This window comes from Phragmites australis, chromosome 17 (assembly GCF_958298935.1).
Source record: "Phragmites australis chromosome 17, lpPhrAust1.1, whole genome shotgun sequence".
Classification (NCBI taxonomy): domain Eukaryota; kingdom Viridiplantae; phylum Streptophyta; class Magnoliopsida; order Poales; family Poaceae; genus Phragmites; species Phragmites australis.
This window is the reverse complement of record NC_084937.1, coordinates 23,835,681-23,907,769: the sequence shown is the minus strand read 5'-3', so window position 1 is coordinate 23,907,769 and position 72,089 is coordinate 23,835,681. Positions and strand designations below refer to the sequence as shown.

General features: G+C 44.9%; 2 protein-coding genes, 1 long non-coding RNA gene and 2 pseudogenes across 12 annotated transcripts; 2 read left to right on the top strand and 3 right to left on the bottom strand.

The window, feature by feature from the left end:
* Positions 1 to 14,457: 14,457 nt before the first annotated feature.
* LOC133896991 (patatin-like protein 2) lies at positions 14,458 to 34,528 on the bottom strand (annotated as a pseudogene).
* On the top strand, positions 18,363 to 31,055 carry LOC133896809 (uncharacterized). 10 transcript variants are annotated; one of them, XR_009905844.1, is made up of 6 exons: positions 18,364 to 18,720; positions 18,826 to 24,789; positions 24,969 to 25,037; positions 25,151 to 25,195; positions 25,301 to 27,009; positions 30,490 to 31,052. It is a non-coding gene; the product is annotated as an uncharacterized LOC133896809 (long non-coding RNA). The 10 variants fall into 10 exon arrangements; XR_009905846.1 differs by having other exon boundaries at positions 25,151 to 25,199; XR_009905845.1 differs by having other exon boundaries at positions 18,363 to 18,720; positions 18,826 to 24,304; positions 24,731 to 24,789; positions 24,969 to 27,009; positions 30,490 to 31,055.
* A 2,358-nt stretch (positions 34,529 to 36,886) lies between the features above and the next one.
* Positions 36,887 to 39,099, bottom strand: LOC133896990 (probable carboxylesterase 1; annotated as a pseudogene).
* A 6,431-nt stretch (positions 39,100 to 45,530) lies between these two features.
* LOC133897927 (tuliposide A-converting enzyme 2, chloroplastic-like) lies at positions 45,531 to 46,860 on the bottom strand. The gene has a single exon (XM_062338757.1). It carries the CDS (start codon positions 46,705 to 46,707, stop codon positions 45,757 to 45,759), a length of 951 nt encoding a protein of 316 aa, XP_062194741.1. The 5' UTR covers positions 46,708 to 46,860; the 3' UTR covers positions 45,531 to 45,756.
* Positions 46,861 to 60,415: 13,555 nt separating this feature from the next.
* Positions 60,416 to 61,933, top strand: LOC133896642 (probable carboxylesterase 2). The gene has a single exon (XM_062337242.1). The coding sequence runs from the start codon at positions 60,525 to 60,527 to the stop codon at positions 61,581 to 61,583; it is 1,059 nt and encodes a 352-aa protein (XP_062193226.1). The 5' UTR covers positions 60,416 to 60,524; the 3' UTR covers positions 61,584 to 61,933.
* Positions 61,934 to 72,089: the final 10,156 nt, after the last annotated feature.

Genomic DNA, 72,089 nt, shown 5'->3' with positions numbered 1-72,089 from the left:
CAGTGATGGCAATGAGTACCCCGGCTTCGAGCAACACGGCCGTTCCAAGCCATGGCCAAAACAAACACAATTTGTGGATTCGTTCGGAAACGGAGGTGATGACATCTGTAGCATCGGCGGGGCTGGTCGTGCTGACTCAATGTCTCCTCATGGTGGTGCTTTGCATGTCGCGCCCTTGCCGCCGGTGAGGTCGGGGCGGGTTGGTCGTGCGCTGGTCCGGTCTCTAGCATGTTCTCTATCGGGACCATTACGTTTTGGTCGTATGAACAGAGTGGCGCTGCCGAATTCGTTCGAGGAGGGCTCGATGCACGTTAGACGCAATCTCTACCACCTACAAAAGCTAAAGGGGAATAACCTTTGTCAACATCGCGCCAGGCTTCCGTCCAAGCGTCTGAGTTGTTGTGCCAAGCTCCTGCCGTTACATATGTTCCATCTCTGGTCTCCTTTGACCCCATGATTCTAGAAAGCATGGCCTCTCCGGCCTGTGAGCGCCGTGTTGCATCGTTGGATGGGCTCGGCATGGGTCGGGCCCCTGTTGCGCTGCAACCCCCTACCTGGGACCCCATGGTTGATGAGGCATTGTGGAGGGCTCCATGCCCTGTTCCGTTGGTCCAGTCACCCGAGCTCATTGTCGATATCTTGACATCATCTGTGCCCTCATCCCCTTTCTCTTCTTTTGGGCCAGCCCGTTGCAGTGTTAGGCCTAGCCTATCGAGCCTGCATGTCGATCAAGATGAGCCTGTCCTTCCCCAGTGTCTTTCTCCAGAGGCTCCGACGCCTATGCGTGTTCTCCAGAGGTGCCAATGCCTATCAACCTGGATTTGCATCTATGCTCCGCCTCGACAGATGTTTTGCTACTGCCTCTGCCGTTCCAGGTTTCGGTTGCGGAGCCTGGGGTCGGTGCAGTAATGTCTGATTTCATTGCCACGGTGCATGCTCCATTCTTATAGCCTGTGCTTACCGCAGCACCGTCGCGACAATACCCGTGTGCAAACGTTGGTAGGGAAGACGTCGTTGTGTTGATGCCTCGCCGTAGCAAGTGAGTGGCTGCGCAAAGGTCGCGGATGTCCAACCCGATTACCTAGGCATAGAACGTGCTGATGCGGAGCTTCGGCATCACCACCGAGTCTCGGTCGCTGGATGCTGCGGTGATCGCTAAGTACGAGCGAGTGTTTGAGACGCCTATGTCAGCTTCTCACCAAGCAGCGATACGGGAGCTCTTCCCTAACGGCAAGTCAAGGAGTGAGATGGGGCCTTTGGTTCCAGCGGGTACAGCCTAAGGGTCGTGGTTGCTAGGAGAGTCAGTCGCTACAGGTTCCATGGCTTCTGAAAATATTCTTGTATGGAACATCCATGGCCTCAATGCCCAGGCACGTCACGATGCTGTTCGTGAAACCGTTGATCAAGAGTGCGTCTCGCTGCTGTGCTTACAAGAGACTAAGCTGCATGTAATTGACAATGCCATCATTTTAGGAATGCTAGGCACTGCTTTTGATTATTGTTTCTTGCCGACTGTAAGTACTCGGGGCGGGATTCTCATTGCATGGCGCACGGATATCTGAACGATGACGAATATCACTCTCAAAGACTACTCGCTTACTGTAAAGGTGTCTCTGTCGGGGGGGGGGGGGCTTGGTGGCTCACTTCGGTTTACAGCCCTCACAGGGAGCTTGACAGAGCCATGTTCCTACAGGAGCTCTATGATCTGAGGCTTGGCTGCATTGACCCTTGGTTGCTTTGTGAAGACTTCAACATGATATGTAGAACGGAAGATAAAAACAACAACATTTTACATCGACGCTCGATGGGTCACTTCCGACACTTCCTTGATGATTTGGAGCTCAAAGAGTTACACCTTCAGGGTCAACTGTATACTTGGAGCAATGAGCCCTCTCCACGGATTTTTCCGATCACGCACCCATCTTGCTACATACTAATATGAGCTCCACTTCAAGAATTGTTTCCGATTCGAGTCCATTTGGCCCCGGTTCCCAGGGTACTTGGATACAATCTCTGATGCCTGGCATTGCCCACTGGAGAACACCGACGCTTTCCGCTCGCCTGACTACAAGTTACGCAACATTGCTAAGGCCCTAAAAAGGTGCATTCTATCACCGGATGAACAACAGCTATGGAAGGAGCTCAGGTGTAAATGTCTGGGCCTTGCTTCCTTGGCACGCACCATTGCGCGTCAAAGATCCCATATATTGTTCCTGGCGGAGGGTGACGCCAACACGAGGTTCTTTCACCTGTAGGCCTGCCACCACCGCCGCAACAACTACATTGAGACCTTGCATGTGCAGGGGATGTCAGTCGTGAATGAGGGGGAGAAGGAGGAAGCTATGTTTAGATACTTCAATGGGGTTCTCGGCTCCCATAAACTCATGTCGCTGGCGCTCGGCTTCGGTTCCCTGAACATTCCTTCCCAAGACCTCTCCGATCTCATCGTTTGATTCTCAGAGTTAGAAATTTGGAAGACTATCCAAGAGATTCTGGCTAAGAAGGCGCCAGGTCCTAATGGATTTACGGGCATGTTCTATAAAACTAATTGGGAAGTAATTAAGCCGGATGTTATTCGGGCTTTCAATGCCTTGTGGTCGCTTGATGGAAGGAGCTTTAATCTTTTCAATGACTCTCTCATGTTGTTGATGCGCAAGAAGAGAGAGGCTCAAGAGATCGGGGACTACCGCCCGATCAGCCTAATGCACAACTTCTGCAAATTGGTCACCAAGACGCTAGCCCTACGTCTTGTACTGAAGCTGTCTCTCCTCATGAAGCCTAACCAATCTGCGTTCATCCAAAGTCACCACATTCACGATAATTTCAAAGCCATCAATTTGGGCGCGTGGCTACTACACTGAAAAGGTGGCCAAGTCTGTTGTTACCGATAGACATTGCGAGAGCTTTTGACTCTGTGTCTTGGATTTTCCTATTCGACATGCTTCGTCACTTTGGCTTCTCACGGTGGTTGATCAACTGCATCGCTATCTTGCTGTCCATCGCGAGCACGATGGTCCTCCTCAATGGTCAACCAGGGAGTCGAATCTTCCATGCTCTTGGCTTCGCAAAGGCCATCCACTTTCACCCCTTTTGTTCATGCTCGTGATGGAGGCCCTCAATGCCTTGATCTCGAGTGCGGATAGACGATTGCTGTTTAGAGACTTGATCGCGCTTGAGATCAAGAACATGGCTTCACTCTATGCAGATGATTTGGTGATCTTCATCTCGTCGTGTGAGCAGGATTTGGTTCTGATTAGAAGCATCTTGGATGTGTTTGCTGCTACCTCGAGCCTCTACTCAAATCTAAGAAAATGTCAAGTGTCGCTGATACGGTTCAGTGAGGAGGACCTGGCAACCATGCAATGCTTTTTCCCTTGTCTGGTCACTGATTTCCCAGTTAAGTATCTTGGAGTGCCTTTGTCGTTGTGGAGGCTTCGCAAATGTAACGTCCAACCCCTCGTCGATGCCATGGCTGACAGGCTACCAACTTGGAAGGTGGCCTTGCTCACTTCTGTTGGTCGCATCCTCCTCACCAAAAGTACTCTCATGGCCATCCATGTCTACATGTCCATTGCTTCATGCTTGCCGTCTTGGGCAGGCTATCGATAAGATTCACTGAGCTTTCCTCTGGCGCGGCACCGACTCGGTGTCTGGAGGTCATTGTCTTATATCTTGGCCACAAATTTGCCGTTCACTAGCGCATGGTGGGCTGGGGATCCTCGATCTCTCGTACCTTGGTTTCTCACTCCGTCTCCTCTAGGAGTGGCTACGCCGGGTGGATGACTTGTGTACCTAGGGCTCCCCGCGAACAAAGGGTGAGCGCATCATCAGTGCTATGTTCGATCCCTCCTTCTCGGTGGAGATCGGCAGTGGCTCCAAGGCACTTTTCTGGATAGACAAGTGGCTCGCCGGTGATTCAATCTAGTGTCTGGCACCTCATTTGTTCTAGGCGGTGGCCAGGCGCACCTCGCGCTCGTGCTCTGTAGTAGAGGCTTTGTGGAACCAACGTTAGGTTTGTGACATAACGGGCTCCCTAACGTTTCCTGTCCTAGTCGAGTTTCTACATGTGTAGGATGAGGTGGAGATGATCATTTTGACGGATGCCCTGGACAAGTTCATTTGGAAATGGTATGCAAACCAACAATACTCCTCATTGTCGGCATGCGGGGCCTTCTTCTATGGACAAACGAAGCTTCCCAGGGCAAAACAACTTTGGAAAACAAAAGCGCCGGCAAAATGCAAGTTCTTTGTTTGGTTGGCTCTCTATGACCGATGTTGGACGAACGACCGCCTTTAGTATCACAACCACAGGAATGGAGGTCCTTGCTCTCTGTGTTGCCAGGCCACTAAAACCATACAACACTTGCTCTTGGGTTGTGTCTACATTCGTGAGGTTTGGTTCCATCTTCTGAGGCCTACGAGTCTACATCGTCTCATCCCACGGGGAGACATGGAATTGGTAGATTGGTGGCTTTTAACACGCAAGCAACTTTCAAAGGACTTGAGACGTGGTTTTGACTCCCTTTTTATTCCGGTATGCTGGTGTCTCTGGAAGGAGAGGAATCGCTGAGTATTCAATCGATCTGTAGTTTTGGCGGCGAATTTAAGCGCGGTGATTTTGGAGGAAGCTCGCTGCTGGATAATGGCCGGCAATAGGAGGCTGATGTATGTCCTTCAGCCACCTTAGTGCTTCTGGGGTTGCCGTCAATCCTTTTATGCTCATTGTCTCTACGTTCTAATATGTAGGTCTGTGTTTATTTTTTTTCCGTATTAACCTCTAATGACGTGATTAACCGCTCCAATTCACTTTGGTATGGTGGTGTGGTCGTTTGTACGTTTCTCTCATCCTCTTAATGAAAAACGTGCCCAGACACGTTCTAAAAAATAATACATAGTTGTATCATACTAGCGTACTGCTGCAACTGCAAAGGTACAGCAGTTCAGCAATGGATACATACATTAACAGGGCGATCACCGTCCTCTCTGCCATTAGGAAATGAAGTGCTCTACGATTACGGGCTTCCAAGGATCCGTCAGGAAGCAACTGATACGAAATTACGAAAAGAAAGGAAGCAAGAGAGAAAATGGCTCCCCTTATTAGATTTTGATGTCCTCTGTTCTCTCATGAAAGATTCTGCTCCCCTGCTTGGTTGGCTCCTGAGGTGGTGGAACCGCGGAACTTTACCGCCTTGGCGGCTACCTGCCCTTTCTCCCCCTTCTCTCTCCTCTTTTCGATACTGTTAGAAAAATCAAATTTGTTCTTGGCATGCAGAAGTTCTTGACTGGTACACATGCCAGTCATAAATAACGCACATCCGAAACTGAAAAGGCAAGCATGCCGACTAAATTAAATTTGGTGTTGAAAGTGTCGAACACTAGCTACTACTTCATGAGAAAATACATGGAACATCTCTCTGAACCGTCGCTTTTCTCTTTCCAACGCCAGATGGATCTGCCGTTGCACGCTGCGTGTTTAGGCTCTACTACACGATGGCTGCCTCTGCCTTCCTCCATTTTATACGTCCAATTGCGCCACAGACGAATGTGATCATCGGTCCAGAGAGGAGCTGCATGCCGACCAGTGGAGACCTTCCTTTTCGTACGGTTTGGCCGTGCATGCAATGGATCCTGGCCGGTGAAGGTTGCGACGGCATGCAGGAGGGTCAGAGACGGCCAAGACAAACTATGCTGCTGGCCAATTCTCTCTCAACTTTAGGAATATTCTTGATGAAACAGTATGATAGTAAGTTCCCTAAGCTAGTGCGAGGATATCTCATGTATGCTTTTCGATCTAACTATAGCCGAGATACCAAACTGAACTGTACCACGATATTAGTTCAGAGATATTATCCTGAGATTCCTCATTACACCGAGCTTAACTTTTGTAAGAAATTAAAATTTAGGCCGTTATTGTAATCGTTGTTGCAGTACGGTGATAGAATCATGCATGCTTTCTTCGGTGGACAGGGACAGGAATGCACGCATGCAAATAGAGCATCTAATAACCAAATAGGGGCGTCTTTTTGTCGATTCGTACGCATGAATTGGTTTGGTATGGGGGTAGTAGATGGCGTATCTACATGTTTCCCTCTTCAATGCACATGAGGAAAAATTATATGTCATAAACTTGCGGACATGCATGTTGTCCTTCGCGTATGGCCAGGCGCATCATCGCCGGCCACAGCAGTCGTCGGCCTTTATTCGATCGGAAGCGGCAGAACTTTACGAACTGTGGTTATATGTATTTAGAGACCGAATATAAATTTTTATACAGTTATATTATTTTGACGTAATGATAAGAATTAATAATTTTTTTTAAAAAAAGTGTATGAACTAATAGTGAGCATACTTTATGTACACAATGCAGCGAGGCCGTAGGGAACCTGAGCAGGAAACATGCATCCATCACACGTCCACTATCTCATGTACAATCACAAGGGAGGAAAAAACCAAAAAAATATACATCGTCCACGAGAAGCCTTTGTTTCGTGATCCCAAGCTGTGACGCCCATTTTTTACCGGTCCGGTCCATCTCTCTAGCTCCTGAAGCTCAGCCCGCTCTCTCTCGTCTTCTCACCGACACCCCAAACCCACCTGTCAGTCCCTTCCCCTTCCTCCCGCAACCGTCACGTGCTACTCGCCCGATTTCTCTGGCGCACGTCCCGATTCTGCACCCACGACTCTGCAACGGCCCGTACTCCCTGTTGCGCTATAAGACACGCCTGCAGCATGCTGCGCCCCCATCTGGCACTCCCTCACCTGAGAAACCGCATCTCCGCTGCCTCACCCTGCCGTTGCCACCGCAGAGCTCTGCCGCACGCTGTCCGCTGTGCTCATGCCCTCCCTGTCGCGTCTGAGTGCGCCACCGGCTTCGCAGGAGCACGAGACATCTCCCCCACTGCTCCTCAACGTCTTTCGATCGCCGCAAGCCGTCCTCCCGCCGAGCTTCGGTAAGCTTCGCCGCCTTTCACCGTTGTCGAGCTTCCCCGTTGCTTTCTGAGGTCGGCTAACTGTCTCCCCGACACTGCAGAGTCACGTGGGAGCTTCCCCGTCCGTCGCCGTAGACGTGTTTCCGTCGAGCACCGACTGCCGCCTCCACTTCCCTCCGTCACCGAGACCTCGCCGGCCGCCATGAAGCCCTCGGTGAGACTCCCCGTCATCATCACTTTCGATTGCACCATTTCTCATCAAGTTGGGTAGCCTGTAGCCACTGTATGAGCGTCGTCGGTGATGCTCCGACGAAACCCGCGGTGGTGCCACCGTCCGCCAGCCTCTGCTGTCGCCCATCCCTTCCCAACCGCCATGAGCCATTGGATCTCCACCGACGACCCAGATTAGATCAGCCAAACCCATACCCCTTCGATCTACCATGGACCAGTGGACCTAGTCCACGGTGCCAGTCCACCGTCCCTGTCAGTAGCCAAGTAGGCACCATGTCAGCATCTGAGCTGAGTCAGCAGCCACGTAAGCCACCACGTCAGCCACCCGAGCCCGTCAGTAGGATGATGTCAACATGACATAATAAATAAGTTTTTGAGCACAAAAATAAACCCCTTTAATCCCTAAAATTAGGTAAATATTCATTTAGGCCCTTAGACTTTACTGTGTTCATAATTATGCTCCTATCAGTACTGTTATTTCACTTTTAAGCCCCTGAACTTTTGTAAAATTACAAATAGGTCCCTAAATTTTATAAATAAGCCCTAAAACTTTTTTATTTTTACAAATTAGCTCTTATTCTTTTTCAGAAAAGCACCTGTAGCTTAAAATTCTCATAACTTTTTCATACGAGCTCCGTTTTAGGAGATTCTCATGCTCCAGCGATCGTAGTAGCGAGTACTATCCGTTAGTAATCTTTTTATAGTGCATTGCTACTATTTTGTATACTATTCTTATATATTTGTGTTTTTTTATTTTTGGTGTGCGCGATTGCTATAGGAGACGAGTAGTGTGTGAACTTGCAGGACCAGACGTTCGAGGAATTTGATCAACCCGTGATTGAAGGCAAGTGTCCTTGATCACTTTGATCCTATTGTAGAAAAGTGTAGCTTTTATTTTTCTAGATGCATACTTGTCAATATGAATCCTATGTTTAGGGTTTTACTAGTACTTTCCCTATTATTCTTGTCGTCTGTATTATAGTTTGAGTATCAAGGGTAGACGTGCCGCTGTCAAGTTGGATGGGTTAAATATTAATCTAAATAATGATTCTATGCAACATGAACTGGTTTGGGTAATTTTTGTAGCAATTTTGATCGTAGGGATTTAGGCAAATTGGTTTGAATGGTATGGTTACTGTGTGCACATTGGGTGATGTGCAAATACCTGTTATTGATGCTAAGGACCGATTTGTAAAGTCTGTAACCTAGTATAACAGCGCAACTATGAGGCTTATATGGGTATAGCCTGGCTAATTAATTAGATGTTCTCCTTATTCTGTACACACCAATGAGCGGTTGAGTGGTACAAGAGGGGGCCTCTGTAGTGGATGAAATCACTGTTAGCGGTGAAACCTTAGTGGGCGCATATGGATTTGGAGTTGCTTTGTAAAGGCCTTGTAGTGATACCCCGGCTCTACATCCTGGAAGTGTGATGCAAAACAGGAATAATGACTCGTGGGTACAGTGTGTAAACTCTGTAGAGTATAAAATTGATCGATCAGCCGTGCTCGTGGTTAAGAGCAGGCTTAAACTTCTTCATAATTAGTGTGAATCTTGGATGGTTGATTTTAGGTAGTCGGGTGGTGGAACCCTGATGAGTTGGTAGCCTGATATGAGATATCTAGTGAATCTGATAGTCGAATGAAATCCGATAAGTTATCCCTTTAATGTTTATGTCATCACACATAGTAAATAGGTTACTATATCTTTTGAGTCCTAAATTAGATTGGTATAGTTGCAATCAATCTGAGTCAAGCTTTTTCTTGTTTTAAGCCTACATGTCATATTTTTCACACTTACTGAGTAGTTCATATACTCACGCTTGTTTTCTCCCAACATCTTGATGCTGCTTAGAGGGTGAGGATTTTGAGGACACCCCGGTCGATGGAGCTGAGTTTTAGACGAGAGAAGATGTCGACCTGAAGATCATATCGTAGGCTGGCGCTCCTCCGAACGACATATGTGAATGGATGAAAGACCTGCTACCACTGAAAATTATCTTAGTGTTTTCTTTAATACCTCTAGGTCCTTTTGTAATGAATCTTATCGTTATTTAATGACACTGTTGTGTTATCACTGATGAAATCACTGCATATATAAAAACTTGATCCTGATATACATGTGAAATACATCTAGTTTATTCTTTAAAAACCGGTGTGACACAAACGATAGATATAACGACGAAACGCTGGAAATCTTTGATATCGTCGATCATCACTTCAGCGGGTGTTGCCTGCAATCTTGTTGCCGATCCCGGGGCTGTGCCCTGGCGTCGTGGACCGGCCGTCGGTGGTCGCCATCTTCGTCGTCACGGTGAGACTTGGGCGGCCTGGCACGGCGGGACGGCAACCTGAAGAACATGCTTCCGCGCCCGGGCTCGGTTCCGCCATTAGCCTCCTCGCCTCGACGGACGTCGCGCCGCTCGACACGACCAAGATGATCAGAATGCACGCGCACGGCACCTTGAGACCGGCCATTTAAGCACGAAAGATGAAGTGTGTGCGTGAGAGGAAGGAGCCAAGTGGTGAGGCTTGTAGCAGTCGCAGGAGCTGAACTCCGGCGGTAGCACTGCTATTCTTGAGCTTCTTAGCTTGGGTTTTTGATTCGAACGGCGATCTCTGAGACAATTTATAGGTAGATAAAGTGTTCCAGTTCGCACCACTGTGACGCCAAAAGAAATGGCTATCTGTACGAGGGACAGAACGTGAAAGAATCTAGACCCATGCAATGGAATAAAGAAGTATACAAAAAAAAGGTTGTCCTAAGGAATTTTTAGGATGTGTTTGGTTCAGGGACAGGTGGTGTGGGAGGTAGCAATCTCTATTTTTTTTTATTTGGTTTAGAGACAGTAAGAATGAAATTATCCTTAGTAAATATTCTCTCTATTTTTTGGTATTTGTCCTAAGGAATTTTTAGGATGTGTTTAGGACATGTTTGGTTCAGGAATAGGTGGTATGGGAGGTAGGAATCTCTATTCTTTGGTATTTGGTTTAGAGGCAGTAAGAATAGAATTATCTTTCTTAGTAAATATTCTTTCAATATGTTGAATGAAGCTACCTCTCAAAATCGGTGGAACAACGTTATCCACATTTGCTAATTATGCTCGTTAGTAAAATAATTAGCGATACTAGTATGTTTGTATTACTTATTAGTATGCATTAGTATAAAATTAGAAGTTGAAAGGGTTAATATGCTAATTAGTGATGATTAATGAGCTAATTAGAGTATGATTATGGTTAATTAGCATATTTTATTGTTAATTAGTAATGACTATGTCAAGAATAATATTAATACGTGTTAGTACATGTTAATTAGTGTATTATTAATTATTAATATTTAAAATTAAAAGATATAATTAATTGATGTTTCTCGCCACTAATGTCTTTGTCCCTCTAACCAAATAAAAAAAAGACCTATCTCATTCATCCAACCAAACAAAAAGAGTTCATCTTATTCTAAAAACAAAGACCACACCATTCTATACCACTTTTCCTTCTAAACAACCACATACTTGCTCTTCCCATTAAGCCCACCATGTCGTTTTCACCGAATTCCGAGGTTATTTTCACATGGTACTCCCATAGTCAAAAACTCTGTTCATGTGCACGCGCTGTTAGTTGTCAAAAGAAAAAAAAAAGCTTCTGAAATGTACAGATTCGGCAGGCACGTAACTGAGGTGCCGCGCCACTGGAGGAAGTTGCATCATGACTCGATCAAACGATTTCAGAAAAAGGGTGGCGCCAGTTGCACCTGCATGGCACGATCTGGGAATCTTTCCAGCTCTGACCATGCACAGGAGGCGCCCATTGAATCTCTGTTTCGCTTGCATTCTGCTCTCGTCGAATAACCCAACCATCTTTTGACCGGCCACGCACATTAGCCGGCTGCCTGGACCCAGGAGCACACCTTTTTTCATCATTCTCCTCCCAGCCTATGATGACCTCGGCTTCACCATGCAGGAGAAATAAACATCACAAGCCACAACATGGTGGAAGACGACGGCTCTGTAAACTGTAAAGTTCCTGCTCAGGATCGAACCAACGGTTTAGGACACCCAACCGGCGCAGACCACTAACATGTTCCAAAAGAAAGTCCAGGAAATCAAAGGGGTAGCAAGCTCAGTGGCAGGGGAGCAGTGGTGTAGCTCCCCTTGGTTACAATTCGAAATACCTGACTTTTTCAGAACAGGTCCGAATCAAATAGCAATGATTCGAAGCAATTCTTTTTCCTGTCGGGCGACCATACAATATTGCCAGAAGTACTTGTCAAATGCGCTTTTCCAAAACGATGGTCGATCAGATGCAGCCTAAGGGCACTGAGGATAACCAAACGCAGCCATGGCTGGCTGGCTGAAGCTCTGGGCTTGTTACTTAATTGCAGCATATTTTGCTACCATCCAGCCAAAGGGGCGCACCCTGATTCCAATTGTCAACTGTCTCTGCCCACTCATCTGAGCAGCTATAATAACAAAGGACTAGAGATGCGTTTATGGCCAATTTGCATCTCTAAAGTTGCATGATAGACCTGCTTCATGAGATTGATGAGATCTTTCGGTGCTCCGAGATCGATTCGTGATGGATACAAGATGTCCTTTTCTTGCAGTTGTAGGGGCTAATGACTGTCTTGAGCACCACATGGATGGCCTCGTTTTGGAAGGCTATGGAGGGTTTGTACCCTGCACCTAGCTTGTGCTCCTTGGTTGCTGCAATGGTAAAGAAATCTAACTTGGCATGGAGTTACTACCATAATCACAGTAGACAGTAGCAGCAATGTAATGAGGTGGAACTTTCATCAGAGGCTAAAAAATACTCGCAGATGAGCCTCTTGCACGGACCATTCAGAAAGTATGTCATTGAATATGAACAGCTTTGATCCGGTGAACGCCTTGCATACATTTGTCTAGTCTGTCCACGCTCCAAATCCAATGGAATTGATGACCATGTCCAACGGCAAAAGCTTATGCAAGTACCAAAGCGTGGAGCAATCTTTCTGAAAAAGAAGTTCATCTTGCTTGTTATTCAAAGAAAAGATAGGCTAACCTATTTCTATGAAGAAAGCGAAGCAAAATGGTATCAGGTACTTGTTCCATGCAGCAGTGTTGGGTATCTCTCTTTCTAATGGTTATTAGATGGGCGACCTGGAATCTTTTCTTTACTCGTCGGCTGAAATAAAACCGCCAGTACTGACAAAAACTATGATAACAGTAGTTCAATGCTGAGATTTATTCAAAATGAATATTAGTGCTTTTAAATTTTAACACGCCAAGAAAGCCAGCAGAGCCTAATATTGTCAATGTGTCGTGTCAGTATGATCACCTACACATTATTCTGTTGAGTCACAACGAATGGAACTTCGTATCAACAAATAATATCAACTAGTTTCTTATTGATGGAAATCGTGCAGAGAAGTTCTCTTTGGCAGCTCATTGACACAAAAAAGTGCAGGACTATCTTCATTTCAGCGATCTTGCCTTGCAAATTCTCCTTTCATCAGACAGCAGCTTCGCAAATCTGCAAATACTGGAACTGCTAAGTAGATCCTGATTTGTATCTAATGTAATTACGGCAAAAGCTTATGCAAGTACCAAAGCGTGGAGCAATCTTTCTGAAAAAGAAGTTCATCTTGCTTGTTATTCAAAGAAAAGATAGGCTAACCTATTTCTATGAAGAAAGCGAAGCAAAATGGTATCAGGTACTTGTTCCATGCAGCAGTGTTGGGTATCTCTCTTTCTAATGGTTATTAGATGGGCGACCTGGAATCTTTTCTTCACTCGTCGGCTGAAATAAAACCGCCAGTACTGACAAAAACTATGATAACAGTAGTTCAATGCTGAGATTTATTCAAAATGAATATTAGTGCTTTTAAATTTTAACACGCCAAGAAAGCCAGCAGAGCCTAATATTGTCAATGTGTCGTGTCAGTATGATCACCTACACATTATTCTGTTGAGTCACAACGAATGGAACTTCGTATCAACAAATAATATCAACTAGTTTCTTATTGATGGAAATCGTGCAGAGAAGTTCTCTTTGGCAGCTCATTGACACAAAAAAGTGCAGGACTATCTTCATTTCAGCGATCTTGCCTTGCAAATTCTCCTTTCATCAGACAGCAGCTTCGCAAATCTGCAAATACTGGAACTGCTAAGTAGATCCTGATTTGTATCTAATGTAATTACGGCAAAAGCTTATGCAAGTACCAAAGCGTGGAGCAATCTTTCTGAAAAAGAAGTTCATCTTGCTTGTTATTCAAAGAAAAGATAGGCTAACCTATTTCTATGAAGAAAGCGAAGCAAAATGGTATCAGGTACTTGTTCCATGCAGCAGTGTTGGGTATCTCTCTTTCTAATGGTTATTAGATGGGCGACCTGGAATCTTTTCTTTACTCGTCGGCTGAAATAAAACCGCCAGTACTGACAAAAACTATGATAACAGTAGTTCAATGCTGAGATTTATTCAAAATGAATATTAGTGCTTTTAAATTTTAACACGCCAAGAAAGCCAGCAGAGCCTAATATTGTCAATGTGTCGTGTCAGTATGATCACCTACACATTATTCTGTTGAGTCACAACGAATGGAACTTCGTATCAACAAATAATATCAACTAGTTTCTTATTGATGGAAATCGTGCAGAGAAGTTCTCTTTGGCAGCTCATTGACACAAAAAAGTGCAGGACTATCTTCATTTCAGCGATCTTGCCTTGCAAATTCTCCTTTCATCAGACAGCAGCTTCGCAAATCTGCAAATACTGGAACTGCTAAGTAGATCCTGATTTGTATCTAATGTAATTACGGCAAAAGCTTATGCAAGTACCAAAGCGTGGAGCAATCTTTCTGAAAAAGAAGTTCATCTTGCTTGTTATTCAAAGAAAAGATAGGCTAACCTATTTCTATGAAGAAAGCGAAGCAAAATGGTATCAGGTACTTGTTCCATGCAGCAGTGTTGGGTATCTCTCTTTCTAATGGTTATTAGATGGGCGACCTGGAATCTTTTCTTCACTCGTCGGCTGAAATAAAACCGCCAGTACTGACAAAAACTATGATAACAGTAGTTCAATGCTGAGATTTATTCAAAATGAATATTAGTGCTTTTAAATTTTAACACGCCAAGAAAGCCAGCAGAGCCTAATATTGTCAATGTGTCGTGTCAGTATGATCACCTACACATTATTCTGTTGAGTCACAACGAATGGAACTTCGTATCAACAAATAATATCAACTAGTTTCTTATTGATGGAAATCGTGCAGAGAAGTTCTCTTTGGCAGCTCATTGACACAAAAAAGTGCAGGACTATCTTCATTTCAGCGATCTTGCCTTGCAAATTCTCCTTTCATCAGACAGCAGCTTCGCAAATCTGCAAATACTGGAACTGCTAAGTAGATCCTGATTTGTATCTAATGTAATTATGCAATCGTTATACTGATAGGTGGTGTAGATGGCACAAAAGTGAGGCCCCCCTCACGTCGCCCGCTCTGGCGACTCAGGGGGGGGGGGGGGGGGGAGAGGGGGCGACTTGACCTGCAGCCCACCTCCCCCCAAAACCTAGCTAGATCCAGCCACCGCTGTCGGCAGGCAGACGCCGCCACCGGCGGCCAACAGTGACTCCGAAGCCGGGCCGTCGTGGTCTCCTCCCTCCGTTTCCTTGTCTCCCCCCTTCCCCACCCTCCCCTCCCCTCTCCCCTACCCCCTGCACCTAATGTGTGCTCCTCTTGCTCCGGCCAGATTCGCCAGCAATGTTATTTCCTCCGGTCAGATCTGTGCAATTCCTTGCCGGATCTACTTTCGAGGTTGGATCCGCGCAGTGGATCTGCTCTTGTTGTGCGAGCTCACCCTTGGCCTCCTTTCTGCTGTGTTCGTGATGCCGTGCGACCGCTCCGCACAGTTGTGTGCCGCGCCTTGCTGTTTGCAGGCGGGCTGCTGCCCTAATGTCCCGGTCGGGTCTTCGACCGGCCATGGTGCGGCGTGGTGCCGGTCTACTCCTTTGGCCGGTCTGCTCCATAGGCTAGCCTGCTCTCCTTTTGTCCATTGCCGCCGCCGGTCTGCTCTTGGCCGGATCTGCCGTGTTGCTGCTCCATGCGGTCTTCTCTGATGGTTGGTGTGTTGCTCGGGCCTTCGTGCTCCACTTCTATGTGCTGCTGGATGTTCTACTGCATGTGCTTGGTCTAGCCGATCCGTCGAGCCTCTGGGTTCATCGGGTTGCGCCGTGGTAGGGGGGATTTACGGGCGAAAGTCCTATTAGGCATCATTGCCGACGACGGTGACGCTCGCGGGCGTCATTTCCTCCTAGAGGCGTTGTGTCGAAGCTTCCCCTCTGGGTTCTCTCTGGGTGAAAACCCTATTTGGCTTCCTGGAAGAGCGACAACGGTTCCTTTGCAGTTTCCTTCCTGAAAGTGTCATTTCGGAGAGTCCCATTGTTCCTTGTCATTACATCTGGCAGCACCCCTTTGCAGGACACACTCCGTTCTCCTGTTCGGCTGGTCTTCCCACCATCTCCGACGCTTCGCGCCAATGACTGTGCTCCAACATCCCATGACCCCATCTGTGTGCTTCGTTTGGAGTGGTGCCACCATCCGAGTTGGTTGTCAGGAGTGGGAGCAGGGCTCCGCCTGTTGGGGTTCTGGTAGAGGTGCTAGCTGGGCACAATTTCTTGCGAGATGTTATTGCTTGGTGTGGGTGCCACTTGACCGGGTTGTATGTCGTTCTATTGCTGTGTGTGTGCCGGGTTATTTATTGCTTTGTCGGACATTTGTTGTGCGGTTTCTTAGGGGTTTGGGGTTTTTTTCTTTCTTTCTGTGTTTACGTGTGAGATAGGCTCTGCGGGTTGTAATGTTGTGTTTGTTAAGGTTTTTGAGCCCGATTTTTCTTATAAACTGGGTGACTTTTCTCCTTAATGTAATGACGCGTAGCTCTCCTACGTGTTCGAGAAAAAAAATAGGTGGTGTAGAACTCACCTCTTGAGAGCTTATTCGTTGGTCATCTTTGTGCTGTTACAAGCAGGCACCATATGGCCAGTCTCCAGGTTTGCCCGTGAAACAGGTTTCTTTAGCAGCATATCTCCAATATTGGCAAGTTTCTCCATGTTTTCATTGGTTGCAACATCAACTGATGATAGTGTCCCTTGTAGAGTATCATCCTGCTATGTCGAAATGGCACTCTTTGAGATAAAGAAGCTGATTTATTAGTTCCTGCAAATCAAAATGTCTCTATTATTACTCACCTGAATCCTCAGATAGTTCTGCTCAGAATGCAAAGCTTTGAAAACAGCAGAGATATGGATATCCACCATATCTGCACTTGCTTGTGTGAAAATATCTACCAAGGGAGTGGATCCACTGCCAAGCAACCAACCCAACACTCCCCATGATTTAGCCGTTTGTGCATTGTAGTTCGCTTCAAATTTTGATGAGCCTGTGCCAAGTGAAATGACCAAAAACCGGCCATAATCCATAGGTTTATTGTGAAGAAATCCGGTTTTTCCTTGAATATCTGCTTGGTTACTTCTCCGATGGCAACTAAAGCCTAAACAACAGAGAGAGATACATTGGGTCTCCTTCAAAAATCAAAACTTCTCTTCAATTTCTGAATCAAGTGAATTTGTTATTTTGCAAGATCATCGGTACATAGAAGTGCAATTTTCTGGCATTCACTTATGCACAGTTACTGATCATTGTTGTACCGGATTATTGGCAGCTACTCCATCAATAAGATGGAACTCCTTGATGTTCCCACGGCAGTCTTCTGTCTTGAAGTAGTGTGCAGGTAGATAAGTTGGAGCAGCGGATGTGCTGATGCAAATATCTGATAGCAGAGCATCCATTGTGCTGTACTTGTTGTTCTTAACCTATGATACAAAAAAATAATTATTACATAAATTTCAAGGATGGTGGACAATAGAAGTCCTTGTTATTGGTTCATACATCTTTTCCTTTTGATTCTCTTTTACACAACAAGTTGAGGTAATTTGATTTGAGTAGCATATATTTGCAAATCTGCCAAATTATACTAGTATGGTTTTAACTGGCTGTCATCAACATGCAGAAACATATGGTGGATCCATAACAAAATATGTACCATACTTTACAGGTATGGAACATGACTCTTCAGAGACTTGGGAGGGAGGGATAAGGGGAGGGAAGGAAGGATGGAGAGCCAGACCTCATAGGAAAAGAAAATAATTGGTTGTAGCCGCTTGATGTCGAAAGTTGGTATTACCACATGTATTAAAGTCTGATGCAGTCTGGTGGTTCCCAAATTCTTCCTCACAACTTCATGAAGGTACTTGCCATCATAAGGTCCTAACAGCGATCGAAATATCCTAATTATGCTACCAAATGCACCCCTGAAGAAAGACAAAAAAAATTGTTGAACAGAAAAGTTTGCAATCCAACCAACGAAAACCATAATACACATATTCACCTCTGCTGTGGGAAAATCTTGGGAGCATGGTTCGTATAAAATGCTTGAATATCCTTGGCTGCAAAAAGTGGTATGTTCTTCTTGTTTGGTGCAGTCAGCATTGTAAGTCACAAGTCCCCCTGTGCTGGTCCCAGCAATGACATCAAAGTAATCTGCTAAGCGGGCTTCCTCTCCATCAAGTTTCTTTAGAAATTAAACAGAACAGTTTTTCATGAGAAGCAATCAAGAACATATTTAGCGTGTTTGCAATAGGCTTTCAATATTTACTCGGATATGAAAGTCATAATATATTTATGGTTAAGACAACAATGCATCTCCAAAGTTATCCCACGAAGGGATATAGTTTGAACTTTAGATTAGCACATCAAACAATAAATTTCTGACTCTACAATGCACTTATTTCTCTCATGCAACATATGGAATAGGGAGTTGTACAATATCATATCTCTCACCAAGTTAGTGTTGCCTTAGTTTTAAAAAAAAGAGAAAGGTTAGTGTTGCCTTGGAAATCTTACAATATTTGAAACTCCACTAGCCCATCAACCTGTGCGTCTGCACGGGCCAGCATTATAAAGGACAGATATATTGTTAGATATTGTGTTATATTTATACTTTATATTGAAAGCATGCTTATGCTGAGAATATATCAAATTCTTAAATTTCATTTATATATTCTGCAAATAGAAATTTAAATTTTATTCTGAAATATTAGAAATTAGTCTTCGTTTGAACAGTGCACATACCTCCTCATAAGTTCGGCCCAGTAGTCACCAGGCCAGCAGCACTTGTCACCAGCCCAGCAGCAGTTCTACTTCATAAACATTTGCGTGGAGCAGCATTTGTGGCCACTAAAATACCAGCGTATAGAACTCTCCCGTCCCCTTCCTTTGCTACAGTAAATGGCAGGCGAAAAGGCAATTTCTCGGCGTCTTCACCCCAGCACCGATCCCCTCGCTTCTCCCTCCTCTCCGGCGGCCTGTCGGCGCCGATCATAGGACTGGGCTTGCCACCTTAGGCAGCAGCATGGCGGCGACCATCGGATGCCCTGCGCCAGTCAAGGTGCCTATCGATCTCCGGATAGAATCCGGTGTTGCAGTATCAATTTCAGATCGAGAAGAAAGTCAAATGCATGATTTGGAATGAGTAAGTGTCTTTTGGTGTTTGGATAGTCGTCGCGCACCACTGCAGTATTGTAATCATGCATGCTGCTTGACTTCCTGTTGGAATTTTTATATCCTTGCTCTACAGCTGATTTTACATATGGCCATTTGCTACCATAGTACCGTCGGTGGAGGTGGCTTCATGCGCACCTAAGAGCAGAGCAGCAGCAGAGCACCTACGGCCATCTCCCACGCCTAAGACCGGACGTCGCGCCCGCTCGGTCGCAGCGATCTCCGCGTTGCTCTACCTCACCGAGGGCAACGTCTGGCGGGGTCGCCGTGCCATTCCGCGTGGCCGTTTGCCGCTACATCTTTCGTCCTTCTGCGAGACCACGGTCTTCCCAAGGTCTTTGGGCCCTGCCTTTCCGCGATTTGCAAATGGAGAAATCCGTCTTCCATGGGATGTTTGCCTGAAATCGGCGTTGTAAGAGGTCATCATCGCATCGGCCATCAAGGACATCGTTCGGCTCACAAGTTATTTGTCTTGCTCTTCATTTTCTCATTCTTTTCTCCCCAACTCGTGGTTGCATGTGTACATAGTGTACTTATCAAATACCACGTCTAAAATACCAATGTATAATTTTTAGAAAAGGATATTTTAAATACCAAAGTATTTTGCAATATGAAGGATGTACATAGTGTACTAAAGGATTTCTTTGAACACAATATTTTTTGCGACATTTTCGTCGGGAGACTATTCATCTGAGATTAGTATCTTCAGTCCTTGTTTGCTTGTGACACGTGATACAGCAACATATAGTTGTCCGTGTGTGAAAACTTGCTTAGGTAAAAAGAGTTCAACATTCTTTAGTGATTGCCCCTGACTCTTGTTTATCGATATTGCGAAGCACACCGATATTGGGTACTGCCTTCTTTTCAACATAAATGGCCACTTTGATTCGTTTGGTGACATGATGATTCGTGGAATATACACCTTATTTCCAATGTTGGAACCGGTTATGATTTGTGCTTTGATGAACCACTTCCCTAGTTGTGTTATAGTCAACCTTGTGCCGTTGCATAGGCCTGCACTTTGATTGATATTTCTCAGCAGCATTATTGGCAGACCAACTTTCAATCGTAGTGCATGATTTGGTGTTCCGGGGCATTTCAAGCTGTTGAGGAACTCTGTCGGATACAACTGATCTTCAGTTTCTTTGTTTGACATAGCTTTGCAAACTATATCTGAGCTTAGATATATTGTTTCTTCACCTGGTATTTGACTCATTATGTAAGAGTTTATCTCATCCACCATCTCATTTCTTGGGCATAAGATGGCCCTTTCTTCTAGGTATGTTTTGTTTTTGTAGTTCATATACAGGTCTGGGTACGTGTTGTTGACAATTGTCTCCATTTTGTTTGCTCCTTTTTGCAAAATCAAGTCTTCTGGGATTTTTATCCATGCCTCATCCTCTTTGTTTCCTGCTAAGCCATCCTCAATGCTAAGTATCCATTTTTCAAATTCTTGGGTCCTCTTTTGTTCTTCTGGAGAATCTGTAAGTGCAGTCAGACGCATATTTTGTGTTAGCTTAATTTCTTCGAAGTGCCTCCATAAGTATGAACGCTTTAAGGATGCATCAACAATATGAGACCTGCGTCCTTTAGGTATGATTGGCAATGTTTGTCTGAAATCACCTCCCATTACTACTGTCATCCCTCCAAATGGTTTGTCTTGGCTATTGCTATTTGTATTTCTCAGAATATCTCTCAAGCTCTTGTCTAGTGCCTCGAAGCAGTGTTTGTTTGTCATTGGGGCCTCATACCATAATATAAGAGATGCCTTGTTTAATAGCTCTGCAAGAAATAATCCCTACTTGATATCGCACGTCGACTCGTTGTTGATGTTCAGTGGGATGTGAAACCTTGAATGTGCTGTTCTTCCTCCTGGTAAAAGAAGTGCTGCTATTCCACTGGAGGCCACAGCTAAAACTATCTTTCCTTCAGATCGCAGCGATGTTGTGATAGCCTTCCAAAGAAATGTTTTCCCTGTTCCACCATATCCATTTACAAATATAAGTTTGCCAAATTTATTGTTTACTGATTGTGTTATTGCATCAAATGCCTTTCTTTGAATAAGATTCAATTTACCGAGCAGTTCCATGCTTTTTTTTTCTAGAGCACATCTATCATAGTTTAGCTCCTCATTTATCAACCTATTTCTTAGACCCTGCATGACAGTGTTGTCTGGTAATGGCATTCCTTTAAATTCCTTTAAAGATTTTCCGCCTTCCCTTAGCAAATCCTCGATCTCTATTAGCGTAAGATTCCTTATTTGATCTGGCTGTAGCTGTAGTGTATTGAAATTTAGAATTCTCCTATGACGCCTTTGGATGTCCTCAGAGAGTAGTTCCCAATTTGATTCCCACAATTTGTCTGGGTGTGTGACCTCACAGAACAACAGTATTGTGCAAAAAAGTTGACGCATTTGTGCTGCAGAAGCCCAATATGATGCCTCTTTGATGCAGTCATCCCACTCGTTGTCATCATCTAGTAAACCAAGTGCGTAACACGCCGATTTGTAAGTTGGGTAGATAACACCATTCACTGTTCTGATGTCTTTGAATAATTTGCATCCTTTGATGATGTTTAGCAGTATTCTCATGTAGTACCTTTCACCACTTGCGGGATGGGCATAATAGATCCTTCCTATTGATCTTTTTCCTCCACGTCTTGGTTTCCATTCCTTTTCCTTTGAGTGCCAAGTCCACTTTGTTGGAAATTCTGCATAGGTTATTTTGCGTGCATCTTCGTGCAATCGATTAGCTGTCATCCACTCTGTGAAAATTGAATTTTCTATACCTGGGCGATGTACAATCTTCTCAAGATCAGTGGAGTCAGGAAACACGACTACCTGTTCATTTTCAAGGTGGAACTGTAATCTCTGTACAGATGGCTCTCTGTGTTGAAGTTCGAATCCAAATATATGCCACGATGCTTCTCCTGCTGATAAGTACCGTGCATCAAGGTACATTTGTATTTCATCATTCTTATCTATAGCAGTCAGCTTTGCAGTAGCTCTATCATCTCCTTTGTGTATGTATTTGAACAGGTATTTTATGGACCTTGATTTATTACACCACTCGACGTTTATGTGTGCCTGGTACTTGACTATCAAGTCTCTATTGTATGGAATGACATACCGGTTGTCCAATCTTACTCTATCTACTTCTACAGTTCTCCCATCATCTCTTCTTCTGTATATTGGATACCCTTCCTCATCTATTGTTGTCTCTTGACAGAACATTTTGGGGAAATGTTTTGAGCATTTACCATCAATCATGCATGATGATTTATGATTTGCCTCTCCACATGGTCCATGCATCATGAATTTTTCAATAGCCATATTACCTTCTGGATCCTCATCCTTGTCTGGGATCTCTGCTGATATGATGCTATCAATATTAGAAGGGTTGGGGTCCCTGTCTTTTGGGTCTAGGAAGACCAGTATGTGTGCATGAGGAAGTCCTCTTTTCTGAAACTCAATTGTATAGATAACTGCAAAAGAAATTTTTTAATATTATATTTAATACTGGGAGGCACATATAATTTGATAGGGATCAAATAATTAACATGGTCATAAATGAATTGTAGAAATGCTAAAGATGGTTTGATAAACAAACCTGCTATTGTGCGGCCGAAGCACATGTTTTTCTTGATGTTCTCTGTTATTAGTTGATGCAACTTTATAACGAATACTCTATTGCAAATATCAGGACGGTCTTCTGGCTTTTGACCTGGTATGTAGTCCAGCATGGACTGTATTTCGGGCCACTTTGGGTTACATGTGAAAGTGAGAAAGATGTCTGGATATCCAGCCCAACAACATATTGACATAGCATCTTGGTAGTATTGTTGCTTATTTCTTGGACTTCCTGTACACGATGAAGGCAATATTATTCTTTTACCTATCTGATCAGTTCTTGTGTCACCATTGTCAAGCGCATCTTGCAGTCCACTGTACAGTTCTGTCCGTAGCGTGCCTTGATGCATCCTGTACCAATTGAGTCTCCACTGTTCAATGCATGCTGCTGCGTCTACTATGAATTGGAGGAATAGTCGACCACTCATTAGCAACAAAGTTGACTGATTCAAGCGTTGTTGGATGCGATATGCATAATATTCCATCATGGTGACATGCTTCCTCTCGCCTTCATGGCCCTCTATTTCTTCATATGGTATTTCAAATCTAAATCCGTCCTCCCCATACGGAAATAGCAAAGGGTATTGCATAGACATAAAGCTCGGATGCAGTTCGGAAATTCTTTGTAAGTGTTTATCCTTGTCTTTCACTATTATATCCCGTCCTGAAGCTTCATTAGTTTGATCTCCCAAAATGAGTGCTGCAATTTCAGAGGCAGTTGGCAGGTTATATTATCTTCCATCTCTCGATCTTTCACCCAGTAGTCGTATTTTAACATTTTGGAAATTTGATTCTCTAAATCTGTCCCTTGCCATGCGAAATGTTTTCACCAAAACATTGTTCTCATCAAGCATCTCCAACAATCCAGACACAATGTTTTCGTCTAATTGTTGGTTGTTTGTCTTTGAGGTAGATGCACACAATCTATTTTTTACCTCATTTTCTGTATCATATATGTACAGCTGGGCGAATTTTGGATTATCACCTTCTTTCGGAAGCAATGTGCCTATTCGATGATAATTTTGGCCGTTCAACTGAAAAACATAGGGTCCACCACCTTGTTTATTTATCTCATGATCGATGTGGCCACCCATTGAAGTAAATGCAAACATTGAATTGTATGTTCTGATGTTTTGTCTATAGTTCGATGATTCTCCTCTTTCATTATAACAAAGTAGTTTCTCAAGATATGTTGGAGGCTTTTTCAATAGTGGCAGCTTCACCTTCCCTTGTTTACAGCAGAGTCCAAATGTTGGTCTTGATTTATTCCTATTATGCTTGTTTCTTTCTTGATGCCACATTACAGCTTCACAGTGTGGGCATATGCAAGTGGGTTTTCCAAAGTTTGAAGCTTCAGTTGGAGGAGGACGTGGAGCTTTTCCCCTTTTTATGGCTCGTAACTTTCGTATTTTTTCTCTACATGATTTACTCATTTGTCTTGTAGCAAAATCAGGATTAGATGATTGGTTGCATAAATTTGGTTCCTGCTGAGACTGTGAGTCATTTGTTGCTTCTGAAGTAGATCTGATATCATCATTACCTTTGTTGGTCGATAAATACATTGATTTGTGAGACAGTGGTTGTTTCCTCTTTGACGGTTTTTTTATCGATTGATATTTTGTATCACTGCAAAAAAGAATGTTATTTATGTTAGTTGTTACTCAATAATACTCAGTGATTGAATAGGCAATGGTGTTATCTAATTGTCTACCTTTCTTTCACTTGAATAGGCCATCTCCAATTATAGCCCCTCTGGGATGTAAAATATACATTCTGAAAAATACAGTGTTAACATATTTTTTTATAGCATTTTGAGAACTTATACAAAATATAAGTGTTGCATGGTACCCTTTTGCTTGGTGGAATAACAATGGGACTTGTGGATGTTGATTTTTCAGTCAATGGCCTGCAACATTGTCTATTAAAGGTAAATGACGATTGTATAGTAGTAGTATGATAAATTAATTATTTGGAAATCAAGCTGCTACCTTGAAGCAGATTCAGTATTGCCGTTTTTCCTGCTATTCGACCTCGCACGTTTGTTACTCTCTTTGTCATCTAGTGGTTGTTTCCTCTTTGATGTTTTTTTCAACTTATACCTTGTATCACTGCAAAAGAACGAATGTTTGAGAAGATAATTGTTAATCGTATTGTTATATGATCGGATAGGCCATGATGTCGATCTGGTGACTACCTTTTTTTCACTTGATCTTTTTTCCCCTGATGTTGCTCTATATTGTGATTGTTGCTTACATCCTGAAAGGAAGGTACAATGTCAACTTATTTTGCATAGCATTGTGAAAACTGATTAAAAAAAAGTGTTGCATCATTACCTTGTTGTTTGGTGGTACAGGTACGGCTTATGCTGATGTATATATTTCAGTTGATGGCCTACAACATCTTGTATTAAAGGTAAATTATAGTTGGGTAGTAGTAGTATAGTAAATTAATACTTCTAATAGTGAGCTAGTACCTTTCACTGTTATTAGGTGAGATATTTTGTTTCATATAAATATCATTGCAATCTAGTTTTGAACATTTGTTATTTCTCCTGTTTATAATTTGTTTCCTCTTCATCCGAGCCTTTTCAGGTCCATAATTATGTAGATCATCTTCAACATTTCTGGAATGCATTTTGATTGATTAGTCATGTTGGAAAGGTTAGTTTAGATACTAAATTTATTTGAAAGAGTTTACCTTTGTTGACTTGATTTACTCTAGCCTGAAAAGTTGTTAAATTATGTTGTAAATAATCTGGCAAAATATATTGCAGCTCGAATGTGGTGTCAGAAAAGGAGGATTGAAATAGTGTAGCCAAGTTGGTACCTTGCTTCTTTTCTGAACTAATAAATTTTTCCTCTTTAATCGATTGTCTCTAGTACTGAATGGTTGATGTAGCATGTTGTTTTGATCCATAATGTAGGGCGTGATGCGATCTGTGAGGAAGTACTTTAAAATTATGGATTATAGATACACCGACTTGGATCTGAAAAGTGTCAATGAAAACCTGTTGATTGAATATGTAGGCTTTGTGCTTGATGATGAAAAATATGTGGGTGTGCAGCCTAATATAATGCAATGGCACGTGTTTGGATTGGTCACTGTATGTAGCAGAAGAATGTGATGCAATCTGTGAGGAAGTACTTTAAAATTATGGATTATAGATATAGAAGAATATAAGTATGCTGAAATAAAGATATTCCACCTCAATGTTCTTACCTTTTTATACCACCGATTTGGATATGAAAACTGTCGATGAAAACCTGTTGATTGAATCTGTAGGCTTTGTGCTTGATGATGAAAAATATGTGGGTGTGCAGCCTATTATAATGCAATGGCACGTGTTTTGATTGGACACTGGAAGCTGTATTATTATATGAATGTAAAGAGAGATATACATGTTTAAGGATCACCATGGTACTAATTTAGATGCTTTTGTGTACATAAAATATTAAATACATGCAAACCTGGAAGATGGATTCGTCCAGACCAGTGTACATTTGGTTGACAAAACAGCAAGGAAGGCTACGCTGAAAATATGTAGCAGAAGAACGTGGAGATTTGGCTTCCTGGCGACATAGAAGGACTCGGCAAGATCTAGCTTAGAAGAGCTTGGTGAGACCTTGCTTCGTGGCGGCACACAGAACTCGTCAAGATCTGGCTTCCAAGCAAACTCGGCGAGATTTGGCTTTTGGCAGAATAAGCTTGGCGATCTTATCTATATATGATAATATAGTAGTGGATAAAATTAGTTTTTGTTAGTTGTTGTTGGACTCGGTTACGTGTCCAGGATAGTATATTTCTTGTCATCAGGTGTTTGGGCTCGTTACGATATGTGACATATTAATTTTCATATTTTGATATTGAGCTCATGGTATGTATGGATGAATACGTAATGGCGGAGGTGTATAAAATAGTATATTTTTGACAACAGGTTTTTGGACTCGTTACATTTGGAAACGATTATAATTTTGATACGTGGCATATTAAGACAGATATATTATTAGATATTATGTTATATTTTATTATTTATATTGAAAGCAAGCTTATGCTGAGAATATATCAAATTCTTAATTTTCATTTATATAGTCTGCAAATAGAAATGTAAATTTTATTCTGAAATATTGGAAATTCCTCTTGGTTTGAACTGTGCACATGCCTCCTCATAAGCCCGGCCCATTAGTCACCAGTCCACCACCAATCTGGACCACTTCTACTTCATAAACATTTACTCGGAGTAGCATTTATGACCACTAAAATCGATGGCTGAGTGCTTGTAGAACTCTCCCGTCCCCTTCCCCTGCTACAGTAAAGGGCAGCCAAAAAGGTGATTTCTTGGCGTCTCCGCCCCCAGTGCTGATACTGTCACTTCTCCTTCCTCTCCGGCTGCCTGCCGGCTACAACAATTTGCTACCAGAGTACCGTCGGTGGAAGTGGCTCTCATGCGCACCTAAGAGCAGCAACACCAGTAGATCACCTACGACCATCTCCCACGCCTAAGAGCAGCAGCAGCGCGCGGTGTGCAGTGCCGACGCCGGGCCCACTCGGTCAAGGCGATCTTCGCGTCGCTCGACCTCACCGAGGACAACGTCCGGCGGGTCCAGACACTTTTCGAGCTTCTTCGGCCCGGCCGTAAGTCCACTCTCCCTAATCCATCTTAAATCGAATATTTATTCCAAGGTACTATGTTTTTGGTGAAACTCTTAGATCAGAGCTATTCATTGCTGTATTCACAATGTATAGTTGATTTGTATGTGGTTCACATCTGCCTTCTGCTCTAACTGATTTAGTAGTAATGAAGGTGGATTTTGTGGAATTTCAGTGTTTATTAACTTGTATGAGCTATAAATCATATTGCAATTACTATTGAGGAATCAAATTAAATAAGAAAAGCAAATAACCATTCCACTGTTATTGCAATTACTGAATATATATTGAGCTATTGTGTAAATAAAAAGTATAGGTACGAAACTTGACTATCCACTGTTATTGACAAAATGTGTCACATATTGTAAAACGAAGTAGACCGTGGTAATTTAAAAGATGTCCGTATACTTTTGGTTAACTCTCTTTGATCTCTTAGGCCTTCCCTGATTTGCTTTATTTTCTAGGTGATCAACAGTCTTCTTGCATTTAGCATCAATATTTTTCCTCTTTTTTCCATCAATCTTTTTAGCCAATCTTTCTCCGGTCCTTATGTTCTTTTCTAGAGTAGCTAATTGTTTGGCGTGATTTCTGTCAATCTCCAAGCCTTCATTTTCAGGTGTATTTGTGCAGACTTCGTCTGAGTCATCTTCTATTGCCATATATCTCCGTCTTGTTTGATTGCCACATTGAAGTTTGCTTGATGGAGATCTGTCTTCTTCACATCTGCTTTTATCCATGCTACTAACATCGCTATCTTCTGGCTCTTCTTTCACGTGCGCCATCCAGGTTGATTCCATTTTGCTAAGTGAATAATTTGTGCTGTCTACCTGCAAAGAAAAATAGATAAGTTAAATATGCCAAGCATTACAATGACTTTGTCTGCATAACAGTTCAAGCACCTTTTTGTTTGGCTTTTCCTGTTTTGTTTGTAGAACAGACTTTCTATTTCTTTGCAATTTTGTACTATTGTTTTGGCTTTCAGAAATTTCGTCATCTTCAAGTTCAACATGCTTATGCCTTCTTCCTATCCTTTTACTTCTGTGTTTCCCTTTGTGTTCTTCATTACCAACATCATCCGGTATATTTATGATTTTAGTTTCATAAGGCACTTGTATTTCAAGAACATCCTTTGGGTTTTTTTCTCAAGGTAGTCTACAAAAGGAACAGAAAAATTAGGGGCTAATAATAATGTGTTACTGATGTAGTCAAATGTAAAAAAAAAATACAATTTATTAGTGAGCTAATATATGAGGAAACTTGAAATGTTACCTTCATATTTTTCTCAATATTGTTAGTTAAACTTTCTAAATTTGTGGTAGTGTTTCAGAAAAATTAAATGACCAATTCACATTAAATACTCAGAAGAGTTACCTCTTTGATGCTTTTCATCTCAATTCTTGAATTTCCTTTTTCATTTGGAAGAAATATTCTTGAGACGGTATAGTCTGGTTTGCAACTTGTGAAGTTGTAATCAGTCAATCTGAACTGAAAAATTAGTGTTTGTCCACATATTTTCTGCAGAGATTTTGGCAGCTCCTTATTGTCATGATTGACTGAAGCAATCATGAAATCTGCTGATTCACTAATTAGCATTTGAGCTTCCTTGTCGAAAAGTACGCAAGTTGCGGTCGCTGTTGAGTCACTTATTTCAAGCTTAATTTTGTACCTGCAACATGCAAACATTGTGATTAAAATTTAATTTCCTAATAGAAATAGCATAATAAGATTGTAAATTACTAAATTATTTACCTTACTTTAGGCTGAGCTTTTTTATCACACTTTTTGCAAAAATAGTGATCAGGATTCTTGTCAAGTTGCTTCTTGCAGTTATCGTCACTACATGAGATGTAGTACCAGCCATTTTTTGTATTAACCACATTAATTGTTGCTTCAACAGTGAATATCTTTTCCTATAAATAGAAATATGTCATTAAAATGCATGTAACTGAACTTAAACAATGTATTACATAATGATCAAACAATAGCATACCTGATTTGATGAGTCAAACAAAATCAAATTTAATTCTTCCAAAGTTTTTCTATTGTACTGCATTTGCTCCTCCAATGTCCCTTTTACATGGCCCTTGTCATGTATCTCTTTGATAATATTTTCATTGGAACAAATGCTATTTGCATACAAAGAATAATATCTATCATATTAGAGGGCATGTTTCGTAGATTAAAATAGAAGTAACAATATAGGAATTTATTTTACCTGTTCTGTATATCTATAGCTTCACCAATAGGTAAATCTACAAAAACTTGTGTTGCGCTGGTTGATGATAGAGAATATCCTACGAATATTTCAATTATTTAATTCTCTAGGGGTATTTATATATAAGACACACTACAAATGATATACATAAATGACTGATTCAATGAAGACATACTGCCAAATTTCTTCACAGTTGTAGATGTTATTATGATGACATGAGTTTTTGACTTTACATCGACTTGCTCTACTTTGTCATTCCACAATCTAACTTTCACTTCTTGATCACTGAAAAATGAGCAAATAAATCAGTATGAAACATCAAGTATTCTAATATCTGACAAAAAATGATTTTGAGGGACATATATGTACAGGATCAACACGCGTAGCAGATTAGTAGGACAATATCATGACCTTCAAGAAACGAATGATGATTTGGTAGTTGACTTTCATGTTTTTCTTTTTTCAACTTACTCGGTTAGGAGCACAATATCACGGATTTTTGATACTCCAAACTGTGTCCTAGTTTCTTCAACTGGTCCAATGTATGCTGCAATTCCTATAACATCTGTTTAAACACAAGTATGAATGATTATATGGCAATCAAATATGAGAATTAACATAAAGTTACAAAGTCAGTGATAACATACCTGAGAGATAAGTGTCGATGTTAATTCTTTTAGAAAGCGTATCTGTGTTGCAAAACTTGAAACTATACTTTGGAATGTCATCTGTATCTTTGATCTTCTGTATAGTAGTTGTGGGCAAAAAGTTCACTACCTTGTCATTTTCTACTGGTCTATATGTTTTTGCTGCTTGTGTGACTCTAACATTCGCTATGACATACACATTATCTTCTTGAATCAATGTTTTGAATTTTTGAATAGATGCCTTATTGATAACTCCATGCACCATAGTCCCCTGGATTGTCATTCATCATTAGCTTGCAAACTGAAAATACTTAAAAAGCAGCTGCAATTATAACGAAGAATCCGTATACCTCTTCATCAATAAGTATCATGTCAAGACTTAAAATTTCACCGCTGCTGCGCAAGATTGCATCCCATAGTCTTGTTATCCTTGCTGTGATTTTCCATAACTCCTTTCCTGGCCTAATTTCACTTAAGGTTTTGCACAGCATTGCAACCTGTCAACCGAAACAGCAAGAAACAATACATAAAGTTATAAAGATAAAAAGAGGTATGCATGTTTAAGGATCACCATGGTACTAATTTAGATGCTTTTGTGTACAGAAATTATTACATGCATAGATACCTTGGATTAAAAAAAGCAGAACAACAACACGTTACTGGAAGATGGATTTGTCCAGAACCGAGTACCTTTATTTGACAAAACAGGAAGGAAGCCAACGCTGGAGAAGAAAATTTGGACTTGCATATATATTCGAGACCTGGGACATGCATCATACTCGGACTTCGATACCTGGCAGATTTGTTTATTGTATCCCAGCCGTAAATAATGGCATTGACGTGTTTGTTTTGGATTCCTTTTAAGTTGTGTTGTGTACGTGTACTATTTGATTTAGAGCCTGGCAAGATGTAGCTCAGTGCTTTTGGCAAAATAGTATGATAATATAGTAGTGCATATAATTAGTTTTTTAGTTGTTGTTGGACTCAGTTACGTGTTCAGGATGGTAAGTTAATTTTGTTGTACGGATGAATATGTAATGGCAGAGGTGGGTAATTTAAAAGCAAGAAAAGGGTTACTTTGGGATATGTTAGATCCAATGGTTAAGGATGATTAAGTCTACTAAATCGATATCTGTATGGTTTGCTTTTTTTAAGGATTTTCTTGGATTTCTCTTTTTTCTTAGCATGTCTTGTCCTGAGCACCGTCCGAATCACCGTGGAGCTTCGGAGGGAGCCTCCAATTAGTATATATAAAGATTGCGCAGTTGCGCTCATAACTAAAGGTTTACCTGCAACTCTGATTCCAGAAAGGCGAGAACAAAAGCTGGAATGATTCCTCGAATCCCTCCACCGTCGATAGAAAGAATTGTTACAAGGTTGCCATAAGTTGGTGGATGGATGTATTTTTCTATCTCCATATTTCGACTCTCTTCAAGGCAAGGATTAAAACAATTGAAATCCACCAAGGACGATTAGGATGACACAATTTATGTATGGTAGATGTATTTATAGACTTCCAGATGAGAAATTTCAAGATATTGGTAGTCAGAAAGGGTCTATACATTCAGGAGTTAGTCATTATGGATAACTTAAACGTGGGATAATCATATCATATCCAATAAGTAAACATGTCAGATACTTCATGCATGAGAAGGTGTCTACACCTGAAGTGCAAACGTACAAGTTAATTGTTTGAAATATTGTTAAGGGTAGTTAGGTCAGGTGCTTTAAAAAGGAAGGGATAATTAGGAACACAAGTAGTCACCTGAGAACTATCCTAAGTAACTTTTAGTACAATGAGGATTAAAAAATTATGGTACATATATAAAATAAAAGTTAAGTTGCTGAAACTTAACCAATGTGTGTTTTGGGATGTAAATGAACTTAGTAATATATTGAAATGTCCTTTTTCTTGTCAGAATACACACAACATGGAATTCTCAAAATGGAAAGTGTGGTTCTCTTTATTTTGATGACTGAGATGCTTGCATCTGAGAGTAACATGTGAATATTACCTTTTTTTAGGGAATAAGCATTTCTTTCTCAGCTACCCTTGAGCTAAGGAATGTACTTGTGCCCTGAAGGCACTGCTAGAAAAAGGAAACTATTGCAATTAAATGTTTAGGCATGATGGAAAATTGACCCTCACTTATTTGGAACCAAAAAGAAAACATACATTTGTGCTCTATTTCAACCTGATCGTGCTTGCGACGGTGCATGCAACCTAATGAATAGGGTGACCAATTATGTTTGCTATTTCATGTTGATTACCTAAGATACCAAGATCTTAGGCCTGTACAGCCATTACATGTTAACATCAGGAAGAAGCTGCGCTGCTGCAGCAACTGACTCTGGACATCATGCAGCTATAGGAAAACAACCAGATATCATTTAACTTGAGCCAGCTTTGTTATATAAACTGGATATCTGTTGCGTCATTGTTGACGTATGTTCATTTGTTTTGTACGCAAATGAACTTTTACTATTCTCTACATCAAATGACTGACGAAAAGGTTGTCGATCTTCGCCTGCGTAAATGAGATAAACCTGTAGACTTCCAGCTTCCCCTAGGCTAAAAGTGTAATCAAATGTGTTGTATTATGTCAAGGAAGGTCACATTCTAAGACCAAATATCATCTCATGAAAAATAATCAAGGATTCAGGACTCTTCAAACAAAGAAAGTTCTAAAGAATAGCTATTTGATTTATCAAAGGAAGCAAAATAAACGAAAGAGAAAATGATAACCTTGCAAAAACAATTGTTGCGGATCCAGTAAAGAACAGCAATTTGCCCCCACATGCTACATAATATGTGTCTGATAGAAAAATCCGAGTGCTACAAAAAATTCAAATAGATCCGACTTACTCCATTTCCTCATCAAACAACCTATTTTCTAGTCCCGCTCTCTTTTTGTTTCCTTCATAAAAGATGAAGACTCGATTTAAGTTCAATTGATAACTCAAACTTAGGTGAAATAATATTCAGATGGTACAATGGAACTTGCTACATAACTTGAGAAAAAGGTTGAGGTACTCAGTTACATGACATCAATGTTGTGTATCAAGAGAAATTATGATGTCAGCAGTTAGGTGTTAAATTTATAGTGAGGCAGGCAATTGCTTCTGCAGAACTATAATCTTATCTGTTTCAAGGAAATCTTACGTCTTTATAAACTCTAAGAGATTAGATTTTCAAACGTGTCCCAGATGCAAGAAATACAATGTGGTAATTATTGGATATGCTGATGCTGATTCTACTTCAGTTCAGTTTTCTGTCTAGTTTGGCTACTGGCACCTGGTGCAGAATAGAGACATCTTCTCATGCAGTTCTTTTTACAATAACATTGATTCCCTCATGAATCAACATGCACACCATGATGAACCAACATATACACCATGCATCAATCCTACATCATTCATTCAGACACTGCAACAACAGACTAAATTGCTGCAACGTTTCATCGCAAATTCTACCAACATCCTTTGGTTCATACAACATCATGACATTTCCTGCATATAGCATGTAGCTTACTCAACCAGCATGCTCTTTGCAAGATGAGATGGGGAACTGCATGTGGTCAATGAAAGCAGACTGCTCAAAGCCCCATTGACGCGGCAAATGAAAGTAAAAGATTGTCCAAGACACCATGCCTTGCACGCCAAACAAAACTGCACGCCCGGGATACCTCGCAATGGGGGTTTCCCTAAGGCATACCATCAAATAGGTGGGTGCAAATGATTTGCATGCCTGTTTGTTTTACGCTGATTCATAATCCATCATAGCAACCATAGCCTGGTTTCTTTGTTGCTTAGGATGCTCCTGGACTTGTTTGCAGGTGAGGACTGCCATCAGGCTTCTAACTGTACGATGCCATTTTGGTATGCCAAAAGAGCTACACATATACATATATATAAAAAAAAGAGAAGAAAAGAAAAAGAGAGAGAGAGAGAGAGAAAAAAAAAAGAGAAAGTCCATCCAGCTTTGGGCCGGCCCGGCCATTCCATCTCCTCCCGTCTCCGTCAGGCTGGCCCAGCCCAGCTCCCCTCTTTATCTCCGCCCCGGCCACGCCTGCCCTAGGGGCGCCGTGCGCTGTTCCTCATCCTCCCTCCCTCACGCCGCCTCTCCTGACTCACGTCGCCCCTCTCTCGAGCTGCGCCCGTGCCGCGCCGTTGTGCCTCTTTCCCCCTCGCCCTGCGCACGCTCCCGAGCTTGCCCGACTTTTCCCCCTCCTCTCTGCTCCGCGCCGCCCTTTCTCCGTGCCACACCCGAGCCGCGCCGCCTCTCCTGAGCCGCGCACGGCCATTCTTATCCTTCCACGTACTTATCCCCTTCCAATCGAAGCTATACTGGGAGCCCCCCCCCCCACCGCTATATAACCCAGGAGGGGGTTGGATCGGAGAAGGGGGGTTGGGAGAGAAGAGAGAAGAAAGAACAGAGAGAGAAGAGATAGGGGCCGGATCCGGGAAGCGAAGAGAGAGAGGGGGGGGGGAGAAGCCTTCGCCCCTAGCCATCACCTTTTGCCATCGACACCCTGCTCGCCGGAGCGCCATGGCCATCACCTCGTGTGCCGGTGGGTTTCTGCTGTAGCCGTGCCCTCCCCTCCTTCTTTTGCATAGGTGCGCCGGCTGGCATTCGCGCCATGTCCGTGCGACAGGCAAGTGGTCTTTGTGTTCTGGCGTGTGTGTTTCTCGATGTTCACTGCCGTGAGGAGATGATGTGCTCCGGTCGGTTCTGTGCCGTGACCGTGAGGAGATGATGTGCTCCGGCCGGCTTCGTGCCGTGACCGTGAGGAGATGATGTGCTCTGGTCGGATCCGTGCCGTGATTGTGAGGAGATGATGTGCTGCAACGTGCGTGTTTCTCGGTGCTCGCTGTCATAAGGTGATGCAGGTGCTCTGGCGCATAGGCGTGTTGTTGCTGTCGAGTCGATGGGGTTTTGATCTCTTGTCTCGGCTGGCACTTGTGCCATGGCCATGGAGGTGGATATGTGCCGCGCTTTAGTTTGTCTTGATCAGCTGTTCTTTGTTCTATGGTGAAAGCCGGCCGGCTTTGTGCCGCGATCATCTAGGTGATAGGTGTTTTGTTCTGTCTGACCGTGGTGCCGTGATGGCATTGATGTACTTGGAGCTATGGCCGGTTATGCATTGCTGTCGTTAAGAGTTGTTGGTTGTTCTCTTTGGGATTGTTGATTGGTGGTGAATCTCATGCTATGATGGTTGAGGTGTCCTTGTTGCCGGTTGGGAGTCAAAAAGCCACCGGGTTGCGAGCTCCACCGGTTGGGGGTTTAAGCGCCATCGTGCATGTGTGCTTCCGCTGTAGTTTGAGGTAGATGAGAGGCAATTGTCTGGTGCCCTCTGATGATGCCTGTGAAGATCGCATGCATATATTTGTTGCCGCATATGCGAGCATGGCTCTATCTTATTGCTGGTCCTATGTCTTTGCTGCTGAGATATTTGCGCTCTGTTAAGTTGTATTTGTTCAGGCCTTCATTGTCATTGGGATGAGGCTGCCTCTCTGATGTTGGTCACGGCTTGATACACCCATGTGGCTATTTTGTTTCCTGTTAGCAGTGATAACTCAGTGTGTTGGCCGCTTATGTCTTTATATTGCTTGTTGCTCATCTATGCTGGTTGATGAAGCTGGTGGGATGGCCTAGCTTCCCTGTGGTGGTTGCCCCCTATTGTCGGCCCTACTTCTCTATTGTCGGTAGTGTCATTACAGGATGGTTGAGGCTATGATATCTACTACGGCTTGTTACCTTTTGCCTGTGTGGCGTGACTATCTTTATGGGGTTTAGCCTTTGTGGTTCGGTTTGCTGTGGGATGAGGTTAGAGGTCGTAGATAGGAATTTAGAAACAATGCAGTTCGTCGGGCTCCCATTTGGTTGTACCTGGTAAACTGTCGTGTAACTAGATTCTCTCTCCCTCTATCCTCGTATAGCACCTGAGGCTACGGCCGATGATGAGGAGCTGCAGTGTTTGAGGCCTGTGTGGCCGATGATGACCCAGGATGTATAAACAGTCCATAAAGCTCACGATAGACTGTTTGTCCTGTCTTTTACTTTTATTGTTTAAACGCTCATTTTGCTTTATCTGTGATGCGTGTGACTACAGCTTTGTATACTCAGAGACGACTTGATGACGACCAGTGCAGTGCAGTTTAATCGGAGGTTGTCCGAGAAGCCGGATGTAATTAACTGGGGGCCCTGCGAGGCCACGGGAACTAGGACGAAGAAATTGCCGAAGAAATAGTTAGATAGCGTGTGCGTTTGTACATGTGTGTGAGCAAATTGTAAACTATGAAACTGCACTTTATAATTTCGACATTGAATGAATGGAGTTACATGTTTCAGTTATAGTTTGTCTCCTTTCGTATAGTTTGAGTATAATGACACGCCCACAATACATATACAATTATACAATAAACAGCAGTTCGAACATGAAAGCCTTGTTTCGAATTAGCGAAACACTAACGTTTGCGCAGGAGGATTGCGCTTCTGTGAGAAATCTCACTTATGCTATGATTGCTCTTGTCATGCAACAAGATCACAAGGCATGTGCTGAAGAGAATGTTAAGAATGCTAACATTTTTTTTGTAAAATTAAGTCAGCTATATGAAATACAAATAGCAAATAGCATATGTATACCCAATTAGAGAGTTGCACAGTGAATATCTGCCAGAAGGTAAGTCTAATACAGGTCAGTTAATTTTGGCTCGATTCAGTAACACACTCCTTTTTGTTGAAATTTGGGAATTTGATACCCATACCGTAGCTTCCGTAAAAAACAAAATTTCTAACTGGCAAGAATAATTGAGTAACTGAAATTGAACTCCATAGGATAGTAATGTTATGTACTTCGTATACACTGAACATGTCTACTGAAAAACAATCAAAGCAACCATGTTCTTAATCAAAACTCGGCACAGCTAATGTGGGCTCAGATACCAAATTAGAGGACAATGCAATATGGCCATGTGAAGGAGTGGAGTACTGGAGATCTCATCTACGGCTCAGAAACTCGGCAATGACCCAGACTTGCACCTCCGCCTCTGCGCTCGTCGGCCACAAGAGATGGAAACCGTGCCCCTGCCCATCGGCCTCCCAGGCCTCCACCTCGCCGCACCACCCACTTTCCTTGAGCTTCTCACAATACAGCCCTCCTCTGCCCTTCATCGCATCCTTCCCCCCGACGCACACCAGCACGCGATGGCACCCCAGACCAGCGAGGCTGAGCGCGCCGTCCGTCATCGGGTTGATCCACGGGTCGTCGGACCCACTCGTGCCTGGGCACACCACCGGCCACTGCCTGACCAGCTCACGGAGCAACGCCATGCCCATCTCGTCGGACTCGGAGCTGTCTCCTCCCAGGAAGTAGGGATGGATCAGCACGAGCGAATTCACTTTCACGCATCGCGGCGTGGTGCGCGATGTTGGCGCCCGAGCTCTCTCCGCCGAGGTGGACGGGCCCGAGGTCCGCGTGGGCGGTCAGCCAGGGCTCCGGCCCCTGGCCCGCGGCGTGCGCGGCCACCCACTGGAGCGCCGCCCACGCGTCCCCGTAGAGTGCAGGGACCGGGTGCTCGGGGGCGAAGCGGTACTCCACCGAGACAACAATGGCGCCGGCCCACGCGGCGAGCCGGTTGGCGTGCCCGTGCACCGCGGCGTCGAACGTCGAACTCTAATTACCTTATTCTCACTAGTATTCTAAATCTTTCTACCAGCATTTTTAAACAAATATCTCTAATACACAATTTTCTATCTCTAATCCTAAATTCTCTAATTTCTCTCTACCTATTGTCCTACCTACATTTTCTAATTAAAAAATACCTGGCCCGTTGCAACGCCGCCCGTCACTGGCTCCCCGAGCCGAGCTGAGCTGAGCCTTCCGCCGCGTGCCACCACAACATCTCACACCCGCATGTGGTAGACAAAAGGCAGCGAGGGAAATTAATAGCCGTCTAATTATTATAGGCCTATTGGCACTCCGTGTACCGACCGACTTGAGCTGACACTTGTGTCCACTGGTGCCGACGGGTTTACGGTCCGGACCGAGGTCCGACATGGCACAGATCCAGTTCTGTGCCACCACCTGTCAGCACTCAAAGTGCTAACAGGATCTCGGGCCCACTGTCACGTAGTATGTCGGCACGAAGAGTGCTGACAGATCCCTAGTCGGCACTTCGCGTGCTGACAGACATTTTTCTTGTAATTTTGTGAATTTAGTTCCCTAGTCAGCACTCTGCATGCTGATAGACACTTTTTTAATTTTATGAATTTAATTATTATTTTTATAATTTTCTAACAAAATAATATTATTAAAAAATCCATAGATTGATCCTGAATTTAGCACACACTGGATCTACTAATGTGCTTGATGTTCTAGAGTAGGCGAGCAACCAGCTGTGTTTGATCTTTGAACTGTATGCCTGAAAATGATGCTCTATGACTGAATTTTGTCAATAACTGCACCATGCTTCACGAACCACGAATTTCATCTCACAATTCGATAACTCAACTCATAGAACTAGAACTTGATCCATCTCAATGGATATGTTTTGAACTACCTGCTACATTTTTTTGCGAGTAAAGAGAGAGCTTTATTGATTACTCAGGAGAGAAGTTACAATCCTGGACAAGTGGTGACTTAATGCAAAGGGGAACTGTATACTCCCCACCACGGAGTGTGTAGTACGTTTCACCAATTACGCAAGTTCGTGAGCGACCAAATTCCTCTCCCTCTTTATGGCCTGGAATTTCACATCTGGCAACAAACAACTAGCCTGCTTAACATCCTCAACCAAGAACCTAAATGCCGACTTATCAGGGCTCCTACAGTTAATAGCAGTGATGACTGAAAAGCAATCCGACTCCACTATTGTCTTTCTCTAGATCCGGTCAGCAGCTAGGCCTATACCTTCACTACACGCTATTAATTCCACCTCCTCCGCTGAGGCCACATCAAAGATCACACGCCAGGCACAAAAAAGAACAACCCCTTGATGGTCTTGAATCATAATACCCACTCCTGCCTTTCTAGATTCCGGTGAAAATGCGCCATCCATATTGACCTTCACCCATCCATTCGGCGGAGGGTTCCAGCGAACGTTCCCCTTCAGCTCGGTCTTGGCCAAATTGGCTCTCCATCGATGTTCAGTCATTGACAGAAGCGCCTTCTTGCCCTTGTCGTTCACCACACCCTCCTCTTTCCGGACCATGATCAGTGCCTCAAAGTAATTGCACAAGAAAAGGACAGAAGCAGTGATTGGCGGCCTGCTGGCTTTGTGCACAATTTCATTTTGAACATGCCATGTGTGCCACAAAAGGAGCACGTCCTGCACACTGCCCTCCGGACTTAAACCTGAGAACAAAGCTAAGAGCCAATCGGGACCACTGTACCAAAAATGAGCCTCATTTGGTATGGACCAGTGCTTCCTGATCGCCGACCAAAGTGCTCTAGGCTAATTGCAGTTTACAAGCTTGTAATGTTCAGTCTCCGAATCCAGACCTCACAGCTCACAGGTGCTCATCCTTTCTAGCTGCTTTTTCCATTTGTTAACGCGAGTGGGTAATCCTTGATTAGCTGCTCTCCAAATAAAATCCGTAACCTTCGTATGTAATTGCAGTTTCCACACCGAGCTCCATAACAGTCTCTCGCCCATTGGATGCTGCTCATACTTCCCTCACCAGCATTCTGATCGCGGAGGTTCAAAGCAAGCTTATATGCTCCGTGGACTCAGAAAAAACCAGATTTCTCGTAGTACCAGACTAGACAATCATTGTGTCCTCGCATTGGGATCTTTATCTTGAGAATTGCCTCAGCATCATGGGGAAAGAACACCATTTCAACCAGCCTCATGTTCCACTGTGAGCTAGACTCGGTCATGAGTTGAGACACGTTTTAATCTACATACCTTCAGCCGACCGGAGACTGCCAAGCTTGACAGTCTAGGTATCTAGTTGTGGCGCCAGATATGTACACTCTCTCCATTGCCAATATGCCAAATCAATCCCTTCTTTAGCAGATCCAACCCATGGGAGATAGCCCGCCAAGTAGGAGACATGACAACTGGGAAAGCAGTATCAATTAAGGCTCCATTTGGAAAATACTTCACCTTGAGAACTCTAGCGCACAGGCTGTCCGGAAACTCAATCAGGCGCCATGCTTGCCGCGTGAGCAACGCTTGATAGAAGAGTCTCATGTCCCGGAAGCTCATACCTCCCATGCCTTTGGACCGAGTCATTCTATGCCAAGCTATCCAATGGGTTTTCCTTTTTCCATTCTTCGATCCCCACCAAAAGTCCCCGATGATTTTTTTTCAGTTCATCGCAGACACCGTCATGTAATCTGAAAACACTCATTGTGTATGTCAAAGTTTCCTAGGCCGCCGATTTAATGAGGATTTCCTTCGCACCAATAGAGAGCTCTTTCTCAAGAAAAGTAATCATACGCTTACCCGATCTCTCCCTGATCAGCTAAAAGCGTTCAGCCTTCATCCGGCCATTCGGTGTAGGAAGGCCAAGATACTTTGGCTCAAAGGAAATTTGTGAAGTACCCAGAAGCAAAGCAATAACGTCACGCACCTCAGCATCGCAACTTTCATGAAACAGTAATGAGCACTTAGAGTGGTTGACGAGTTGTCTCGTAGTAGTACAAAAGGACTTCAAAAGATCTCTAATATGTTGAACCTCCAATTAATTTGCCTAGAAAAACAACAAACTATCATCAGCAAAAAGTAAATGTGATATGCCTGGAGCCCTTCTTGAGACCTTAATAGGGGTAATTGCCTCATTCTGAGCTTCCTGTCGGAGAAGAGCTGAAAGAGCATCAGCCACAAACAAAAACATATATGGAGATAATGGATCACCTTTTGTGTAGACCTTGCGTTGGTTGAAAGGAGCCCAGACGAACTCCATTGAAGCAAATGGCATAACGTACAGTGGTCACACAGCTAATCACCCACTGTATCTATTTTCGATGAAAGCCCAACTTCCCTTGAACCTTTTGTAAAAAAACCCAATCAACTCGGTCATAAGCCTTAGATATATTCAATTTGTTCTTCAGAAAATGGTTTGCACCTATTTGAAAAAAAAAAAACCCAATCAACTCGGTCATAGGCCCTATTTGAAAAAGGGCGTCACCTATTTCTTCTTTAGAAAATGGTTTGCACAACTCCTTATTCATCCGTTTAGTCACAACCGAATCAAAAAGATGAAGAACCAAGTCAGGATTAACATTTTCGTCCTTCAAAAAGAGGTTTCTGAAGTATGTAGTAGCCATTCCCTCCATTTCATGCACCTGTTCGGTCCAACTACCATCTTCCTTTTTTAGCCGAGCGATTTTATTTTTACGTGCATGCCATATTGCCTTTCGATGGAAGTATCTCGTGTTTTTGTCCCCTTCTTTCAACCACATGACACGCTGCGAGGGATCGGTGACGTCCTAAGATGGGGTGAATTAGGACACTTAAAACTATTTCGGCTCCGAAAACAACACAAGATAAATCTATATCAATTTTTATTTAAATATACTCTAGGTTTATCTAATGTGTCTATTCTACCGATCAAAGCGCTTGCAACCTATCTAAGAATGTAAATTATAAGTAAGTAAATGCGGAAACGTAAATAAGGTAGAGTGAGCAAACTCGGCACAAGGATTTTTTCCCATAGTATCTATGGCATGAATGCCACCCCTAATCCACGTTGGAGCTCCACAAAGGATATGCCCCCAGTTGATACCCGGTCACGGCCTTTGAGCCACCAAGTCACAAAGACAAATGCTCCACCTAGATGAGCCACCAAGCCACCAAGGCAAGGTCTCACCGCTAGCCTCTCTTCCGGTTCCTCGCCGTCGTGATCACTTCGAAACTTGAGCCATAAAGGTAAGGGTCTCCGCGTCCCCGCACAATCGCCTTGCCGCCGCTCCACATAAAGTCGGAGGGTCAACAAGCTTGCCAGCGAGTCAACAAAACTCCAAGGTGCCAGCGTACCAAGAGGTACACTATTGGATCACTCTTTAATCCACTCTCTAGGCAGCAATCACCTAGCAAATCACTCTCTAGGCTTATAAGCACTAATCACTCACTAATCTTATGCTTAATCGCCTTGGATGATCACTTTAAACACTTTGGTGGCTTGGATGTCTTCTTAGGTGTATATGAATTTCTTTGAACTCCAGCACACTCAAATGACTGAGTGGAGGGGTATCTATAGCCTCAAACTCGCGCACTAGCCGTTAACCCAACGACTCTAAAAAGCTGTTAACATCGGATGATCCGGTGAGAACAGTAGTACTAATATCGGATCATCTGGTGAGTACACTCTCACAAACTAGCTGTTGGAACCCCACTCAAGCCTCTGTGAACACCGGATACTTCGGTGTATACTCTATCTTCATCACCAGACTTTTCGATGAGTATACCTTAGCCATCCGAGCCAACATCTTCTGTGTATAAATTGCTACGGTGTATTCTTCGGTGCACATCACTTCATCATCGGACCATCCGGTGCGTTATCTTCAGCCATCCGATCCAATGCAACCCTCTCTGAAAAATATGCTCCGGTGTACAAATCTTCAGAGCATTGGACCTTCCGGTGAGGTCACTATATTCTCCCATTTGTCAACAATGCTCTGGTGCATTCCTCCGGTGTGTTCAAATCAATCACCGGACTATCCGATGGGGTCTTCTTCTTCGTCGTCTTTGCACTGTTCATTGTCCGGTGTATTGTCCGGTGAACTTCTCTTCATCACCGGACCTTCCAGCGTGTTGACCTTCGATCTTCAACAGCTGCAACCTTCTCTGGTGTAAATGCTCCGGTGTGTATCCTCCTCTGAGCACCGGATCATCCGGTGAGGTCAAATGCCTCTGGACACAATGCTCCGGTGTGTTCAACCATGTGAACACCGGACCATCCGGTGAAGTCATTTCTCCTGGGATTTTTTTCAATTCAACCAAACTTTATCCCAGCTTCGGTGGCTTCTTCATGTAATGCATACATGAGACTTACTAACATATATTCTTGACAAACATATTAGTCCTAATGACTATGTTGTCATTAATCACTAAAATCACAATTATGGCCTAATAGGGTCATTTTCGCTATACACACGAGCGTTGCAGCCATAACATCTCCTCGCGATATAGCATCTCGTCCATTCTTCGGGGTGTCTCCTTGATTGCATGTTGGTTGTTATCATCATACTGTTGGTTCTGTAAACTACCCAGTTGCTCTCGCAAAGATTCAAGTTCTTTGCGCACTGTTCCAAACTTGCTTTGGCTCCACTCCTTTAAGCTTTTCATGACATGCTTCAGAGCACCCGAAATCTGCCCTAGATCCCTCTTCTCAGTACGTGATGTCCATGAAGATGAAATTTCATCTGCTAGCGACTGCTCCTATTCCCACATGATTTCATACCGCTGGCACTTCCTTTGGCGATCTTTATCCTCCGCATCCGTAAAGCGTAGCAAGACTGGACAATGATCAAATCGGGAAGAAACAAGGTGCATTACCGCAGCATTTGGATATAGTCCCGACCATTCTGTCGATGCTACGGCTCGGTCAAGGCGAACTTTCACATTGCGCATACCCGGCTTTTTATTATCATATGTCCATGGAAGTCCTCAAAACCCTAGGTCCAGTAAACCACAATCAGCTAATACATCCTGAAAGGCCTCCATCTGTCTCTCCCCCCGGCGTGTTGAAGATAGGTGTTCATGTTGCCATGCTGCCTCTTAAAAATCTCCAACTAAAATCTTTTTTTTGTTGGAGTTCGGATCGGAGAAGACTTTCAACTTTGTGGTTAATGGTGGTCCATGGAAGCATAAAGGCGATGCCTTGATCATCAGGCCATATGACGGAGTGACACGGTCGTCGGAGATTATTATTGATACAATTCGATTATGAGTCCGAATTTATGATATGCCAGTTGCTATGATGAACAAGGTCTTTGCTCAGTCTCTGGGAGGAAAATTGGGAGCAGTCTTGGAGGTTGGAGGTGTTGTGGAAAACTATTTCCGAATTAAAGTGGTGTTCCCTCAAGCCTGAGTTGAAGTTCTAGGTGAAGAATAGAGGACTGATGGCCTGCATTGTTCGGTACGAGAATGTGCCATTCTTTTGTTTCAATTGTGGCCGCATAGGCCATGCCGAGCAAGAGTGTCCAAAGGAGGCACTCGATCCAATTGGTGTGCGTTTTGGTAAAGAGCTACGTGCTTCGCCTCTGCAGCGAAGGAAAAATGAGGGACTTCTCCATACCAGCTTCTAAGCTTGTGGTGGCTAGGGCTTTGAACTTCTGTGGTGCTCAAAAAGAGAGAGTCCTTGTGGCCATGAGCCCCTCCAGGTCGATGGATAGAGATAGCAAGGTTGCGGACAACATGAGTAACAACTCAGATATCAATCTTACAGAAAAGAAGGGCCGAAAGGAGGAGGTTGCAGGGAGGAGAAATAACATGCAGCCAGCTGATGAGGAGCTCAATCAATCCCCTGCCCAAGTGCCACCAGCTGTAAGCAATGAGCTAGCAAGGGGTGTGCACAAACTGCAAGTCCAAACCCTACATCCTGAGACTTACATTCAGATGGCGGAGTACGGTGATAAAGAGAGGGTCTCGGGTCTGTTCGGTTTGAGGCACTACTCTAGTGATCTTCCTTTGACGGATGAACTCTCTCCCACTATCAAGGACGATCGAATTAGCAAAGGGAGACCAACAGACTGGTTTCAGAAGAAGAAGGCAAGCAGCAAATTCGACTCCCCTAGTGAAAAGAATGTGGGAGTGCGGGTTCCAGGAGCAGCCAAAGAAATCAAAAAGAGCAGGAAGGGTAAAAAAAAGGTTAAGGCCAGCATAACTGGTTCGATAAAGGAACTCGCACGCTGTGGAATGGAGATAGAGACGACATGTGATGTGTCTAGGGCTTTTGATACTTTGAAGCAGAGTTTGCCTAATACTGGAGGGTCACTTGTGCCAGTTAAGATGGAATGTACAACCTCATGAAGTCCTACAAAAGTGCTTGATGGGTTGGCGGTAAAGAAAAGTAAGGTAGACAACTCGCATCATGATCTCGATGCTTCCCTGGTGGGCTCTCATGGCGAGGCCCACTGGGAGCAATAAGTATCTTAGTTTAGAACTGTCGGGGGGTGAGGAATCCCCAGACAGTTCGAGATTAGTACGTCTTTGTTGCGGCGCGTCACCCCAAACTAGTTTTTCTCTCAGAGACTTGGCAATGTGATAGCAGAATGAGAAATCTCAGATGGAGACTAGGTTTAAGAACTTGTTTTTCTGTTGAATCAAATAATAAAGGTGGTGAACTTGTGCTTTACTAGGATGAATTTGTTGATGTCTTGGTTAAGTCTTTTTCGCAGCGACACATTGATATCATGATTAGTGAGAAGGTTGATTTACTATAGTGGCGGGCTACTTTTGTGTATGGGGAGCCGCAGGTGGAGAATCGTCCTTAGGTAGGAGAAAAGTTAAGGCACATCAAGAGCTTTACCTGCTACATTTGATGTACTGCGAAGTTCAGAAAACGCAACAGCATGGCACTATCACACTTTCATTCCACTGCTTATTCAGAAAGAACTTTCATCATCTAAAAAAAAAATCAGAAAGAGCCTTGGTTGCAATAGCTCTACACAAATTAGCACTTGTGCTTACACTTGTTGATAAAGGAACAGCTTTTACTATAATTGCAACACGATTAATACTTTCAATTGCACTTGTAATACAACGGAACAGTTATGATAACATTTGCAATACAAATAGTACTTTCTTTTTGTTATATTGCAATGGAAAATAAACTGCACTTGCAAATAATGCAAGCCCGTCTCTCTGATTCACAATCGCTGGCAAGGGAGGCAACCACGTGCGTGGCGCATTCACCATTCAGTGCACAGAGAAGAACGCGACGAGCCGGTCCATGAGCGCCACGGCCTCACCGCAGCCGGGCTTGCCGAGGAAGAAGGTGTGCTCCTCGCCCTTGGACTCGAGCCACTCAACCGCGCCGCCCCACCCGCTCGCCGCGAGGGCCTCGTAGTACGCCCTGCATCTCGGTCGCAGGAAGTCCGCCTCCGCTGCGCAGACGAGCACCCTCTTGCACGGTAGGTTCCGCAGGCTCGGTGCCCCGGTGGCCAAGGGATTCATCCGCGGGTCGTCCGCCCCGTTAGTTGCCTCGGGGCACACGGCGCGCCATAGCTTCTCCGTCAGCGCCACCACCTCCGGCGTCTCCCCGCCGATGGGCTCCCTGCCCCCGAAAGCGGCGTGGAGCAGAGCCGCGCGCTCGATTCGCGACGCCACGTCCGAGCCTTCGCCTTCCAGCCTGGCCATCATCGCGACGTTGTGGACGATGTTCCCGCCGGCGCTGTCACCGGCCAAGAATACGCGGCCAAGGTCGCCGTGCTGTGACAGCCAGGGGTCACCACTACCCGAAACCACCCACTTGAGCGCGCGGAAGGAGTCCTCGTAGCCGGCCGGCAACGGGTGCTCGGGCGCGAGGCGGTAGTTCACGGACACGACGAGCAGGCCCGTCCTCGCGGCCAGAGAGTTGAGGAAGACATGGTACATCGGGGAAGCCGCGGACCCGGTGACGAAGCCGCCGCCGTGGAAGTAGACGAGCACGGGGAGCTTCTGGCTGTCGTCGGACCAGGGAGCCATGTCCGGGAGGTGGAGGCGGACGTAGACGCCGGCGTCTCCGTCGATGACATCCTTCGACGTGACACCGGTTGCGGCGTCAAAGCCGGGTGGCACGGTGCTGTTGCCGATCAGGCGGTCGGCGCGCCGGTCGCTGTAGATGCGGAAGAACGGGGTGTCCAGTATGACTTCGGAGCTCGGATCCATGGCGAGAGTGGCTGTGGATCAGGTAGCTGGTGAGCTAGCTGATGGTCCAAGATTTCAGATTGCGGTCTCCATGACTCCACCTCGCCAGTTTATGTCGGTGCTTGGTTGTTGGTATAGGAGGGGCTGTGGTCTGTGGAGAGGGATCACCGTGGAAGCCTTGGAAAAAATCTTATTGGTAAATAAAATTTATAGGGATCATCAGTAAATCTAATTTTACCGTGATATCGGATTTATTGAACAAATTCTAACAAATTACAAACAAAATTTAAATAAAATAAATTCAAATATTATCGGTAAGTGTTTTTTTATTGAGTTCAACCTTTTTTTAAACCTTTTTTTAGGAATGTAGAGACCTTTATGGGAGATGGTTTCAAATTCAAATTTTAGAATTGCGTCTGTCGGATGGTGAACTCTTCAAGCGGGGATCCAGAGGGACCCCTTTGAGATTCGGCCGGGGGATGATTCTGAATCCGTTTCGTAGGCGAAATAAATGGGAGTAATGAGATGCAGGTGGAGGTGAAATGATCGGATGCAGGAAGTAGTAAATGCTTAGGAGATTTTTAGACAGATTCGGGCCGCACTGAGCGTAATACTCTATTCCTGTGTGTGTGTGCTAGAAATGCTCTGAGAATGTCTCTCTGAAGATCTGCTGGGTTACAAGAATATTTGTCTAACTCTAGAGCTTCGTGCTCCTTGTTCTTCGATTGATCTAAGCCTCTGTCTTGTGTATTCTCAGTCTGTTCCGTGTCTTGTGTTCTTCGAGACTTCTAGACTTGTCCTCTGTCTTCCGGGGAGCCCGCCCCGCCTTATGTACCCGCCGGGGCGGTAGCGTGCCCAGAAAGTATGGCGCGAGTTCCAATGTGCCATAAATGGAAAGCAACCATCATGGGCTGCTGCGCGAGGTGACGTGGAGGGTTGAAAACGCGCTCCCGTCCGGTCTTGTTCGTCATCATGCCGTTTATCAACGGGCGTCGTGGGGAGGGCCCACCGGGCAGCCACCGAGCAACCCGGCGTGCCCGCCCGGTCAGAGCAAGTCTGACACAGCAGGGCGGCAGGCGGGGTACCTCAAGCTCTGCGACGCTATCCCGAGGCGCGCCGGATGACGTGCGATTGGACCCGTGCATTAAATATTCCCACGCCTCCCTACCAGGCCGTGACAGGGACTGACAGCATGCGTGGGGAGAGTGGTTGGAAGTGACAGGCCACGCGCCCTCTTTAATGCAGCATCGGGCCTCTCACCAGTTGACACCTCACCGATGAGCCTCTATGGGGACCACCGGCGAAGGACTTCTCAGGCCCTCGGGGAACTGTGAGTGCTCGGGGGCTACTGTTCGCAGCCCTGAGCACTCTCTCCCGGATATACCCTCTCTTGGTCCTCGAGGAACTGAGTGCTCGGGGGCCACTATTCACGGCCCTGAGCACTCTCTCCCGGAACTGACTGTTCGGGTCCTCGGGGAACCGAGTGCTCGGGGGCCACTGTTCACGGCCCCGAGCACTCTCTCCCGGAACTGACTGTTCGGGTCCTCGGGGAACCGAGTGCTCGGGGGCCACTGTTCACGGCCCGAGCACTCTCTCCCGGAATTGACTTCTCTTGGGTCCACGGGGGACTCGGGTGCTCGGTGACCACTGTTCGCAGCCCCGAGCACTCTCTCCCGGAGCTTGACTTTTCTTGTCGTCGGGGACTTGGGTGCTCGGGGACCACTGTGCGTGTCCCCGAGCACCCTCTTCCCGGTACTTGATCTTCTTGAGTCATCGGGGAACTTGGGTACTCGGTGACCACTGTTCATGGCCCCGAGCACTGTCGGAGGGTGAACTCCTCAAACGGGGATCCGGAGGGACCGCCTTTAAGATTCGACCGGGGGATGATTCTGAATCCACTTCATAGGTGAAATAAATGGGGATAAATGAGATGCAGGTGGAATGGAACGATCGGGTGCAGGAAGGAGTAAATGCTCAGGGGATTTTTAGACAGGTTCGGGCCGCACTGAGCGTAACACCCTACTCCTGTGTGTATGCTATAAATGCTCTGAGAATGTTTCTCTGAGGATCTGCTATGTTACAAGAATATTTATCTAAGTCTAGAGCTTCGTGCTCCTTGTTCTTCGATTGATCTAAGCTTCTGTCTTGTGTTCTTCAAGACTTGTCCTCAGCTTGGACTGAACTGAACTCTGTCTTAACTTGACCCCTCTTTCTCCGAGGAGCCCGCCCCGCTTATATACCCGTCGGGGTGGTAGCGTGCCCAGAAAGGATGGCGCGAGTTCCAAGGCGCCATAAATGGAAAGCAACCATCATGTGCTGTTGCGCGAGGTGACGGGGAGGGTTGAAAATGTGCCCCCATCCGGTCTTGTTCGTCATCATGCCGTTTTTCAATGGGCGCCGCGGGGAGGGCCCACCGGGCAGCCACCGAGCAGCCCGGCGTGCCCGCCCGGTCAGAGCAAGCCTGACACAGCAGGGCGGTAGGCGGGGTGCCTCGGGCTCTGCGACGTTATCCCGAGGCACCGGATGACGCGCGATGGGACCCGTGCATTAAATGTCCCTACGCCTCCCTACCAGGCCGTGGCAGAGGCTGACAGCAAGCTTGGGGGGAGCAGTTGGAAGTGACAGGCCACGTGCCCTCTTAAATGCAGCATCGGGCCTCTCACCAGTTGACACCTCACCGCTGGGCCTCTGTGAGGACCACCGGCGAAGGACTTCTCAGACCCTCGGGGAACTGAGTGCACGGGGCTACTGTTCGCAGCCCCGAGCACTCTCTCCAGGACATGCCCTTTCTCGGTCCTAGGGGAACCGAGTGCTCGGGGGCCACTGTTCACGGCCCCAAGCACTCTCTCCCGGAACTGACTGATCGGGTCCTCGGGGAACCGAGTGCTCAGGGGGCCATTGTTCACAGCCCCGAGCACTCTCTCCCGGAACTGGCTGATCGGGTCCTCAGGGAATCGAGTGCTCGAGGGCCACTGTTCACGGCCCCGAGCACTCTCTCCAGGAACCTGGCTTTTCTTGTCATCGGGGGACTTGGGTGCTCGGGGACTACTGTTCGCAGTCCCGAGCACTCTCTTCCCGGTACTTGGTCTTCTCAGGTTATCGGGGAACTCGGGTACTCGGGGACCACTGTTCATGGCCCCGAGCACCCTCTCCCGGAACTTGGTCTTCTTGTACCTCGGGAAGATAACTCCCGAGGGAGGGCACCACATGGCACTCTGCTGTTCTGGCCTCGGGACTCGGGGACCTACGGTTCCTGTGGCACCGACAAGCACCCTCTCCCGGAACTTGGTCTTCTCGGACCTCGGGGAGATATCCCTCGAGGGAGGACGCCACGTGGCACTCTGCTGTTCTGGCCTCGGGACTCGGGGACCCCCGGTTCCTGTGTCACCTACAGCGTCATACCTGTTAGTTAGGATTTGAAGAAATTAACAAATAAAAAAAATCAAGAGAGGGGGAAGAACTCCAACCTAGGACCTCATAAAAACAAGTGATACACTCTAATCGAGTGTTAAATGTTAATTTGTGTAATATTCTATGACTCCAATACTATATATATATTAAATTTCAAATTGATCCGAAACTTTTTATCTGGTTTATTTTTTCAGGTACCCATAGGTAAAACCAGTAAACCGAGTTTACCACCGGTTTTCGACCGGTAAAGTAAACCATGGGAAGCTTGGAAGGTGATAAAGAATGTGGCGTGCGAAAATCTCAATGGGCCATCTGGTGGTGGATCGTATGTGGTGAAAGGTGTACATTATCTAGCTAAGTTGCAGATAGGGCTAGAAATGTAGCTCAGGCTTGGCTCGCAGGGCAAACGAGTTGAGTCCGAGCCGCCTCGCCAACTCAACGTCAAATCAAGCTGATCCTAAGCTAGCTCACGAGCATCTCATTGGCTTGCTCGTCGGCCCAGCCAACCAGCTGCTCCAGGCCCAGCCCATGACCTCACGTGTGAGACGTGTTATCTTTAGTTTAGGTTTACCACAGGACAGCCACCACTCACCCACTCCACATATGCGTCTCATGACTCCCGGTCTCCACCAGAGACGAGCTGGCACCGTTGTCACTTCGTGTTTCCGCCAGGACTTCTATAGACGTGTCGTCGGCCCGCCGCCCGCTCGTGGCCTCTTCTCCTAGCGCCGCCCGCCCGCCTATGACCTCTTCGCTAGTACCGCTGTGGTCCACCCGTCATGCCACCTCTCCACCCGACGGAGCCACCTGCCATGCCGCCTCTCTGCCCAGTACCGCCTTGGCCCGCCCACCGCGTCTCCGCTAGGCTCCACCGCTTGACTATGGCTTCTTCGCCGGGTGTCGTCGCCTCTCCGCCTAGTACCATCATGGCCCACCTGACACCGCTGCTCGCCCGTGGCCTCTCAGCCTAGTATCGCCGTGGCTCACCACCCGCCCATGCCCCCGTGCTCCCGCTTGCCAGATTGTTGTGTGCCTGTGTTATTCTAGCTTTGGTTCGTGAGCCAGAGGAGCTGGCTCATTTCCACCCCTAGTTGCAGACGGTGGCATAGATGCTCCCACGTAACTGAACTTGAAAAGTCGATCAGTATGATGCCATATCGTTTGATAGTAGTGAACCGTTGGAAAGGACAAAAAGATGATTTTGGTGCGACCAAATAAGACTAAAGTTGAGCTGGAGCGACCCTACATTAGAGTTCAAGTTTTGAGCTTGACCTGGGCTCGAATAAGCTCAGGAATAGAAGAATAAAAATGTCTTGCAAGATATCGTACTTGGAGTTCAACTCTAATACACTCGGTAACATAAGCTCGACTCAAATGTTACGTAACGCAAACTCAATAATATAGAGTTTGTTTGATAGAGTTTATAGAAGAAGGGATTATTCGAGAAAAGAGATTAGGACTAAAAGAGATTTTTAAGATAAACTGTATAAAGAAATTGTTTCTATAAAAGAAGTTAATCAGAGTAAGCTTGTTTTTTCAGCTTTTAATATATTATTCATTGTAGAGAATCATTACTACAGAATCATTTTGGAAGATGAAACTGCAAATTATTGTTTGCTACAGCTCCTCTAATTTTAATCTAAAAGCTAGTCTAAAGCTATGCCAAACCCATGATTTCGGCTCAAGTAAGCTCGAGTGTTTTGTGACGGAACTGCTCGAGCTCGACTTGCTTACTATTCTGGCCAAGCTTGAATCAAGCCTATGCCGAGCTGAGCCGAGCTCGATCTTATTTTCACAGCCTTGTACCCACATCCAATACTGAGCTTCACTGTGTAACCATTCGGCCCAGAGCTGATCCCGACTTACCTCGCAATGCGTGGCTCGATTGAGACCTAACTGTAGCTATGGCTCACTTGTATGGACTCTGGGAAGCACCCCTTCCATTTTCATATGGGTCGTTGGTGATTAGACCATCTTAAGATTCTTTTTATAGATGAGAATTATTTAGTGAAAGGATTTTTGTTTTTTTAATGTTTCAACAGTTTTTTTATGGTTTTTATTGTGAAGGGATTTCTAAGGTCATTCTGTTTAGGATGAGATTTTCTCTTCTTTTTCTTCACGAATTCCTTTAAATAGAGCGGTTAGAGATGAGAGAAAATAAAAAAGAAACAAAATGAAAAAAATATAGTTAGAGATAGTCTTAATGTCATGTTACCATCTCTTAATGTTATCTATATGTCAGTCAAACTTACTGGGAGCAGTATCCAACATTTTTATATTTATATTTTTTAAATCAAAAAATTGTAAAAATAAATATTTATTTTAAAAAATTGTACATCTAAACTACTTTCCCCGTTGAAAGGAGAGGCAACAGGTTTATTTTTTAAACCTGCGCAACAAGCATCTAATGTCCTTCTATCGGACGATAAGTTAAAAAAATAAAAATATAGTATTTTAATACTTTAAAATTCAAAACATTACTAAAATTGTCATTAAAAATTATTTTAAAAATGTATAGTTTAGAGGATGTTATATTTTAGCTTAAAAAAATTAACTCAAATAATTACTTGTAAAATGAGAAATAAAAAGGATAAATTTTATTGTACACTATGTACAATAAAATTTGTCTTTTTATTTTTCATTGAACATATCATCGTATAATAAAATTTGTCTTTTTATTTCTCATTGTACATATCATATTTTGGTCCAAAATTTTTTAGAGAGTTATATCATAGTATTATCTACACGACTAATATTTTTAGGATTTTTCATAATTATTTGAATAATATTTTGAATTTTGAGAATAATAGAACCGCTCCCCACCTCACCGTCCATTTCTGAAAAACCTCTCCCCACCCCACTAGCCACCGCTGACCGCCCTTCCCCTTTCCTGCTGCCACCCTGCGCTCCTGTCCTGCTCCCACTGCCCAGCAACCGCCACTCTGCCCCCACCGCCCGGTTGCGACCACCTTACCCCACTGCCGGACGGCCGCCGCCACCCTACCCACGCTACTCCATAGTCAGCGCTAAGCCTCCGACAGGAGAGGCGGTGTAGGAAGGTAAGAGCTCCTCCAATGTCCTCCCTCCTCCGGTGATGATGGTATTCGAAAGACGTGGTCCATCGAGCTGACTTGCGTGATTGCGCCTCCTGCATGGACGCCGATGCCAAGGTTGCGTGTGGCAACCGTGCAAACCTGCCGACGAAGCAGCTCATCGATTGGATATGAGGCTAGCCTTGTTTGATCTGATTCTAGATTGGATCGATTAGGCTCCAATTGAGTGGATCTGGTGCTAGACTGATTTGATTTGGGGAAAGTGGACAGGAGAGAAGATGTACCATGGTGTGAACGGGAGCTAAGAGAATACGAATTGGACTATGGGACAAACCCGACGGGCATCCGAACCCAACGAGTGCAGTTTCGGTGCTTGTTTCTGCCCGTTTATCATTTCGGATTTGGATCGGGCTTAGTCCGACAAGTTTTGGGTTAGACATGATTTTGCTTCACTCGGACCCGATCCAACCTATTACCACCTCTAGCATGAGGTTTTGAAAAAAGAGGATGCAAAAGAAAATGAAAGCGTACTGTTTTTGTTGGATCAGGTCTAGGGATAACTGTCGGTATATATAATAAGAGATCTCCTACCAAGAGAAGTCCGTATAAGAGAGTGCCAGCTGGCAGTAGATATTTTTCAAAGACCGTTGCCCTATCGTGTGACTAGGCAAGGCTCTAGCGATTAGCCCTCTGGTCGTGGAGGTAAGTCTTATAACCAATCTCATTGGTCGCAGGATAGATATTTTATCTTAACCTATCAATTCACATTAAATAATATCTGCTTAAGTGTTTTTCTTCGCCAGACAACCCTTTAGCGAACGAAATCTTGGCTGGCACAGATGGATAGGATACTGTCACATAGCATTAAATGCTACGGGATGACGTTATAGAAAGTCGTGACGCCGCACGACAGATGGGATGATGTCGTAAGTGGCATGCAATGTGGGGGCAATGGGACAAGGTAGACCGGTTAACCAGTGTAGGGTCTGTATACCTACCCTAGTTAAAGATAGTTAGTTTCGTCAGGGTTAGATCGTTCATGTTGTTGGCATAGTCTGTTTCTATGTATACCACTTCTGCTATATAAATAACAGATGACGAGCTTGTAAGAAAAGTAGAATACATCTGCAAACAATTTCATACAATCTATAAAAGAATACATAGGACGTATGGTTATTATCCCATAAAAGGCATAAACCTGAATAACTTTGGTATTTTTGAGTTCATACACACATCGAACATGTTGATCACGCATCTATCGTCTCGTATACCTCAGAAATATTATTAGGGATTAACTCTCGACAATGATAATTTTACCTGATTACTAATTTATCTACAAGTAAATACTTTAATAGGATCAGATATGTGTAACATTTGGTACCTGCAGGTATGTTTGTGGATAAAAAATAGTACTCATCGAGTATATGGGTACGAATATGAGTAACACATACCCATAAGATGTGCACATTCGTCTAAGCCTTAGTATTCCACATCCACACCACATAAATACCTACTACTTAGCAAACCAGCTCTCCTCCTACCACCCAGCAGATCTGCTTTGCCCCCTCCCCTGTCACTGCTAGCGCCCCAGTAGCTCCTGCCCACCGCTCGTTGCCCTGCCTCGTCACTCTGTGGATAAATAGGTATACTCGCAGTGACAAGTTTAATACCAACACTTTATCATAAGCATTCGTAAGTATATTCATGAACAGATAAAAATTAATAAATATATATATATATGAATGAGCACCTTTTTTACCCGTCAAAGCTGATCGCACCACACGTAGAGCACCAACCAACACAAACTGTGGGGAGCCAAGCCGCAGCGTCAAATCCACCACGAGCCATCACCATGTGCAGTATTGAATGCGTTCCGGGATACGCTAACAGCCTAGACTCGTCTCGTCTCGTGACCGCCTCTAACGTACGCACAGGAGAGACGACGCGACGAGGCTCCCTCCGCCTCGTCACTGTTGCACGTTCTCGCGGCCCCGGCTGGTCACCGCCCCGGCCGCGCAACGCACGAGCCCAACCCCACCCGAAAACATTGTGGAGTCCGCGGCCATCATCTCAGCCACATAAAATAGGAGTTAGTTTTCGTATCCTTTTTTCTTTTATTTTCTTCTTATATAATTAAAATTTCTAAAACTTAAATAATATATCTATTTTCGTCTTATCGCTTTTCCGCCCCGTTACACTCTATGTATATAATTTGTTTTACTAATAAAAATAAATAAAAAAATTAAAAGAGAAATTAGCTGACAAGTTACTCCTCTCTTTTTTACCATCTAAAATAAAACTATAGCATTACTCGTGATATAGTTGTTCAATAATATTTTCATGATATATTCATATTTTCATATTTTAAATTTATATTAGATATTAGCGTATCTAATATTTATAATCACAGATCCACTTAGCTAATCACACAAAAAAAAACTTGCGGCTCCGCTCCACCAAACGCCCAACCCGCAATGATGATTAACCCACCGCATCCTAAACAGCACGCATTCACCGACGGCGCCTCACGAGCCATGATGCGCGCGACGTGAGCCGGAGCCGGAGCCATGCTTTCGCGTGCACGACCAACGGCTCCCTCTCCCCGAGCCAGACCCGGCCGTGCCCAGCGAACTCGGACCGGATGCCCAGCACCGCTGCACGCGGACGGGCGCGTGGGTCAAAGCGAGGGAAAGCACGTACGCCCCCGCCCCCGGCCCCCGCGCGGCGATGCTAGGTGCCGGCGCAGGGAATTATTGGCCGTGCAGGCTCACATGCGTGCTCGCTCCTCGGCGGAGAGAGGCCGACTGCCCGACCCATGCGTTCATGGGAAGCATTCGTGAACATTTAGGACGTGCTGTGAGACTAAGGCCCTGTTTGTTTCAGCTTCGGATTCTGGCTTTCAGTTTTTATAATCCGACAGGCAGTTTTTGGTTATAGTTTTTTAAAATCTGCTAGTTGGATTGTGAGAATCTGAGAAGCTGGTTTTCCTTAGCTTTTGATAGATTGTGAAAGTCCATTTTACTAAACTGTCCATTAAATTTTTTTAAAATCTACAGTCTAAAAGCTTTTCACAATCCAGCTTTTAACAATCCAACTTTTATAAACTGCTTTTCAGAATCCGTAGCTAAAACAAACAGGCCCTAAATCTACCGTCGGCGTCTCCGAGACGAGGCACAAGAATCTGGCTGCTGAGGGTACCTACTGGGCTACTGGCTGGTGATTGACGAGACTCCTGTGCCGCTGTACTGAAAGAAATGGGCTCTGCTCACAGGTCGGATCGAGCTGACACAAGTGACACGGCATGACAACACAAGCTGAGCTAGGTACGGTCAGAGCTATGACCTCTGTAATATATCATTTATATCTTCTATAAATTAACATATTCTCATCTCATATTATTCTACCACTCGAACAGTATATTCATATTTCATCTCAATATTCTCTCCTATTTTTAGTAATATTCTATAACTAACAATAATTTTAGAAATTAGTACATTAGTTTATGTGAATATTCATGATTTTTTCTCTGTTTTTGGAAATTAGTTTTATGCCTAAAAATTCAGAATAAATACAAAAATACTCAAATTTAGAGAATTTTTATTTAAAATTTGTAAGAGATTTTTAATGGAACCAGTTAAAATGAGTTCTTTGTTATTTATTCTATTAGCACAAAAATCGGTATGATTTTACAAATTTTGTAAAGTTACTTTTTAAATTTATGAAAGAGAAAAGAAGAAATAAAGTTTCGAAGCAAAAGCAGGTTGGTTTCTCTCTCATCTCTCCACAGAGGACGTGAATGGGGTCCCCAGCAAAGTAACGTGTCGGATAAAGGGTCTGTTGAAGACTATTTTTTGGAGAAAATAGATGGAGAATAGGATCGAGGATGAGATACAAGGATTCTTGAAGATGCTCTCAGATCGGACTCTAGAGTACAGGCTAGGAATTGAACCAATTCATGAAACGTTAAAGAAGAACAGTCTGTGGATGCTAGATTACTCGAAGCCGGTGCATGGTGTGCCCACCTAGTCAAGCAACAGGTTGCCATCTTGTGTTAACTGCACTTTGGTCCTCGTGTGGTGTACTGAAGCTGAGCGCAGCTTCTGACAGACTGACAGGCGAATTCGAAGCAGGATATAGCAGCAATCAGGCGCCATTGTGGAAGCAGGCGTTACAGTATAAGTACATGCACAGTTTGTTACAGCTGAGGATGTACCCTATACAAGAACGAACAGTTACATGCTCAGAATCATGTGCATGGTGGCCACCAGTCATTTCAGGTCGTTGTCATTGCCTTTTTAAGGACCGGATGCATGCTCATTGTCTCTCTGACGACCGACGAACCTGCCCGAGCTCGCCTTGTTCTTGTACACACAAGGCATGGGCACGGCATGGGCACCGCACGGAGCACAATTCATGGCGCAGTCCCCCAAACACCCGGAACCCACGCACGCGCATGCGAGGCGGTCGATCCGGCCGGCACCAAATGCGATGTTGGTGACGGCTAGCTACAAATCGCAAAGCCGTTCCATCACAGCCAAGCATAATGGGTAACGGATCCGCGAGGCTACCCGTCTCGTGATGATGGAGATCGTGCAGGGCTGATCCGGGACAGCAGCTCCGCAAAAACCTGAGGGCCGGACACAGCGAGCTGAGAATGAGCGCGCCTGGAGCCCCATTCCGTGAGCTGAGAAAAGGGCACGGGAACGGTATTTTCTGCTGTCATCTCGGCAGCTCCCAAAGCTCTCGGCAGCTCCGGTCGCTGTCGAGATCGTCGTCGTCGTCTTTAGTCACGGGCACAACTCGGCAGTTCAGGGTTTAATTAGTACGGCACGATAAACTTCTGGTAGTACCAGTAGGTGATGGGTAGTAGTTGAAAATTTACACAGGAAGCAACGCAACTGGGAAGAAGAAGAAGTAGCAGTAAAGCTCACACCCTGCACCTTGGTCCACATGATCATCGAACAAATCGAACGCACCGATGCGGCAGATTGATTCGCCCGTGCTTGGCATCACGCCTACAAACTTCGCAGCTCCAATGATCAGTGTGTCTGCAGAATCACAGTTGTGCAAGGTATAGTAACATATGTTATCCTCTTCTTCTTTTTTTTAAACAAAACGATAGAAGATATACCTATTATATCGATGAGAAGAAAGCCCGATGAGCGACAAGCGGAGCCGCTTTCAAAGAAAAAAAAAGAAAAAAAATTGAAAAAGTAAACACAGATGCTACTCGCACGGTCACGTCTAATAAAGCAGCTAAGGAACGGTGCACTAGCAAAAACCTACATTGAGGCTTAGTTACGAATTGTTTGCAACACGATACTTGTTAGGTGCTTGTTGTGGTTGAAGATCCTATTATTTCTCTCCTTTTAGATTTCCCAGCAAACTAGGATGAGCAGCGATTTAAACCCTCTTCTCGGCCGGTTTGGTATGAAGGCCATCTGTGTCCACCTCTATCTTTTATCTGATCGCATAAATACACATGCATGATGTTGTTACTCTACTCATGTCATGTCAGGGCGGGTTTCAGTTCGGAAATTATTGAGTTAGGTAAGGGCACCGCGCAGATTCGAACAATCGATTCAGGAAAGTTGAATTGATTCACGGCATTGATTGCAATGAAAGCGCTGGCTCGGCTCGAAAAAATCGGCCGGTAAGCCGGTCGGCAACCCACGCAATGCAAAAAATCAAAGGTTTATCCTCGATTGGTAGCGCCGGATCGATCTAGCATTCCAGCAGAAGCAGCAGAAACCAACACGATCAGATAGCAAGCAAGATACGATCAGCGCTTCAGCAGCGGAGAAGCTGACATAGCTCACAAGTGGCCGATCGATAGACTATAGCAATAACATCGGTTTGGTAAAGCTCTTTCTAATCTAAATTTTTTATGAGGAGTAATTCTACGAAATAAGTGATTTTGTAGTTGAAAGTGATCCTCTAAAATAAAATATATGGATGAAGTGATTATATATAGGAAGTGAATTAGGAGAACCTATTTTTTCAGTTTCATAGCTTCTAATTTATTTTAGATAATCACTTTTACGAATTTCACCCAGAAAACTAAAAGCTGAAAGATACTATTTAACAAACATTCTCTCGTTCCAACCGAAAAGATGCTCAAAAAGCTTTGTCAATCATACCCTAATATAGCTCTTCCGACGAGCCCGCGGCTGAAATTTTTTTATGGTGCGGCTCCACGAAAGCAGTAGAACCGGATCAGCGAACTTCACGGTGGATAGAAGAGGTGGTGAGACCCGGATTGGATACTACAATATTTGCTACAGTAACATCAATACAGTATCTACTGCTATCGTATCTCTGCTACAATATTTGTCATCAGAATACTATTCGTTGTCGCACGGTTTACTGTTTACCTCTAACTTCAGTGAAGTCAAATAATTTGGATCCCAAAGCTGTAACTTTGCCAGAGCACTGGGTGTGCAGGCTTCCGGCATCACCGCAGCCTGTGTGCCAGCCCCTGTTCCTTGCATTGCCTTTGTGGCAAGGCTAGCGGCCGGCACACTGGCTCAGCTTATGGTGCTGGATCGTTTCAGGCCACTAATAGATTGATTGGCGAGTGCCGCCCCACTCACCGGGACAGATTGGCATGGGAGCTAGATTACAGTACTGGGCAACCTAGTCGAAGCAGCCCTGTGTGGAGGAGGAACAGCACAGGCGAGCGTGCTAAGTATAGTGACTATACGCATGCTATAGAATGCTCGATGTCGAGCTGTGGACGCCGTTTACAAACTAGCAGTGTTTAACAGCCACAGGTGAAATGTCTGTGAAAGGTAGAATCTGTACCGAGCAAACATGCTCAGAACTCGCAAACTGGTGTGGTGAGTCGATGCTTTGGTTAGCTTAAAGCCCATGCTGCGGATGGACGCAAACGTTGATGAGTTCAAAAATCCAGTGCAGCCTTACAGAGCTGAAACGGCTAAAGACGTGTGAACTACCAAATTTTTAAGAACCTGAATCTTTAATCTTCACGCTGGAAAGCAGTGGGGTCTGAAAAACCCTTTCCCGTCCGTCAAGACGAGCGAGTCCCCTTCGCAAATCAAGAGCAGAAATCGCGCCATTAACAGCAAGTGCGCTCCTCTAAACTTTTTGGCGGGCGTGAACGTGAATCGCGCGGGCACCCGGACCCGGGGCACATGCCCTGCACGGCGCGGCGGGGGAGACAGGCCGGGCCGGCGCTAAAGCGAAGTAAAAAAAGCCCACCACGATCCGCGATGCGCCCTGCCCTGTCGGCTGCCTCCGTGCATATAACCGGACCCGTGCCCGTGGCAGCACCTCCGAGACGCCAGGCGCAGACAGGCAGCTCACGTTCTCACACTCCACACTGCCACTCTCTGCTCTGCTCCGCCTCCGCCCATGGCCTCGCAGATCTTGCTCCCGCTGCTCCTCTTCCTCATTGGCTCGCATTGCGGCAGCGGGGCGCCGGGAGCGGCGAGGCGGCAGCTGCTGGCGCGGCGCGCTGGGGACCCCAACTCGCAGGTCAAGTTCGACTTCTCGCCGTTCCTGATCGAGTACAAGAGCGGCCGCGTGAAGCGGCTCATGGGCACCAACGTGGTGGCCGCGTCGTCCGACGCGCTCACAGGCGTCACCTCCAGGGACGTCGTCATCGACCCCGCCAACAACGTCTCCGCGCGGCTCTACCTCCCTAGCTTCCGCGCCAGCGCCAGGGTCCCCGTGGTCGTCTACTTCCATGGCGGCGCGTTCGTGGTCGAGTCGGCATTCACGCCCATCTACCACGCCTATCTCAACACCCTCACCGCCAGGGCCGGCGTCGTGGCGGTGTCGGTGAACTACCGCCTCGCGCCGGAGCACCCGCTCCCGGCGGCCTACGACGACTCGTGGGCGGCGCTCAAGTGGGTGCTCGCGAACGCGGCTGGGTCGGACCCGTGGCTCTCCCAGTACGGCGACCTGTCCCGCCTGTTCCTCGCCGGCGACAGCGCGGGCGGCAACATCGCGCACAACCTGGCACTGCGCGCCGGGGACGAAGGCCTGGACGGCGGGGCCAGGATCAAGGGCGTGGCGCTGCTGAACCCGTACTTCCAGGGGCGGAGCCCCGTGGGCGCCGACGCAATGGACCCGGCCTACCTCCAGTCCGCGGCGCGCACCTGGAGCTTCATCTGCGCGGGGAGGTACCCGATCAACCACCCGTACGCGGACCCGCTCGTCCTGCCGGCTTCCTCGTGGCAGCGGTTGGGCTGCTCCCGCGTGCTGGTGACCGTGTCGGAGCTGGACCGCCTGAGCCCGTGGCAGCGCGCGTACTACGCCGCGCTCCGTGGCAGTGGCTGGCCCGGGCAGGCCGAGCTCTACGAGACCCCCGGCGAGGGCCACGTGTACTTCCTCACCAAGCTCGGCACGCCGCAGGCGCTCGCCGAGATGGCCAGGCTCGTCGCCTTCATTAACCGCGATAACCAGTAGTTGCAGTACCGCGACAACAAAAGTATACTATAGTAATTAGTAACTAGCGAGGGTGAGGTGATTAATTACTTTTGTTCTTAATTACCGGTCGATTACTACACGTCGGTTCCTCCCCAGAAACCGTCCGGATGGAGAGAGAGGGGCCGGTGCCTGTTTGTTCGCTCGCGTTTCATGACTAGAGTCTGCAGTGCTGACGCAGTGGTCGCTGGCCGCTGCGTGTCGTGGTTACTTCTAGTTACCGTACCATATGATACTATAGCGTCACTCACTCTACTACCTAGTACCGATTGCAATCTGTTACCTTTTATCTGTGGCTACTTCTATATTGGGGTGATTTTCTCGGAGTGTCAGTGGTTAATTTTTCTCTGTGGCAACACCATGTGCCGGCCGGGCTCGGCGGAGAATGAGTGTCCCTCTCGCCCCTTGTTTATTTCCTTTTTACTCGTCGGGATGTGTGCGAGCGTGTCGGTGTGCTTCCCGCATTCGGGGGCTCGAGCTCGCCCCCACGCCGGCGCCGGTAGTGGTGCGGTGACTTCGGAGTCGCGTGTTCGGCCGGTGCGGGCCTAAGGTTGCGCGCACTGCCGCGGCATAGTTTCTGGACCACCGAGCGCGGTCGCCACCGCTCCTGCATCTGGGAGCTGGCTTGTGCGGTGCAGCAACGGCATGTTTTGAGGACATGATGCAGTGCATGTTCTGGTGCAAGACAGCTTTCGATCGGAATGCATTCATGTAGGCGCCGGCAGCTAAGCTCGACGAACGTTCACACTCACATGGGATGTTTTAGTTTGCTGCATGCCTCGGTACTTTTGAGCTTGCACGAATAACCCCTGTTGATTTCCTCTGTAAAAAACGGCCAAGCCGCTGGACACGAATGAGAGGCCGTGAGAAATCACCCGTGCCTTGAGCAGCGCCATTTGACCATTCCCCACCCGTTGATGCCTCGAAATGTACGCCGGTGACTGCGGCGCGGGTAAAGGGCGCGTTTCCGGTAACTTGCTCCCCTGTTCCGCCAACGGGACATGCATGCGCTTTTGTCCTGCGCGCCGCGGCCGTAGACGTCCACGAGCCTGTGAGCTCGCCGCCTCGTTGCTGTGTGTTGTTACTGTGCGGTAGCTTGGCCGGAACCTAGGAGGAGTGGTCGCAACGCGACGGGGAGGGCCGGATGCGGCGCAGCTTTTACTCTGGGAACTGGGAGCCACGCGGTCACGTGGCGTGTTTCAGTAGGCCCCATCTCTGCATGCCTCGCCGTCTCTCACATGTGAGCGTCTTTTCTTCGCTTTTGAGTCCTGACGGCCTCGGCGCTCGGGCGCGACGGTTTTGGTTTGTTTACCGAGATCGCTCGGTTCGAGTTTTCGACAGCACGGTGCTCGTATTGTCTGATTAAATTTCGGAACGAATAGTACGCACCTCAGGAACGGTCTAAGTTTAAGAGGAGTGTATTAGGATATTTAAAAATTAAAATAAATTGGTTTTAAAGATTTCGAAAGATAAATTTATTTTAATTTTTATTTAAATATGTTATAGATTTATCTAGTGTGTCTACTCTATCTTTCATGAGGATTATGACCTACTGTAATAATATGAATTACAAGTATATAAATATAGAAATATAAATAAAGTAAAGAGATAAAAATAGTATTGATGATATGAATGTCACATCTAATCCACGTTGAAGCTCTACAAAGTATATGTTCCCGATCGTTAAGTCTCTTTCAGTCACGACTCTTAAGCTACTAAGTCAACAAGACAAAGTCTCTAACACGATGAGCCACTAAACCACTAAACCAAGTTCTCACTACTAGCTTCTCTTTCGATCACTTAACGACATAATCACATCGAAGCTTGAGCCATCAAGGCAAGCGTCTTCGCGTCCCTATGTACGTGTCTTACTGCCGTTCCACATCAAGTTGGAGGGCCAACAGGTTTGAGTCACCAAGGCTCAAGATACCGACGAGTCACCAAGACTCGAATGTATATGAGTTTTTTGGCTTAGTTATCTTCTGAAATATATATGAGCTTACTCTAAACTCTAACAGTCTGTCACACCTTTAAATGACTTAGTGGAGTGATATTTGTAGCTTCAAACCCGCCAACTAGTCGTTTTCCCAACAGCTCAGAAAAATTGTTAACACTGGATAATTCAGTGAGAACAGTAGTACTAACACCGGATCATCCCGTGAGTACAATGGACTTCCACTTAAAGTTTCTATGAACACCGGACACTCCAGTGTGACTTTAAATTCATCACCAGACCTTCCAGTGAGTTATCTTGAGCCATCTGAGTATTTGCAGTATCTTTGTGTAAAATGCTCTGGTGCATTCATTCAGTGTTCGTTTCATCCAGACCAGATCATCCGGTGAGTTAAACCTTCTCTTCTTTTCCCTAAAAAATCTCCAGAGGAACTATCTCTATGATCACCGGACTATCCGGTGAGTTGATCTTCATTTTTCAGCAATTACAGTTGTCTCTATAAGAAATGCTCCAGTGCCATACTTCGGTGTGCACAAACTAAGCACCAGGCTTTCCGGTGGGTTGATCTTCAGTCTTCTGCACTCGCATTCTTCTCTTAAAAAAATGATCCGGTGTTACCTTATGCAGATCACCAGACTATCCGGTGAAGTCCTCAGCATTCTCCCACATTGTCAGAATACTCCGGTGAGTTCAACACTTATAGCATCGGACTATCCGGTGAGGCTGTCAGCCTCTGTGCACAATACTTCGGTGAGTGTAAAGTCCTCTAAAGCGGACCTTCCAGTGAGGTGAATTCTCCTAGAACTTCTCTAATTTAATCAAATTTTATCCCGGCTACAGTGACTTCTTAATGTATTGCATCCATAAGACCTCCTAACATATATTCATAACAAATATGTTAGTCCAAATGACTATATTGTTATTAATCATTAAAATCACAATCATTTACTAATAGGGACATTTTTGCTATAATCTTCATCTTTTTGTGATTGATAACAACACAATCAAAACAAGTGTCAAATAATAAATGATACCAATCGTAAAAAGTATAAAGTCATACCACATTATTTGGATGCATGTTTTTACCATTTAGTTCCCCTTTATTATGACTTCTATTTCTCCATTACTACTATCTCCCTTATCCGACCCACGCAAAAGCTTCTCCCCCTTTATCAACCGAGGTGCCTCATGTTGCTTCTTGTATCTTCTTCTTCTCCTCTTTTGTCAACTTTGGTATTCCTAGATATCTTATATTTTTGTTTTTTTTTTGCTTTGGTCATCAAACCTCTTCTCCTTTGTCAACAATCTCAAAAGGAGCTACAAACATATGTTGAACTCGAGAAAAAATATTAGAGCACATGAGAGATAGTTTCATAAATCATGATCTAATAAAATGATACTAATTGAAAAAATATACCAATTGAAATGATAGGAAGCATTGATATCAATCAAAAGAGACAGATAAGGATCATAATTCATGAAACCCACGTGATATAATCTAAACTCTCACTTTATATGTGTATACATATAATAAGACTTACTTTTGAATACCACTTGTAGGAATGTAGCAATATATACACATCTAGACAATAAGTAGGGATAGAAAGTTTAGGTCATATCGTACATGGAGATAGCTTAAATATAGAAATAAATTGACAATAATACCAATTAAAATATTTAAGCATTGCATACCTCCTAGGACATATTGATTTCTCTATAAGACTATAAAAGATACATCTAGCAACACATGTTAGTTTCAAAATCGTAATCCATAAGATATACTCCCATAAATGTGTGCATACAAGATTTGAACACTTGCCAGACATATGCACTAATTATTAATAACAATAGAAAGGATACCCTATAGATTAGTTCATGATATATAAAAGATATCAATTGTGAAACTAATGTCATATAAAGGACCTACAACTAATAAATCATATGAGTTGCTCATAAGTTAGAGATAAGCATAAGCAACGTACCATATAAAAATCTACACTAGCCATTACAATAAATTGAAATATGCATACACAATCCTAGACAAGGCAATAGTTCAAAACATGAACATAAGTCTAGCTACCATTACCTCATTATCTTTGGATGAGGATTTAGGTATATGATGATTATGATCTTCATCAAAGCGTCCAAAGCTTCTTTATCATGGTTGCATGATTATCTTAAGAAGGTTGGACATGGTTCTTGCCCTTTAACCTTATCAAGTTCTTCTTTAGCTTTTCCAGTTCTTGCTTAAGCTCGTCATTTTCATATGCAATGAGTTCATTAAATGTTTTTACAAGAACATTCTCAACACATATCTCATTGCAAAAATGTGAGCATGATATATCAATTAAATCATCACATCAAGTACAAACATCTACCTTATGATTAAAATTAAATAGAGAGATAGATTGAGATTCAAATGGGCCTTAGATTGAGATTCAATGCTCTATACAGCGAAATAAAAATAGGTATAGCATAGGCGTGCTAATCAGACTCGTAAGTATGGTGTGGACGCACATCCGACTAGTAATTAAAAAAAGATGGGTGAGAACATGAACGGGTCAGGTGACACGCGTCCTCTGTAGCATGTTTTTGGCGGGGGGTGGGGGGTTGCCATTCTCGTCTGTTTCTACAGGCGAGTTAGGCAGTAGGTGTAGCACGTATCTTCACTTGCACTACCCAACGAGAGAGCGGGCTGCTGGTTGTGTCTGTGTGCTAAAATTGTGTCGCACGAGTGGGACTGTGGGAGGGACGTGGCGAGGAGTTTTTTATATTTTTTATTAAAGATTTAAATAAATAGACTTCTCATGATAAGATTTATAAAAATAGACGTCTACCGTCTTCTGAAAGGACTTTTCAGAGGGTGGTAAGGATGGCTACGGTGTGGCAGGGGCCCTTTACCGCCCTCTGAAAGGGCGGTTGAGGCTAACTGGCCTCTTAGAGCGCGGTTACCTCGGGGGCGGGTAGGCCCAGAAATGGTTTGTTTTTTTTATTTTATGTTTGTATTGCTCAATATTAAAAATAATGCACATTCGTGAAAAATATTATAAATTGATATGCTGTAACTTTTGGATCAAAATGGTAAAAAAGTGGTCAATACGGCATAATGGAGTAGTGATATTTTGGAAAAGATGGATCGTTGTAAATTTGTCGATATTTTGAACTAGTTTACGTATTATTGGGAGGATGCAAAATCAAATTTTGTGAACAAATTATAGATGTGAAGCACTTGGAGCATATTATGCGGCAATGAGGTTACAAACGGCGACAAACATTACATGAGACATACGGTAAAAAACATTATATGGAACCCTAACCACGAAGGCACGATGATAAAAAATGGTGGCATGTACGGTACGCATAAAGACATACCTAATATCGTGTCGCTCCTAATCATAACATGACTTAGCGAGTGAAAACATGTCAGGTTACATTAGATGCTCTCTACTGAGTGTACCTAGGATATTTGCCCTTTCTCAGGGTATCAGGACTTCCCGCCTTAGCGCGGCAGGCCCTCTCCCGCTTCCTTGCCCTCTCAGCTTCGCGGGCCTGAGCCGCGGTATGGTCTTGTGTTGCCTTTCTCATGCGCTCTTCTTCCTACCGCTTCATCCGTAGTTCATCTTATTGTTGATCGTACTCCCGGCGTGCGTAAGCTTCCCTCCTCCACCGTATGGTCATGTCGACCCACCGCTTTTGGTCTTCATTTTACTCAATGTCGAGCCATTCAATGAAGTCACAGATAAGTAGAGAAGACTGGACAAATAAAACAAGATGAGAGATTAGTAAAACAGTGCGTAAAATTGGGAAAGATGTGGCTGATCTTTATCGCTATACCGGTGGGTACTCATACAGTCCATGTTGAGGTTTGTCGTATTGGTAGTTGGCACACATGAAGAAGCGTAGTCCAAAGGTGTAGGAGATGTCATGGGACTCACAAAGCTTACAACGGTCGCCACAGAAGCACATCGGTGGTTCGACCCCCGGGGGATGAAAATCCCCCAATATTTTTTGGGTGGGTTTTGTAGAGCTGAGGAAGATATTGTAGTTGAGAGAACTGAGAAATGAGTGGTGTATCCATACATGAAGGTGTTGTTATTTATGGTGGCAGAGGGCAAGTGCATGGAGTGGGTGTATGGGCTTGGCAGGGGACTGGAGCATTGTATTCCCTCTTAAAGAATGGAAAAGTTGTGGCATTGATGCTGGACAGAGATTCTATGTGTCAAGATACATGTGTTGTCATTTAATTTATGATTAAAGCTCTCCCGTGCGGTCACTTCTTGTCTACAGCCTGTGCAAGGATAAAGGTGTTGTTATTTTATGGTTAAAGTTGAGTCGTGCGGTCATTTCGTGTCTGCAGATTACGCCAGGACAGTGGTGTTGTCATTTAATGATTAAAGTTGAGTCGTATGGTCACTTCGTGTCTAAAGCTAGACTCCTGATAGAGGTTTCGAGTGGTCACTTCGTGTATAAGTAGCTTTGTAAGAAGTACTTTTCTAGGTCTGTCGAGAACGGTCCATACAAAGCCGAGGACGATAGAAAGTAGCGTGTGATTACGTTGGATTAAGAAATGCAACTAGCGTGCGGTCACATTGGAATAAGAAATGCAGTTATGACATGGTAAGTTGAAATGACGCCTAGAGGGGGTGAATAGGCGTAATCTGAATTTTTAACAAACCAAAACAGCGGATCAGTTAATATGCAGAAGTTCCGTAGAATTTTTTGTAACTTCTGTAAATATGCGGAAGTTCTGCAGAAATCTGCGGAAGTTCCGTACTTCCTGAAAGAAAATGAATTTGCGCCTATGCAGCAACAAGGTGATACAATTTCACAAATTACCAAGCACTAGGAGATGTATTTCAACCAGTATATCCAAGCACCTGCAACTCAATCCTTACAAAGAGATAGATCAGGTTAAAACCCTAAAAATCAATTTAAACAAGAGTATGTAACCAAATATAAGAAATTGACAAGAGTGACATGAGGATTTGTTTACCGGAGTTTGGCCACTCCACAAAGAAGCGCCTACGTCTCCGTTGAGGAGCTCACAAAGAGCCGAGTCTCTTTCAACTCTTTCCTCACTCAAATGACCACAAAGATCAAGCTAGGGTTTTTTACTCACTTCGTCGGGGTGACACAAACGTCCCGGGGCTCACCACAAGCTTGGAAGCTCATCGGGCAACGCCGAGCCGTCTAGGTGGACGAACCACCAAGAACAACAAACAAGAAATCCACCCGCTTAATGAAGAAGCAAATACTCAAATGATGGCTTTTGAATCTCACAAGCTCTTCTCTTTAATATCACTTAATGCTAGCAAAAGATCTCACAAGGAATCACAAAGGGGAGTGAGAAATGAGCTTTTAAAGAGCTAGAGCCTTTTGCCTTAAAGCTGGTCGACATGAATGCTTGACTGCAGTTGGATTGAAAGGGTGTGGGGTATAAATACCTCACAGCCAAAAACTAGCCGTTACTCTTTGGAAAGTGTGGAACTTCCGTATAAATGCGGACCTTCCGCAGGATAACTCAAAACAGCCAAAGTGCGGAACTTCCGCACAGTTTTGCATAACTTTCGTATTTCCTTGTTTTAAAAGTTTTTGGGGCTATCTGAGGTGTTAAGCATGGGCTATATGTCTCTCATAGGTTTGTTTGGACTTTTGAGCATTGTTTTTACGTAAGTAAGTAAATTTCATATCCCCCTTTATAGTACGGCATCCTAAACTCAATTTCAAAAGATAAAGAATTTAAAAGCTATAGGATTCATGTGCCGCTTTCCTTTTTTCTTTTTAGGGGTGTACACCATTCGTCAAATTCTTGCTTGATGAAATTATATTTATTCATATTTCATAAAGTTCATTAGTTCTTTAATTGTTTTGTCATTTTCACCAAAACCTACTTAGGAGCTTAGATGCACTTTCATAAGTAGACCATAAAGAGTAGACACGTCTGAATATGTAAGAATAGTTCGCTAATCGAAGATGCACATGTAAGTTACAAAAGCAAATATATAATCCTATTGTTGTCTCCTCCGCTGACATCGGTCGTTCCCACCATCATGGTCCCAGTGCCGGTACCGCTGATTGGCCCTCATGTGCCCACTAGAGTAGGTCAATGCGTCGAGTGGACTAACCTGTCTGATAAGCCTAGTAGGGATCAAAGGTGTTGAGGTCTCCTCCTAGGTGTGATGTGTCCGAAGTGGAGCACTGGCAGCTGGGACTGCGGGCTGCGGGTGGGGCTAACCGCCCTCTTAGAGAGCGGTAAAACCCTACTCGCCCTCTAAGAGGGCGGTTAGCCCCACCCGCCCTTTCAGAGGGCGGTAAGGGGTGGCCCTGCCATCGTGACAATCCTTACCGGTAGACATCTATTTTTGCAAATCTTGTCGCAAGGAGTCTATTTATTTAAATTTTTAATAAAAAAATATAAAGATAAAAAAACTCCGTGGCGAGTCTGTCTGGGCCTTTGGTTTGGGCCAAGGTTGGCTTTTCCTTTGGTTCCTACCGAGCTTTCTAATAGGACTAAGGGCTTTGAGTACAATGTGGCTCACCCATTTCCCGCCTTTATATGGGACCCGTGTCTGATTCTTACCAACTTACATGTATATTATAACATATTGCTGAAATTTAGGAGTGACAATCAGGCGATGACGATCGATGAGGTTTAGGGTCTAGAGAGGGGGTTTTAAAGGTCGCTAGTGTTCTTCCCGAGTTTAGAGGGATGCTCAGCAAAGCGGGACGACCCGACGGAGGAGGCAAGCGCAGGGGGGTGGTGGGGGCACCGTCGGTCCCAAGTGGTGAAGGACGGCCGATAGATCAGTGCAGGTGATGGAGAGATAAGGATGCGATCCGTTAAAGTCGGGTTAACACAGTGGCGAGCGGTAGGTGCCGATCGGGCGAGACAAAGGTGTGGTGCGGGAGCGGTTTATACGAGTTGGAGAAAGAAGATAGACCAGCGTCACCGATCGCAAATCGATGGTTACATTGAGGAATGGCAGATTTTCAGGCGCCAGAAAAATAGCAGCCGCACATCATTGACGTCCAGTACGTCTAAGGCATTCTCCTCGTGTTTCCATTTTTGAGGCATTCGTGCCATCAATCATAGAGGCGACTCCATTTTCTGCTAAATCGTGCACAAAAATGTACGCTCCACACTCGCCATTTCGTTTCTTCAAATCCGAGATTCACACTCGCCACACCTGCAGCTCAAATGTTCCAAGAAACAGCTAGCTCTACTGCGTTCTCACCCTCTCTGGGACACGAACAACGCGCTGCGCCAGACGGGAACAAGAAGGCAGCTTGATCAGGGGGGTTGTGCACCACGTTGCCGTCGGCGCTGTCTCCGGCTCCCCGAGCTCGCGGAGGCACGCCTATTCAGATAGGTGGGATGTTGGCCTTGCGGTGGTCGATGGACTCGGAGTCCGGCAGCGACGGCGGGTACAAGTTCTCCCAGGGACCCAGTCCCACGCGGACGAGGAGAGCGGTGTTCACACCGCCGGCTTGCCGAACGACGACTGCGCAGGGCTGGTCACGCTCGAGTCCGACAGGATGTGCGCCTTGAGCCGTCGCGCGCAGGGGCCCCTCACGGGCGCAGTCTGTGCCGCAGACGCTGAGGCCGCCTGCGGTGGCCGGTGCCGGGGAAGCAGAGTGGGGGGCGGGGCCGGAGGAGCGGGAGCCATGGCCCACGGCCACCAGGGAGAGCACGAGAATAGCAGGCGTAAACGAGGGACTATTTTCCAATATATCGGGAATCGCGAGGCATGTTAGGAGAGTTTAAGAAAACATTTGGATTCTGATAATCAGAACCTATTTTAAGGTTTTTTTTATATAAAACTAGGTTGATGGGTGCGACTACGTGTGCCTACGAGATTTTAGTGATTGGTTGAGGAAAGGAGACAGTGGATGGGTAATAAGTATACAGTAATATTATTTGAAATTAAATAGATGAGTAAAAGTGTATAAACACGTGTAAAAAATAGTATATATATATTACAGAGCTAATTGATATATGTTACAGTATAATAGATTTATTTTCTTACTAAAACCACTGTATGAAACATAAGGACGAGCATACAACGTTTTAAAATTACGTTATAGAATTTTAAAAAAAGGTAAATAAGATCTGAACATCCATGGTAAATAGGTCTCCGATGATCTCAATGAGCAGAGTTTCTGTAGTCGTTGATGTAGACATGTGCGTAAGCTTAAAGGATGGCTCGTGGACGTACCTAATGGATCAAACAGAGAGGGACGTAGTTGCCTGTACCTTGGCTACAGTATCTACAGTGACCTACGCCCCTGGGAATTCCAGATGTGTTGTAGCCCTAAGCCCTCAGTCTCAACTGCTGCAGTGAAGACATATTAATAAATGAAGTAAGTGGGGTATAAAAACTTAAAGGAAAAATAAAATAAAATGAGAAGACCACCTACTGTAAGGCCACTCCCAGTGCTCATACTGGATAATGTCTTAGGCATTAATTACACGTTCATGTAAGATAAAAGTTGAGGTGGCAATGATTTTAATGAAGAGTGAGAAGGAGTTGATA

Coding starts and splice junctions, on each gene's coding strand:
- LOC133897927 (XM_062338757.1), bottom strand. CDS start 46,707: ATGGATCCGAGCTCCGAAGTCATACTGGACACCCCGTTCTTCCGCATC.
- LOC133896642 (XM_062337242.1), top strand. CDS start 60,525: ATGGCCTCGCAGATCTTGCTCCCGCTGCTCCTCTTCCTCATTGGCTCG.